At 33.1% G+C, this 71,339-nt stretch overlaps 7 protein-coding genes and 1 pseudogene across 8 annotated transcripts in view; 5 read left to right on the forward strand and 3 right to left on the reverse strand.

Moving 5' to 3' along the window:
* Positions 1 to 6,867: 6,867 nt before the first annotated feature.
* LOC107648368 (sugar transport protein 10-like) lies at positions 6,868 to 9,527 on the reverse strand. The gene is made up of 3 exons (XM_088491217.1): positions 8,365 to 9,527; positions 7,664 to 8,287; positions 6,868 to 7,471 (listed from the first exon to the last, which is right to left on the reverse strand). Exons 1-3 carry the CDS (start codon positions 8,815 to 8,817, stop codon positions 7,001 to 7,003), a joined length of 1,548 nt encoding a protein of 515 aa, XP_088347343.1. The 5' UTR covers positions 8,818 to 9,527; the 3' UTR covers positions 6,868 to 7,000.
* Positions 9,528 to 9,777: 250 nt separating this feature from the next.
* LOC107615935 (pyruvate decarboxylase 1-like) lies at positions 9,778 to 15,567 on the reverse strand. Its single transcript, XM_088491921.1, has 9 exons — positions 14,782 to 15,567; positions 14,518 to 14,616; positions 13,378 to 13,414; positions 12,529 to 12,617; positions 11,799 to 11,962; positions 11,564 to 11,675; positions 11,132 to 11,206; positions 10,621 to 10,730; positions 9,778 to 9,972 (listed from the first exon to the last, which is right to left on the reverse strand). The coding sequence occupies exons 2-6, from the start codon at positions 14,599 to 14,601 to the stop codon at positions 11,603 to 11,605; spliced, it is 447 nt and encodes a 148-aa protein (XP_088348047.1). The 5' UTR covers positions 14,602 to 14,616; positions 14,782 to 15,567; the 3' UTR covers positions 9,778 to 9,972; positions 10,621 to 10,730; positions 11,132 to 11,206; positions 11,564 to 11,602.
* A 6,199-nt stretch (positions 15,568 to 21,766) lies between these two features.
* Positions 21,767 to 23,085, reverse strand: LOC107647304 (uncharacterized). Its single transcript, XM_016351391.1, has 3 exons — positions 23,082 to 23,085; positions 22,863 to 22,879; positions 21,767 to 22,387 (listed from the first exon to the last, which is right to left on the reverse strand). Exons 1-3 carry the CDS (start codon positions 23,083 to 23,085, stop codon positions 21,767 to 21,769), a joined length of 642 nt encoding a protein of 213 aa, XP_016206877.1.
* A 1,859-nt stretch (positions 23,086 to 24,944) lies between these two features.
* On the forward strand, positions 24,945 to 32,926 carry LOC107604863 (RING/U-box superfamily protein). Its single transcript, XM_016306569.3, has 9 exons — positions 24,945 to 25,439; positions 26,169 to 26,215; positions 26,449 to 27,735; positions 30,384 to 30,472; positions 31,150 to 31,252; positions 31,327 to 31,431; positions 31,856 to 31,970; positions 32,140 to 32,313; positions 32,450 to 32,926. The coding sequence occupies exons 1-9, from the start codon at positions 25,226 to 25,228 to the stop codon at positions 32,602 to 32,604; spliced, it is 2,289 nt and encodes a 762-aa protein (XP_016162055.1). The 5' UTR covers positions 24,945 to 25,225; the 3' UTR covers positions 32,605 to 32,926.
* A 1,075-nt stretch (positions 32,927 to 34,001) lies between these two features.
* On the forward strand, positions 34,002 to 39,198 carry MGP2 (MALE GAMETOPHYTE DEFECTIVE 2). The gene is made up of 11 exons (XM_016306568.3): positions 34,002 to 34,475; positions 34,592 to 34,668; positions 35,134 to 35,220; positions 35,311 to 35,388; positions 35,478 to 35,569; positions 35,696 to 35,897; positions 36,762 to 36,852; positions 37,412 to 37,470; positions 37,588 to 37,736; positions 37,966 to 38,047; positions 38,319 to 39,198. Exons 1-11 carry the CDS (start codon positions 34,349 to 34,351, stop codon positions 38,709 to 38,711), a joined length of 1,437 nt encoding a protein of 478 aa, XP_016162054.1. The 5' UTR covers positions 34,002 to 34,348; the 3' UTR covers positions 38,712 to 39,198.
* Positions 39,199 to 47,566: 8,368 nt separating this feature from the next.
* CCL (CCR-like protein) lies at positions 47,567 to 48,727 on the forward strand. The gene is made up of 3 exons (XM_016306567.3): positions 47,567 to 48,015; positions 48,269 to 48,427; positions 48,534 to 48,727. Exons 1-3 carry the CDS (start codon positions 47,831 to 47,833, stop codon positions 48,607 to 48,609), a joined length of 420 nt encoding a protein of 139 aa, XP_016162053.1. The 5' UTR covers positions 47,567 to 47,830; the 3' UTR covers positions 48,610 to 48,727.
* Positions 48,728 to 62,025: 13,298 nt separating this feature from the next.
* On the forward strand, positions 62,026 to 66,980 carry LOC107604859 (Pentatricopeptide repeat (PPR) superfamily protein). Its single transcript, XM_021104859.2, has 3 exons — positions 62,026 to 62,442; positions 64,135 to 66,860; positions 66,941 to 66,980. Exon 2 carries the CDS (start codon positions 64,411 to 64,413, stop codon positions 66,856 to 66,858), a length of 2,448 nt encoding a protein of 815 aa, XP_020960518.1. The 5' UTR covers positions 62,026 to 62,442; positions 64,135 to 64,410; the 3' UTR covers positions 66,859 to 66,860; positions 66,941 to 66,980.
* LOC107647303 (phytyl ester synthase 2, chloroplastic-like) overlaps positions 66,963 to 71,339 on the forward strand; it is an 8,884-nt pseudogene continuing 4,507 nt past the window's right edge. The window contains exons 1-5 of the transcript XR_015885926.1: positions 66,963 to 66,968; positions 67,056 to 67,177; positions 67,478 to 67,586; positions 67,712 to 67,842; positions 68,176 to 68,290. The product of XR_015885926.1 is annotated as a phytyl ester synthase 2, chloroplastic-like (transcript). The remainder of the gene's footprint in view (positions 66,969 to 67,055; positions 67,178 to 67,477; positions 67,587 to 67,711; positions 67,843 to 68,175; positions 68,291 to 71,339) is intronic.

Here is a 71,339-nt window from a genome sequence, read left to right on the forward strand (position 1 = left end):
TATTTATCTTTCATATAATTACAAAATTAACTCTTTATTTTAATATTTCTAGCAAAGAATACTTTTAAGTTTTAACTATGGTTGTTGTTCATACCCTGACCCAATACAATGGTCATGCCTAATTAAACCAACAAGGTCCAATCCAAGATTGGACCTCACTAATCCACCCGACCTCCTGAAGAGGTCGGATTCGACACGTGCTGGCAGATTCAAATAAATAACTGCCTCCACAAATCTCTCACCCACTTCTGGAAGAGATATCTCAACAACCCTAAGATAAATGGACGATTATCCACCATCAGAAGTGGAACTACTTCAACGGTGGTTATTGGTCCATCATCTATAAATACACCGATGCAAAACCTAAGTTCCAATACTTTTAAACCTGATTAATCCCTTGCTAACTTGGGCATCAGAGTGTCATTGCAGGTGCCACCCCCCATTCTCCAACACACATACCAATCAACTCGGACGGCAGCCCCAAGGTAAACCAAGTCGGAGATCGCCTACCATCAGCTTTTGGGCCCTCTAATTTAGCCCAATCCACTGGTTTCAGGTTTTGCTACGGAATAGTTGTCAAAATCAAAGCTAACTCCCAAAAAAAATTAACTTATAAACATATTTTTTTAATCTCAAAAAATTAAAAGATCACAAATTCAATTTAAGTTTGATTATTCTCATTTTGATTGCACATATATTTATCAAGTTGATTATTAGGTGTCAAATATTGAATTAAAAAAATAAAATTAAAATAACCAGATTACCTTTTTATTATCAAAAATTAAAAATAAAATAAATTAAAATAAAATTGACTTTTAATAAATATAAACCACAAATGTATTTGATAAAATAACTTTTAAAATTTAAAGTATTATAATAAACGTTAATATAAGAATTAAATTTAGATATTAATTAATGTATGAAATTATATTAAACTTTTTTAGTTTTGACAATAAAAACAAACCAACTTTAAAAAGTTTTTAATTATGTACCCTTTTAAAAGCACTTATAACTTTAAAAGTTTCAAGCATTAGTACATGAGCTTTTTAATTTGCTAGATGCACAACGAGATACTTGTGCTTTTGAAAAATACAAACATCTTTTTAAAAAATTTTACCACATTAAATCCTAGTTGGAAAATGCTATTTGTGCACTAAATTTAGCCATTAAAATCAGCCACCAATATATTTGTATATAAATATATATGTAATTTAATTTATTTTCAATGAGTATTTGTATTTTAACATGTATTTTATACTGATGACTGATTTTAGTGTACACATAACATAACCCATCTTAGTTATAATCCAATCTTTTATATTGAAGATATATAGTCGAAAGAAAATTTAAAAAGATGAGACATTTTCGGTATATCTTGCAACCCAATTTCATGTTTTGTTACTTCTCTATTTGAAGAAAATTTTTTTATAATAAAATTAATTAATTAATTAATTAATTTATCTTTAGAATAAATTAAATTAAATTTATTTATGAATATATACATATTTGTATGGAACTGTTTTATTTAATTCTTGTTTGATATTCGACTGCAGATGTTGATCATGTTTATATCAAAAAGATCTTAATTTAGAGAGTAGATATAATTTTTCTATAGAAATAAGTTCAAATTGAGACTTATTAATTTTGTTTCTCTCTTTGTATGGATATGTTGACGAATTTAAGATATAAAATGCTATTTTATGTTATCTTGTATATAGTAATTTGAAATAATTATATGTAATATAGTAATTAATAATTATTGTTTTGATATTGTTATTATATTTATCAAGATAATATTCAATGTAAGATGCAAATTAAAAAGATGGAATATATTGTTTCTGAAAAATAATTATTTTTTAAAATTTAATTAAAAAATTCTAATTATTCTAATTTATTATTTGATTGTTACATGATATATCATCTAATTTTTTCTAAATTGATATTTTATCTTTAATAATGTTATGTGATCAAGTCATTTTAACAATTAAGTATTAATTTGTTTGAAGTAAAATTATCAAAAATAATTTGTAATATTATTTGTGTATGCTCATCCCCTAATTAAAATAAAATAAATTCAGTTAATATTAAATTAGCTTTATCTTTGTCTTTTTTTTAAGTTGTAATGTTCGAACAAATTTAAAAAAACGTCTTAACTGTTATTTTAAAATATTATTCTTAATTTATATGTACAATTATTTGGTTCTTAAAAATTCAAAATACTATAAAAGAAATTTTAATAATAAATTTCATCTAATAAAAAGAACATTCTCTATTTTTGAGTATCTCACCTTTATCTAATGTTCTCCTGCCAACCATGCTAGTTGTGCTTTTCTCCCTCACATTCATTTTTTTCCTTTATTATCTATGGGCCATATAATAAAAGATCAAACCATCACATGACCCAACAACCAATCAGGCCCAAATCTCCAAGCTGGCACTGACGAAAAGCAAGACAATGAAAATCTCGTTCGGCTCAGCTGATCCCATAGGCGCTCATATATTGCTGACACTCTCTTCATCCTCCAAAAGGAAAACAACAGGTGTCAAAAGGAAATACATTAAAAAGAATATCTGTATATCTGTATAAATTTAGATCTTTACACTAGAATGACCCATATAAGATTCATATAATGTCAAATAACTTAAACTTTAAAAAAGTTAATGTTTGATCACTACAAATTTAACACCATAATAAAAGTATTATATCATTAAATATAAGAGTTTTCAACCCTTATTCTTGATCACTTTCAACATTTTCATCACTATTAAAAGTTTGGAGGTCAAAATCCAAACCTAAAAATCGAAAAGATAACAATTAATAAATTAATTAGTATTAAATAAAAAATTAACATAAATGAATATTAGTAAACACAAAGTTCATATGAAAATTCAATAATTTATATAACCATAAATTTAGAATTCTCTTAAACCTTGTTCCACCACAAAAATGATAAATAATAGCATAAAACCATATTATCAACAACACAAAATCAACCATCAACAACACAAAATCAGATTATCAACCATAAAAAAGACAACAAAAATCATACATAGAATACGTTAGTAACGTTCATTGCTATGATTCATATGCAACACAAAATAGACACTCACTCTTTGTGACAAGTACAACAAATTAACTCTATCTAAGTGGACCTCATAACTAGAGACAACTACAATTAGTCTAAATTTAACTCAATTAACTAACTCTTCAGTCTATATGTACACAATTAGACAAAAATCTTCACCATATGTTGGTCCTTTTCTAATATATATTTAACACAAAAAACAAGTAATAGATAATTTCAGTTTCCAAACATAATTTGATTTAAAAAAATGAGTAAAGTATTGTTTTTGTTCTCAATATTTGGGATAAGTTTTAAAGTTGTCCCTAACGTTTGAATCGTCTTATTTAAGTCCCTAATGTTTCAAAATTGACTCAATGTTGTCCTGCCGTTAGGAATCTATTAACGGAATTGACGGCGGGACAAAATTTGAAACGATTTTGAAACATTAGGAACTTAAATAGGACGAATACGTTGGGGACAAAAACAATACATAGAAATAAATTTTAATTTTATCCTTCAATAATATCAATTTTTTATGGTACATAGTTATTCAATTATTTTTTTAATCACATCTATGTAAATTACACTTAATCACATTAATTTAATTCTAAAGAAATTTATTTTTTTTATAATTTTACTCTTAAAAATATTTACTCATCATAAAATGTTTGTAGAATGACTATTACATAAACTTGTGGGAAAAAATAATACATATACAATTAAGTAATGTGATTCTAGTCATTTTACAAATATTTCATGATAAGTAAAAATCTTTAAGAGTAAAATTATAAAAAAAATAAATTTATTTAGAATCAAAGTAATCTGATTAAGTGTAATTTACTTAAATGTGATTAAAAAATAATTGAATAGCTATGTACCGTAAAAGATTGATATTGGTGAAGGATAAAATTAAAATTTATTTATAAGTATCGTTTTTATTCCTAACGTTTTTGTCCTATTTAAGTCCCTAACGTTTCAAAATCGTCTCAATTTTGTCCCCCCCCCCCCCCCCCGTCAATTCCCTTAACAGATTTCTAACGGCAGGACAACATTGAGTCAATTTTGAAATGTTAGGGACTTAAATAGGACGATTCAAACGTTAAGGACAACTTTGAGATTTACCCTAAACATTGGGAACAAAAACGATACTTTACTCTAAAACAATAAAGATACATAAATACTCCAACCAAAGTTTATAGGCCTACACATAAATTAGGCCAATTCTTATTAGCCAGTAAGAAAACTTACAATTATTACTCAAACAAATTGCAAAGCTCATACTTTAAAGAAGTACATAAATCCACTCAACTTAGCAAATGTTAATTTCACACATCGGAGAGGCCCTTGGCATGGCAAACAATTTCCTTAGGACATCATTCTTTGTATCGTCGTCAAGGAATTTTTTAAGATCAATAATTATTGTATTCAAAAGAAGTACTCTTTCAACAATTACATAATATTAATGAATCAGAAAGGCAAGAAGTTTACATGTTTTAACATAAAAAATAAATTGTAAAATTAACTCAGAGAAAAAAAATCTGGAGAAGGCAAGAAGCACAGTAGCAAGCTAGTAAGCTGTAAGTAGTGAATGAGAGAGGAGTGCTTGCTGCTTACAAGTGAGACGACAACAGAGGAAGGAGGGACCGAAGACTGCAAATCAGAGAGATGAGCGATGAGGAGAGTGACGACAACGAGAGAAATAGGAGCGACGTGAGTTCGGTGAGGGAGAACGGCGATGGAGGAAGGAGGGACCGAAGATTGCCAATCGGATAGATGAGCGACGAGGAGAGTGACGACAACAAGAGAAGTGGGAGCGACGTGATCAATGAGGGAGAGCGGTGACGTGAGCGACTGAGCGACGGCGGCGACGTGAGCGACTGAGCAACAGCGGTGGTGAGCGAGGTGAACGGAGGCGGCCGGGTTCGTTGGAGACAAGAGGGTTGGCTACGCGGTGAGGATTTTTGGGTAAGTGGGTATGAGGGAGGGGAGTAGGCAACCCTAATTTCTAAAAGAGGTATATATATGCACTTCGGGGCGGGTTCACCCTGAATCCGACCTTCCCCGATCAACACCCCGCTCCGTCTGGAACCCGCCCTCGCTTCGGGTCGGCTTTAAACCCGCCCCTGATCGGATAGGGACGGGTCGGGTACCCGCGGGTTTGGGTACTTCTTCCACCCCTAGCGTTGAGCGCGGTCGGCGGCGGAGGTTCTGACTCGCCGAGAACGGTGGAGCGGCGACAATGGGAGGGGGCAGAGAACGAATGTGGAGGCAGTGATGAGAGAGAGAGAGAGAGGGTGGTGATGAAGAGAGAGAACGGGAATTCGAAATGGGGGAGACGACAGTTTGCGCTTTCATTTAGGGCACGATTACCATCGGATGTACCGTCGAAAAAATCCGATGGTAACGTTTTCCGTATTCCCAAAATTGCAATGTTTTACTAAACAAGGTTACCGCGGATTTACTGGTAGTGGAGCACGCCATAATTTTTTTCCCGTCAAATATTACCGTCGACGTAACCGTGCGAACATCAATTCCGACGATCATATTTTACGGTTACGAATTTATAGCCAAATCCGATGGCAAACTCGTCGCTAACATCCAATACTAAATCCGACGATACTCAACATTTTTTTTTAGTGAAAAATAACTTTTATTTTCCGATAAAATATAAAACAAATATTTGTTTTAAAATACAAAAATCCTTTAATCTAATCACAAAATAGAAGAAATGATTTTTTTAGTTTCGTCATAAATTATATCAATCTTTTATTTGTTAAAACATTTCGAAGGTTAGTTTTCTCTAAAATCTTATACATCTTAACTAACAAAAATTTTCAAATGCAAAATATTTTTGAATTGTTATATTGTTTAAAAGTTGCTAAAATATAGATAAAAATAATATATTTATTATCACGTAGATAAACTTAAATTAAGAGTTGTTATCATATTTAAATTATTATCATGCTTAATTCTTTGTTTTCATGTTGAAATCCTAGCAGCCAATTCTATTTGTTTCTTAGTTTCAGCTATGCTAGCTAGAAGAGCATTCTGCATGAACAATAATGGTTGTCAAATATCAACCATGCAAATTACAAATATGAGCATTCATATTAAAAAAAATACTTGGATCAAGAATATAGACAATACTATTGCAATCTATTATAAACTATATCTATATAGAATATGATTAAAATAGTTCCTGATGATTTTTGTGCACAATATTTTTTTTATCGCCTAGGGTTAAGCTGAAAGTGGCAATTAGGAGGCACTTCGGTTGGATCGGTTTTGAACTTATTAATGGTCGTATGCATTAATTTTATGAATAATTAAAATATTAAACTTTTAATTAGTTAATTTTTTAAATTGTTTGAAGGATTTAAATTTTAAAATTAGTATTTAAAAATTAATATTTAAAAATTAATATTTAAAATTTAAAATTTAAAATTTAAAATAAAAAATTATTTAAAAAATTAACTAATATTAATTAAAAAATTAACCTTTTAATTATACTCATAATTTTAATTAAAATTATTTATAATTTTGTAAGGACAAAAAAATATTAAGAGTTAATTTTTTCAAGTGTAAAAAATAAAATAAATTTATTAGTGTTCATTCAAGAAAAGGAAAGGAAGCCAGCAAAATTTGATAGAAATAAAATTAGGATATACTTTGATTAGCATTCATAAAATTATTTATAGAATGGTTATTTATAAAAGGTTAATTTTTATGGTGCTTATGAGTTGGTGTCTAAACTTAACCCAACTTATTTGTTATAGTACATTTTTAATAAATAGACACCACCTTTTACACACCATAACATTCACCTTTATAAAATATCTTCGGTAACAACTACCAGAGCAAGTTGCTTGAAATCATTGATGGCAGGTTTATACTTGTTTCAATAAATTCTGATAGCCTTTTACTATTCCTTCAAATTAATTTGAAGGAGCAGCTTCGGAATTGTTGTAAGCCCCAGCAACGAGATCTTCACATTCAGGCATATACTTGTTCCAAAACCAGTGGGACTTCCAAACATAGTTCATTTCTTCAACAGGGACGTTCTTAGTCTCAGGTAACAAGAAGGCAATGAAAATGGTCATGACGAGCACCCAAGCAGCAAAGAAGAAAAAGAGACCAAACTTGAAATGGCAAAGCAAGCTAAGAAAGATTTGAGCGATGCCAAAGGTAAAGAACATGTTGACTGCCACATTAATAGCTTGGCCTGCTGGTCGAACTTCAAGAGAACATATTTCGCTTGGTACCAACCAACCTAGTGGCCCCCATGACCATGCAAATGCTGCCACATATAAACAAATAAACACCAATAGGATGTCTGCTTCTCCTTTGTTAAATGATCCTTCACCGTTCAATCCAAACTTCATGCCGATCATGATTCCAACCACAATCTACAATCCATGCATGCAATAATACTCTTGCTTAGTCTCGTCATGCATACAAATTTTTATATAATTTATTTGTATTTGAGTGGAAACTCAGGTACAATTAAGTTTACGTAAAGTTAATAATTGAGAATTATTAATAACTCTCAGTCATCAGTTTCACGTGAAATTAATTACACCTGAGTTTTCATCTTTTACCTGAGAAACAAGCATCTGAGCGCCACCTTCAAGAAATAATAGCCTTCTTCCAAATTTGTCTACACAGAAAACAGAGACAAGTGTAGCAAGAACATTAACACCTCCTGTGATAACTGCAGACATGAGGGAGGCATCATTGCCAAAGCCCAAAATGGTAAAAAGCACTGGAGCATAAAACATAATGACATTAATTCCGGTGAGTTGTTGGAAGACAGGAATGAAAGAGCAGAAAGTGAGTTGTGGCCTATATCTGCGTCGTGTAATGTTCTTCCATGGATTTTCCACCTTACTAGCCGCCTCACTTGCATCAACAAGATCTTGATATTCCTCATCAACATTGTTAGTGCCACGGATTTTTTGCAACATTGTCTTCGCTTTTACATGTTGCCCTCTTTCGATCAAAGAGTTTGGTGTTTCCTCTAAGAAAAGAGACCCTACACACAGCAAAATTGCTGGCACAGCTCCAACTCCCAAAGATACTCTCCACCCATTTTGGCGCTTCGAGGTTGCATAGTTGATAAGGTTTGCACTTAGGATTCCGATTGTGATCATCATTTGAAACCCAATGTTGAGTGCTCCTCTAATTTTAGCCGGAGCCATCTCAGACAAGTAAATCGGCACAGACTATTTTAACCAACAATTATTAGTCTTAAAGAACTAACTATTAATAATGCATGTAGATTAATGATGTCATTTCTCACCTGATTGCAATATCCAACGCCAAAACCTAGAAATATTCGACCGATGATAAGCATTTCAACGTTAATTGCAAAGCCATTCAACAGTGCTCCAAGAAGGAAAAATAAGCCACCCAAAAACATGGATGGCTTGCGTCCGAACAATCTTGAGGTTGTGGCAGCAAAAAAAGAAGCTATTAATGCTGCAAGATACAGAGATGAGGTGAACAATGTCAGTAGCTGGTTGTCAAACTTGCAATATTGATTGGTACTGGAATCATCCAGCATTTGTTGATATACAACCGGAAAGAATTTAACTAAGAATGGTTCCATAGATGTGACTCCTCCCGTGATACCAAGATCATATCCAAAGAGAAGGCCTCCCATAGCAGCAACAAAACATGTAATTAACACGAATGCTGTCACATTTCCCTCATATTGTCGTCCACCACTTTCAATGTAGGCACCTCCTGCCATCTTGATATGATTTTTTTTTTATATTTATATCTAGCATTAACTTGCTACAAGAAAACACCACTAATCTTCTACTAATTAATTATGTTTTAGCTTCTTTTTTTATACTATCTTTTTTCTTCTTCTTATCTATCTCACTGTTGTAGTGATGATAATAATTAATCGATAAACTATTATTTAATTTATAGGGTATTATATTCACTAAAAGATTTCTTTAAATTTCTGTCTCTTTCTTTTTTTGGTCCTCCACTACAACATTTTCAGGTTGAGGCAACATTTAAAAAGTGTTGCCTAAAAGCTGACAAAAGGTTGCTTTTGATCTATGGCAACACTTTTGGACCTAAAGTAACGTTTTTAGGCAGCGTTGCATATGCAGCCGTTGCCTTAGATCAAGGCAACACTTTTTTGTTTCAAAAGCAACGCTTTTGAGAACAACACTTGGTAAGTGTTGCCTTTGGTTAAAAAACAACAACACTTCAAAGGTGTGTTTGAGATAACACTTTTACAGTGTTGTCTCTTCTCTCGTATTTTGGTCACTACTAAAAAGTGTTGCCTATTTGCAATAAAATGCAACTCTTTTACCTGTTGCTTATAAGTTGGAATTTGCAATCCTTTGAAGTGTTGCCTATTAGTTTTGAATATGCAACCCTTTAAAATATTGCCTTTTCTTTTGGATATGCAACCCTTTAAAGTATTGCCTTTTCTTTTGGATATGCAATCTATACAAGTGTTGCTTTTTCTTTTAGATATGCAACTATACAAGTGTTGTCTAATATTCAAAATATGTAATTAATAAAAGGGTTTCCTTTTTGATAAAAAACAAAATTTATTTTGGTAATAAAAATACAAAAAAATAAAATTTACAATAAAATTTTTTGTTCATACATGTGTAATTATTTTAATTAATAAATAAATTTGTGCACAATAAAAAAAATTATAAAAGAGACAAAATAACTAATTATAAAATTCTAATTAAAATATATATTAAAAAGTTCAATTAGTATTTCAATTACATGTTTATCAATAATTCTCAACAAAATAATAAAATTCTTATCTAACAATAATTGTCATAACAAAATAGTAATTAATATTTATCAAAAAGATGTCAATCTACTTGCATATTTTATATCCATGCTTGACTTGTTCTATATGCTAAATCTGCAAATAATACACAACAAAAAATAAGCAACTTATCATTAAAACTAAAAAATTATAATAAAAATTTCTTTATGATATTAAATACTATAGATACAAGAGCAATAAATAAGTCTAAAAAACTCCTTCTAAACAAGAAGAGTGAAGGGTAACAGGACCTCACCTCTGAGAATGTTTCTTATATATATGAATATTAAATTGTGTATTCCTCTTAACAAATATATATATTCATGAGTAGTGCTTTTTGTAGTTTTTCTAATAGAATATTTGTTAAAGCAAAACTAGCAAGTTACCTTATATATATATATATATATTCCTCACCTCTGGGAATGTTTCTTATATATGAATATTAATTTCTTTGAATTTGCAGCCAATACTACTTGATTAACTAACTTCCATATATAAATTACAAGGATGCTATTTATTATTATTAGTTACCTTGAGCTCTTGTAAGGATGAGTGACAAAACCCTCTTTAATTAGGTGGCAGTGGCACTACATTTTTGTTAAATATATTTATGAAAAGAGTTCTTATATAAATTGAGACATGTTCTTCAACCCACTAATTAACTCTAATAATTTAGACCACTTCTAAATATGCATAGGAAAATAAGTGAAAAAATTAGATGAAGAAAAAGCATGAAAGTAAAACCTGCTTTTCATAAAACCCCCAAAAGAAATACTGATCTGAACTCTTGTATAGGAAGGAGAAGAACTAGTAGATATAACCACCATGTAAGAATAATTCTCCTGGCTCTTCAGCTATTCAACAAAGTAATAATTTGAGATGTCAAAACAAATAATTACATAAATAAGCAAGATTTCAGCTATATGCTTATTCATATTTTAAAAGCAGAGTAATCCTACAAATGTGGAGTAATCAAGTCCTAACATTCCATTTCTGGTCTCTTTATATACTTTTAGCAAATCCTACAAATGTGAAATCTCACAATTGAGTTAGATAACCCAATGTAACAAGATAGATTTTCCAAATCGACCATAGTCTCCATTGGCCCCTTGGACCGGTCATGCAGAGTTATTGATAAATTCTCTGTACATGAAATGCATAACTAGAAGAACTATCCTAATGAAATATCAGTTTGGAGTTGGAGCAACAATTTCATAACATAGATTTGCATTAACACTTTGATATAACTTCTTACCTTCTTCCAAAAGTATTCATATACTCTGCTCAACGCTGCAGTTTCACCTCCTACAAATTTCATCCCCTTGCTAACCTATATCAAAAGGAAGAAAAATAAATAAAATAACCAAATTCATTAACCTTTCATAGTTTCATTGTCTATCAGTTAAAAATATAGTTGGGGACTAATTGGAGTGTACTTGAGTACAAAGGACCAGACGAGACCGCGACAGTTTGCTGATTTGCATACAGTCATACAACAATTTCAGGACAATGTGGTTGTTTTGGGAGACTTCACTGCCATCTCAATCTTTTATAATTTTTTGTGATTGTGATTTAATGTGTTCCTTGGCATTGCTATTTTCAGTAATCATTTTATTTTAACCATTTGTGTATATTGCTTCATTTATACAACTTAGTTGTTAGTAACCTTGTGAACAGTTAAACTTACTTGGCAGTAGAAAAATTTGCTCACATAGTACTTGTATTTTTAGACACTCATGTTGCCATGGAAGTCAGCTGCAGCCTCTACTACTGCCTCCAACCCCATTTGATTACTCAATCTGTGAAATTCATCAAAAGAAAATATATTAGTGATCATTACAATCTTCTTAAACATAAAGAAGATGCAATTCAGTGGTAAAGAAAAATAAAATAAAATTAAGTAAAGAAGATGAGAATCATACTTTGGAGACAACGAAAATGGAACTGGCTCCCTACTGAAAGTGGGGTAAGGAATTGCAGCCAGGTTACAGCTGATGCTGATATAAACAGGTTTGCTTTCTTTCAGTGTGGTTGAGATTGCAGTGTCAAGCATCTCATGAGCATCTTCTAGGTTATTAACCACAGCCTATTATCAAAATCAATAAAAAAAGCTAGTTTAATTACACATTAAGCTCACATTTCAGCATCAAAGAATAATAATAATAATAATAATAATAATAATAATAATAATAATAATATATGCAAACCCAAATACCCCTTTAATTTCATATTTGTAACCAAACAAAAATCACAAAATAGTCTACCTATGGGGGAAAGATTATGCTATATATAATCAAGCATTGCCAATAATATAATGTCTTTCAGTAAAATAAAGCACTACTAAACATCCAGAACGTTTGACTTCAAACAAGGACGAGTGATCAACATAGAATAAAGTATCATGACCCAAATTGATGCATGTTTTCATTTTTCTTAAAAAATAATAATAAACAAAGAAGAAAAAATCATAGTGATGCAATCATATAATGTCACACGAATCATAATACGTAAAATTTTACTTTATAACTTTTTTTAAAACAAATGTTTTAATTTCTTTATAATCCATTAAAATAAAATAAAACCTTGAAGTTAATTAAAAAAGATAATCGCAGTACTTACTATTATTTATTAAATTAATTATTAATGATTTACCTGGTAGCAAGTAACAGTTTGGAAGCAGCGAAGCCCCTGGGTGAAATCCGGCAAGCCAATGGTGTGATGCAAGATCCGGTTGGTCACGGCTAAGAATTTGCAGGTTCAACAACAGAAAAGCCACTTAGAAAAACAATTATATTGAAAGAAAAACAAAATAATTGGTGAAAGAAAGGGACATGACACAAATAGAAAGAAAAACAAAATAATGAAAGCAATGTTTTCTTGAGTTGGTAATTGGTGAGACTTATTATTGATGCCAGTTTGAATTCTCTTCTTCTATGAGATGATATTCTCCACAAGGATTTTGGACCATTAATTAACCTACAAACTGACGTCATGTGCCAAGTTTGATTGGTCAAACTTGATACTTAACACTATTTGTCTACACAATGCATGGTTGTGCCTCACTTCATATCAGATAAGGTTTCCTTTCTACTAATTACTCAAGCTATCAACATGCTACTGCTTCTTTCATCTTTCACAAATTAGTATATTTGAGTAATATATATGAATTTGTATATTTTGTATAAATACAAACTACAATTGCTAATAATCTATTGATGAGTGCCAAAATACCTTCTCAACATAGACTAACATCAACTCTATCAACAGTCAAGTTAATTAGAGAATTAATTTATCATCCTTGGCCTAATAGCCTGCCAACTTCATACTTTTGCATCAAAACATTCCCCCTTTTCTCCATTACTCAGACACAATTCCTCAAACACAAAACAAGCACCCCGGTCTTGTGGTGCTTTCAAGCTTTGTAAGCAAGGAACCTTTCTTTATCAAGTATATTTGCCTCAAAATTCACACTATCACCAAATTCCTTGTGTATTTACGTACAGCAATAGACGCATTCATCTGAATCCGCTGTTCTTGCCTACAGATTATGTAGATAAGATACTCTATCAGCAATGTTCAGGAGGTGCATACAACAGCTTCCCAGTCTCAATCATAGTGATAAGAAAAATCACCCAAAAAAAAAAAGGAAAACAATGCCGGTTTTAAAAATTATTAAATTCTTATTTTATTTTTATTTGTTATCTTATTTTTTCTTTTAAAAATAAAATTTGTTATGCTTATCTTTTTTTTAAATTAATTATACTTATTTTTCTCTAACAGAATCACTTCTGTTAGATAACAAATAGAAGATAAGATAATAAATAAAAATAAAATAAAAATTATACAAAATACAATGATAAATATGCTAGCATAAATACATAACACATAGTCATTTATGAAATTGATTCAGAACAGATGCAAATTCCACTAAAATAATCTAGTGAAGAACAAAGGGAATTACAAACTCACATAGCTAAAATCTAATCACATGATCATCTAAAACCAGAAATGAAACACAAAAAAAAAAACAAAAGAAATGCAAATCAACCTGTTCAGTTTCTCTTGATCGATCATCCGAAACACAGAATAATAAGCAACTAAGAAATGTCAAAGGAAAGATCACTTGAATTTCCAAAATTTTAACGAGCATAACAAGGAAGCATATAAAGCTAACGAAGAATAAAAAAACAGAACAAAGAAAAAAAAAGGAAACATTACCGTTTGAAGGGAAGAAGAGAGAGTGTCTGAGAGAGAGAGAGAGGCAAGAAAAAAAAGGATTGCTGCTATGGTCCAACACAAAATTTCAATAACCATAACAACGTGCACAATCTTCCATATTTTGACACAATGTGAAAAAAATACATAAATAAATGAAATAAGAATACATTTTGATTCAACTAACAAAAAAGCTTTTCATCAGCTTAGTAAAATGCCATACATGAATGTGCATTGTGAAGAACAGAGGGAAATCGATTCTCCCATAAAAATTAATTCATGTGAATTAGTTATATATAATTAGTGCACTATCAATATTTCCAAACTTTTTATTGATAAATAAACTGAACATAACTCAAACCACTGATTGTGTAGAGGAGTAAGACAATGTTCTTAAAAATAAACAGAATAGAGCAAGTGCAGCACCTTGTAATCTTTTTTTTCATCATTCATCTTTTTTTGAAGCTCACCATTAGTAACACTTCTTTGATAATCTTCAGAGGAAAACATAGAGCCATAAAATGCCTGTGTTCAAAGATTGGCAACTAAGCACTCCCAAACACAAAATAGAACAACAAAATACAAACCTAAGAATGCAATACTATTTTATAAAAATTATGAAACAATTAAACTATAATCACATTGCTAAATTGTGATTACTCAAAAAAGAAACAAAAATTTAAATCAAACCTAAGAGGTATTTGAAGGTGAGCGACAAATCGGTAAAGTCTTTGTCCTTCGACATGATCGAACTCGAAACTGCAAAAACAATGAAAAGAAGAAAAGGATTATGTGAGCTTCTTCAATCGATTAAACTGAAAGAGATGTGCGTCGAGAGAGAGAGAGAGAGAGAGAGAGAGAGAGAGATGTATACTGGAACTATTGTTATTAATTCAACAATTCAACTAAATTATTCAAGTAGTATGTAAAATCAATCTACAAGCCTTCAACGACGACGATGGAGGAAGAGATGCTGAGGACCGAGGCTGAGGCGAGAGGCTTGAGTGAAAGAGGTGAACGGCGGAGAGTTGTCGATTTGCCTGAGAGGATAGAGCACGGCACCACGGCGGAGCAGAGCAAAGGTTTCAGAACGCGGAGCAGAGCACAGGTTTCAGAACGGCGTGAGCAGAAAAACACGACGGAGCAGAGCAGAACAAGGCGTGAGCTCGAGCAATGAGAAACACGACGACGGTGAGCAGAGAAGAGGGATTACAGTAGTGGCAGATCTGGCAGCGCAAGGTAGAAACAACAACAACAGCGCAAGGCAGAGACGGTGCTGGAGGTGAAGAAAGTGGCGGTGGCAACTTCTCTCTCCGTCGTCTTCTTCTCCTTCTTTCTCTTCTTCCTCCTTTGATGGCAGTTCTCCCTTTCTTTTCTTTTCTTCTCTTCATCACTCTCTGTCTCTCTCCCCTCACCGTGCATTTTTTTTCTTCTGTCTTCTCTTTTTTCCGTGCAACGAAAACCCTAATCCTCTTTTTGTGGCGTTCTTTGATCTTCTAATCCTAATTAACTTTGTATTTTATTATTTTCTTGTTATTAAGTCAGATTTATTTTATTTTAAAATTGATAGAAAATGATAATCAAAGTTAAAATATGTATTAAATATAAAATTTATTTTTTAGAAGAGGCATTAAAAACTTTAGACAACACTTAAAAAATAAAGTTTAAAATAAATTTAAAGACAACTCTTATAAAAAATAAGATATTAACTTTATAATAGTTGCTTTTGTATATTTGATGGGGCAACATTTAATAAGTGTTTTTTAATTTATCAAATACATCACTTATAGTGTGTTGATTTAAAATATGTTATTATAGTTCTATTTTTTTGTCACTAATATAAAGTGTTGTCTATATATATTTTAGATAACATTTTTAAAGTGTTGTTTTGAATATATGTTGCAATAGACAAAAAATGTTGTAGTGCTCCCACCTCAATGACACCAAATATGCTCTCTTCACACTTGGAATACAAAATTTTTGTTATTGTGTATCTGTCAACAACCAAACAAGTTTTATCCCTCTGTATATCTATTTTCAGTATTTTAAGTCACAAACCAAACACACCTATAATAATAATAATAATAATAATAATAATAACAAAGTGAATTATCCTCTACCAACTCCTAAGCAATATTACACACTACCTCCAATAATATGAATTTAGCTTGTGCAAGTAAATCGTTGTTGTATTATGTTTTTTTTTTCACAAAGGATTTTGAATCTCTTACAAAATAAACTAAACTAAACCAACAAAAGAAAAAATGAAGGGAAACTTTTGTTTTAGGGGGGAGCGAGATCCCATATTCAAATTCAATAACATTGTTGGAAGTTGGCCTAAAATTCAAACACGTTTCGATAAATCTCACTACAAAAGTTGACAAGTCGAAATATTTAGTCTCTCCACTCTCCAGTATCGAAATCCATCCTTTTAGCTCTAGTTGTCTCCTGTTTTAGCATATTAAAGCATGTGATTTGTCTAGATTAATATGTTGACCTAAATCAATTGCACTGACAGCAACAGTAGGATACATTAAGAAAATGTGTTGCTTCTCAGTTGTCACGAATAAAGATCCATGCAAACTCATCAAGTTTCGGAACTTCAATGTCAAAAACAAATTAAGGCCACAATATTAGAATATTATCTCAATGCGGTGCCTTTGCAGAAGTCACACTACAACACGCACTGTAGATAGCAATTCATTTTTATTTTAACTCAATAATAATAAAATTAGTCTTTAAGTTTAAAAAATATATTTTAAATAACTAGCTTTGCACCTTCTATTTCCTTTCCTTCAATGAATGATGATGTCTTTTTTTTAATTAACAATGGAGCTAAAGAAGCCCAAACAAAGACAAAACAAAGAAGCAACTATCCTCAAATGGCATGTGCCAATCGCATCAGAATGAAAGCAAATCGAAATACATGAAGGTAAGGTAAAGAAAACATGACAACCAACCATCAAACTATGCCCAAAGTTAGCAAGTCCATCCGCACACGAATTCGCCTCACGGTACTGGTGATTCAAATTCTAATTACATAATTTGCCATACCTATCCTTGATAGCCAAGACAATGGCCTTTAAAGAATGACATTCAATCCCTTCCTGGAAACACAGTTTCGCTGCAGCCAAAGAATCCACCTCAATATGAAGGCTTTCCAATCCAAGACTTAAAGCTAAGTCAACACCCAGGAAGACACCCCAAAGCTCCGCTGCTATAATAGTTCCATAAGCTAAATTGGCACTAAAACGAGCAATAAAATTTCCATTGTTATCCTAATAATGCCTCCACAAGCAACTCTCCCATTCTGCAGGACAGATCCATCAGTGTTTAATTTAAAGAAAGACGGATTAGGTAGCATCCACTTAACCTGCTTATCAATGAAAGTACCCACTTTCTTCTTCATATTGCCAACAGTAGTATACACATGTTGAACATTATTGGCAAGATGAATAGCAAGACTAGCTAACTTTCCTTCTTCAAGAAACTCAGCGGCATAAAAAATAACCTTATTGCGCCGATACCATAGCAAATCCATCGTGGTAGCAAAAAGAAGAGGCCACACACGGCCTTTAGAAGGAGTATTGGGAGATAAATTATCCAACAACTAGATTGAAAGAGGAGTGTTGAAGAAGTTACCGGTCACCAAACTGTTGTCAATGCTCATCCATGTTCTCCTTGCCACTTCACAATCGCGGAGGACATGGAGCAAAGACTCGGGAAAATTATGATAGACACCACATCGATCATCCGATGTCATGTGTCGCTTACAACGCCGCTCATTAGTAAGAAGAGCCTCATTTGCAACAAGCCAGCAGAACGTGCACAACCACTGTGGGGCCTTGAGCTTCCAAATTCGATGGAACAGAGATGATCTATCCTCTTCTGCATTGCTAAAAAATAAGGCACCAGCAGGCTTCATTAAAAACTGGCCATTGGATGTAGGGAGCCAGGCCAAACTATCTTCCCCAAAACTTGGTTCTGGAGGCTTAATGGCAACAATAACCGGGAGCCAATTGTCACCCAAAGTCAAGGAAATCCGTTCATAATCCCATCTACCATCAATAGCATAATCACATATCTGTTCATCAAGCATGTCCTCAGTAACCTCCGAGTGAGCAAAATCTACGAGATTGTGAATACCCGGTATCCAATGATCCGACAAAAATTCACAGTATTCCCTGCACCCACCCTCCAAATCAAATTATTTTGAAATATCTTCCAAACGCTTTGAATTCCTTGCCAAACATTAGAACTTGATTGATGCTTCTTGAAGGAAGGAAGAGGATCCTCCCCATAGCCATATTTGCTTCGGATCACTTTCACCCATAATTCCTCCTTATTTTGGACAAGCTTCCACACCAGTTTCATTAAATTAGCATTGTTTGTCACTTTTGCTGGCCAAAAATCGAGACCCCTTTGGTTCTTTGGGAGGCATAGTTTATCCCAACTAAGCAAATGTAGCTTTCGCTCCAAATCAACACCATCCCACACAAAATTTTTACAAATACTATCAATTTCATCACAAATACTCATAGGAAGCTTCATTATTTGCATAATATAAGAGGGAATAGTCACCAAAGTAGACTGGGCAAGAGTTACTCTACCGGCTAGAGAAAGGCTCCGGGATTTCCAAGAGTTCAGTCGATTCGACATTCTATCAATGATAAATTGAAAATCTTCCTTCCGAGCTCTACCATGAAGAAGAGGAACACCCAGATACTTACCCAAGTTATTCGTAAGCCTCATACCAAGAGCATCACTTAACCTACGTTTTCTTTCGAAACTCGTATTATTTGAAAAGAAAACACAAGACTTAGCAAAATTCACCTTTTGACCTGAACATCCGCATAAAAGATCCAAGATACCGCGCACAACTTCTACTTGATCCATAGTTGCTTTTCCAAAAAGAACAATGTCATCAACAAAACAGAGGTGGGAGAGTTGCAGACCTTCCCTGCTAAGACCTCCCCTGCTAAGCTTAATAGGCTCCCAAATTCTATTATTCACTGCTACCGAGATTATTTGAGACAGGTGTTCTATGCATAAAATGAAAAGATATGGAGAAATTGGATCACCCTGACAGATTCCTCTACTCGGGGTGAAGGAGACTGAAGGTGACCCATTCCAAAGAACCTGCATCTCCGCTGACGAGTAACAGTGAAAGATCAAATCAGCTAAATTGTTGGAAATGTTGGCCTCCAACAGAGTAACTATGATAAATTGCCATTTCAACCAATCGTATACTTTTTCAAGATCGATTTTAATGGCCATGAATCCGCCCTCATCCTTTTTATTTCTCATAGTGTGGAGGACCTCTTGTGCCACCAAAATATTGTCCGCACTCTGTCTGCCTGGAACGAAACTGCATTGAGCAGGGCTAATAAGCTTGGGCATGATTTCCTTTAGTCGTTGAGACACAATCTTGGTAATGAGTTTGTATGATACATTACACAAACAATTGGCCTGAAATGCCCTATGGTCTCAGGATTATCAATCTCTGGGATAAGGAAAATATAAGTATTATTCACTACTTTAATCTGTTGATGATCTTGGAAGACCCTTTTAACCCAACTGATTAGAGAATCTTTAACAGAAGACCAATTACTTTGGTAAAATATCGGAGGCAAACCATCAGAACCTGGAGCTTTCTAGGCCCCCATTGCAAAGAGGGAAGTTCTAATCTCATCAACTGTCACCTCCTTAGTCAACATTGCTATATCCTCCTTAGAAATCATTGGAAACAAACCCGGAGCTTCCAATCTCTCATATTCGGAATCTTTCGTATAAAGGTTCTGAAAAAAATTAAGGCTATGATTTTGCAACTGCTGATCCTGCTCAATCCAGAATTCTGCTTGGTCTTTCAGCATACTTACTCTTTTTCGTCTCTTTCTTGAAGTGGCTACACCATGAAAATAGGAGGTGTTCTTGTTTCCATAATTTAACCACGTACATCTTGAACATTGCTTCCAGTATATTTCTTCTTGAATAAGCAAATCTTCTAATTGAAGATCTTCAAGGAAAGGATTCGGCTCAAAAGAAAGATTTGCAGAAAATACCATTAAGCCTAGCCAAAATGCGAGATTTCCTCTTCGCAATATTACCAAATACTTCATTATTCCAAATTTTTGCAATGGACATGGAAGATGAAATATTATCCTCCAGTAGGTTATCAGTACACCAATTATTAATCAATAGCGAATGAAAATCCTTATGAACAAGCCAAGGAGCTAAGAAATGGAAAGGTCTAACAAAGGAATTACCATGATAATCCAAGTTAAGTAGGATGGGCACATAGTCATATTTCAGCTTCGGCAGGTGCTTCACCAGAGCCTGCGAGAACTGCAGAGACCATGAGTTATTTGCCACATACCTATCTAGTCTCCTCCGGATGGTCTCCCGCTGCCAAGTAAAGGGTTCCCCCTGGAACCCAATATCGTGCAATTCGGAATCAAGAAGACAGACGGCAAAACGATGATGATCTCTGGATAAGTTGGAAACCCCCCCAGTGTCTGCACTCGTAAGCACACAATTAAAGTTGCCACCCACACACCAATCGTCCTGAATGAGATCTGCCAATCTTCGAATATTAAACCAAAGATCAGCTCACGGAGCAATATTGGGAGATCCATAGACAATAGTTAGAAACCAAGGAAGCTCGTTTTGATAAGCTATCCTCAGGTAGACAAATTGCCTATGCGATTCCAGAACCTCAATACACCAAAATGTATCATTCCACAACACCCAAATACCTCCAGAGAAGCCAACACCTTCCACAAGATGCCAAGAAGAGAAACCAAACTTCCGAGCAATGTTTGTTGCCTTTGTTCCAGAGATACGAGTCTCCAGTAAACAGAGTATATTAGAGTGATAAGGACCACATAAATCCTTAACCAACCTGGGAAAACCTTTAGATCCTACACCTCTGCAGTTCCATGTTATTATATTCATAATAAACAACAACAACGGAAGAAGGCAGGAAACACAGTAAGAAAATAGTGAAACCAGCTATTACACAGGAGTGGGATCATCCACCCCCATACCTGTTGAAGCTTAGCTTGCTCCACCATGGGAGAAACCGAGACAGAAACCATAGGAGAGTGTGCATCAACCATTGCTCCGGGGTCGGTGGATTTGACGTTGTACCTACGTCTCCCATATTGCGATTTATTTTATTTGCAGTCCTGATATCCTCTTTCGAAGGAAGATATGTTTGAACATAGGGAAGCCCTTCCAAGCCCAGCTTGTCACCTCCAATCATGAATTGTGCCTGTCTAATCAGATTAATTGAGTGACAGTAATCATCTTCCTTCCAATTTTTTGCTGCAGGACTAGGAGAGGAGTCTACTTCTTTCCCCTTATTCACCACTGCTTCAAAACTTTGACTCCCTGCTTCCTTTCTCTCCATTCGCGTTTTTGACACCCCTTTGCTCTGGATAGCAAATAGATTATACTTGAGAATGGAAGGAGTCTTCCCATTTTGGGTTTTCTTACTTCTTCCCTCCTGAGACGGAAGTTTCAATTTCTCCTCCTTTCCTTCAAAATGTTTGGGCGTGTGAGTTGAGGCTATGTTGCCCAAATAAGGAGTTATTAGGTCTTTGGGTTCCTCATTGCCCAACAAGTTGAAACGTGACCCCAATTGAACTTGCACTTTGGGCCCTGACCCACTTTCTTACTTAGGGCGAACTCCTCTACGTTGGTTCTTGCTCACAAGCATCCAAGGCCCAAAAGAAGTGGTTTGATTTCCAACATTCTCATCAACCCTTTCCATTGACTTCGCTTGCACCTCTGTCACAATCCCCCTTTCTTTGGGAACCACTTTCGAATTATCCAAAGCCAGATTAGGTGCATCCAAACCTTCCCCATTTGCTTTAACCATCGGAATGGTCTCCGTCGTTGCCGCTTGCGAATGCATCTTGGCGTTCGTGACTCCTCCATCAGGACATTCCTTCCTTTTATGACCATACCTTCCACACCCAAAACATATAAAATGCAAGCTCTCATACTCTATCCTGAACTCTCGGCCTAATACTTCAATGGCCGGAACAAGTTTACGCCATAAGTCAATCTCAACGCATAGCCGCGCAAATTTTTCCCTCGAGTGAATTGACGTGGTTTGGTCAATTTTGAGCATAGAACCTATCTTTCCCCTTACTTTCCATAAGAACGGTTGAGTGTACAATTCCACGGGTAAATCTGGAATCCACACCCACACTGCAATTCTTTGAAAATCATTAGCACAAGGGTTAAATAATGGCCTCCATCTTTGTACCAAGAGATAATGGCCAGCAGCCTACCAATGACAAAAAAATAAAAAAATTAATTGATTTTTAATAGAAATTATAATTGTAACTGCACCCACAAATTGAATAGGATAACCCTCTATGAATTTATTTATAAGGTCCACATTATCAGTTATCTTTTTAACTTATAATAAGATAAAAGAAAATGTGGATTATCAGATATTTCATATTTGGACTTCAACAATAAAGAAAAAGGTCTTGTCAATTAGGTTGAGCAAAAGTGTAGGTATATCCAATAAACCTCATTTTTGCAAGGTATCATTTAACATATTAATAATGAAAAAAATATAAAAATTATCATTAAAAATACCTCCAGTCAATGTTTTTAGAAATAATTAAATATATATTGCTTAGAATCTACCAATAAGAGTGGATCAAGTATATCTACACAACTCTTTTTTAATACTTGTTTTGTCTCTTTATCAAAGACTACAAAACATGCATCGTCATAGTCATCAATAATACCAAACTTGATTTAGTACCTGGTTAATAAAAAAAATTAGCATAAAAAAAATAAATATAGACCTATTCAATATATAATCCATTGTTATTACACTTTAATTTTAAAAAAAATAAAAAACCTTGGAAGTATGATGAAAAAAGAAGACAGTCACAACTATAATTTATATTTCTGAAAATAAAAAGTTCAAATTTATAGCTAAAAATCCAAAAAGAATTGATTACCCATCATTGACTTCCAATTTAATAATATTGTACTTGATAGACGTGTGATGCTTTTCAAAAAATTTTTCACTTTCAATTCCAACAAGATATCCAATACTATCTAAAATAGATTAAGATAAAAAGGGTTTGTTGTCAATAACTTTGCTAAAAAAAAATCAATTAAATAAATAAATTTATCAATAAATTTATTTTTTTGTAAAACAATAAATTTATTAACCAAATAGGTGTAATCGAATCCAGAAGTATTGAAAGTGTTAAAACTCACAAAACTAAATTCATATTGTGGGATACTTGACGATTCTGGAAATCTGTACACATCAATACGTTGGTTTAAATTTACCACATACTCATGATGTGTAGTCTTGAAGTTACCTACATTGCGCCACTAAAATATGTGATTTGATACACCATTTTTTCTCTTAGCAAATCCACAAATCCAGATACAAAAGCCTTTTTGACTGAGGTATGTATTTTTTCTATCTAGAATTGATAAACAAAAATCAAAGAACAACTTAAATGAGGTAAATAAACATATTTTAAATATCAATAATATAAATTATTAAATTTAATATTATTTAAAAAAGTGGTAGGAAACTCATGTCTTTATCGAGCCAAACCATCTCAGTCGAGTATGACAATGGAGAATTTCCGTAATTCAGTAGTGTCCATAACCTTATCACTCGTATACATACACACAAATTATCCTAGGATTGATCTCAATAATTTTGTGAACACGAATCGCCATTGAAAAATGATAAAAAAAAATTTAAAAAGAGTAATTAATTGTACTAAGCAAGAAAGATGCGGTGCTATACATCTCTAATTCGTACTTTTATAATTGACTTATAGCTACAATTTTCTGAAACTTAATTAATTTTGATTTAAATTTAAAATATAAATCCTAACAACTAACTAAAAGATGATATTATCTAAACGAAATTATTGTTGTTATACGAAAACTAATTGAATAATTATTAATTATTATTGTTATTACATGAAAATTAATTCGCACTTAGTTATAAATCCCAAGTGATAAAACTAATTCGCACTTAATTCAAAAGATAATAAAAGTATCTTCCTAATTATTATTTAAATAGAATTATTATTGTTATTATGTGAACTTAGTTAATTCATCTGTAAATTTAAATCAAAGAGACTCTCTTATCTTTTTATTTAGTTTGTTTAAATAAAACTTAATTTTTTCAAAAATCACAATAATTATGTGAACTAATTAGTTTAAGAATATGAGAAAACTACAATAATCAATAATTAAAGAGAGTAATATGTAAATAATTTAAAATTTAAAAGATAATAACTTAAGCAAATAATTTAAAATTTAAAAAATGACAATTTAAACAAAACAACCAAAACAAATAATTTAAAATTAAAAAGTAACGATCCAAGTAAATAATAATTTATAATTTATAAATAAAACTTTAAAAAGTTATAATAAACAATCTAAGCAAATAATAATTTATAATTTTTAAAATTTTTTAACGATAACACCTAAATAAATAATTAATTCAGCAATATCAAAAACTAATAAATACCCAACAACGTACGAAAGCGTATTTAAAAATTTAATAAGTAACAACTTAATCAAATAATAAATTATAATTTATAAATAAAATTTAAAAAATTTTTAGTGATAACACTTAAACAAATAATTAATTTAACAATATTAAAAATTAAATATCCAACAACTTAAAAAATTATATTTTAAAATTCAAAAGATAACTACTTAAACAAATAACAAATTATAATTTATAAAAAAAATTTAAAAATTTCTAATAATAATACTTAAACAAATAAATTTTTAAATTGAAGAGCGCTACGGGAGCACTTTATTCAGTTTATTATATTACTATAAAAATAAAGATTTTTATTTTTTTATTTCTTTTTTTTTTTTTTCAAAAAACGGTGGCAAGATGGTAATTGGAGTGTGGCGGTAGAACCAAATATTCGGTGAAGATGCGGCACCCAGCCCCACCCAGGGAAGCGAGAAAGCGCCAACAAATAATAACAAAAAATGCTTTGTTCATTCTGAGCGTTGGTAAAATTAGAATAGAAGCCTTTCCCAACGACGAAAATCACGACCCTTCTCCAAAACAAACCGCCCCTCCCCCTCTCTCCCTTTTTTTTTCATGTCCATCTTGCCCTCACAAGCCCAGCCAGCACCATCGTCTTCTTCATCTCCTTCAACTTCAAACCCTAATTCCCAATATGGATTCCCAAATTCTCTTCCCTCTTCCTCAATTTCCTCTCTCTCTTCGCAATTCAACAACTACGACAGCAACATCGATGCATCTTTCGGATCCCTTCGAATCTCTGATCCCCAATCTCCCTGCCACCATCCAGGTTTGGATTTTTGCATCTTCTTTCCTTTAATTTCTGTGTCTTCGATTTGGACTTCGTCGTGAAATTGTGGCTGTGTTTTGGTCGGTGAGGATTGTTTTCGGTAATTCAGGTTTTACTGTTCAGGTCAAATGAGAATATGAGAGGGAAAAAGATAAGGACTATCAACTTATTAATATATTTTTCGAGGTTAATTTTTTGGGTGGTTTGTGGTTGCGTGGCTTAGGTTTGGTTTGGTAAAGATTTTAGAAGAGGTGCACTGTTTGAGAAGAGGTGCACTGTTTGGTAAATAAAAAAAAGACTATATACTTGTGCTTGCGGCTTTTAAATAGCCTTTTAAATAGTCGGGGTTACTTTTGAGCTTTTTAAGTTGGCTTGTCTATTTTAAAATTTAAAAGTCTAATATCACTTCATATATTAACTAATTTTTAAATTTAACGCTTAAATTAATATCTTTTATAGTATTTTTAAATTTTAAAAGCTATTTTACCAAACACAATTGTTGTTGTTTATGTTTATTAAAAGTCATTTTTAATTTGATTTATCAAATATAAATGCTACACTTTTTTAAAAGCCATCTTTTAAAAGTTAGCTTTTATAAACTACTCTTAAAAAGTAAAAGTTTTACCAAACTAAGTCTTAGTGCGGTCGAATTGAGAATGTTTGATTTTCTCTGTTTGCTTTGGTGCTGCTTGTTCATCAGTTGATTCTCTTTGTCGTTGTATATGGCAGGTTCATCAACTCAAGCTACAGAAGATTATCGTGGACCTTCCGAAAAGGTATTTTGATTTTCCTTTTCGGAGTGCGGTTGCCCGTCCACTGTTTTGACCTCTCATATTTATGACTGCATCTCTGTTTAGTATCTAATATGGACTAGGACTGTGTTTGGAGGTGTATTTTAAAGGACTTATCTGTTCTTGTTGTTTTCTCGTAACTAAAGTGTCAGAAGAAGTGTAGAATTATATAGTGTTTGTGTATATGGTAGGTTACTGTTGATCTTTTTTGCTAGTAGGTGATGGAGTCGGTGTCTGCAAGTGGTATAAGTTCTTCTTCACCTTCACAAAACTCTGGAATACATTCTAGGAGTCACGCTGGAAAACGATCAGGTGGATCATCCCACTCATCAGGGAAGACAGCAGGAATGCTTTCCTCTCATAGACATCAACAGAATCCTGTGTCTGCAAATTATCCTGGAAGTTCCCCTCCACTGGGAAGGAGATCTCAGATGGTGAATGGCAAGTACTTGCTGAATTTTCAGTATGATCCAATATCCCGTTCTCAACCAAGAGGGCCTCCACCTCCTCTTCCAAGAAGGCAACGGAAGAGAAGGCCATACAACAAGGATTTGTTTCTGCAGGCAAATTACAGATTCATGGTCCTAGATACAGGAAATTATTCTCCCCAGTCGATGGATCCAGATAAAATGTTGCAGTGGGAGGATATTATATGTGTGACATATTCAACCCCCTTCCCAGTTCAGTGCCCAATTTGTTTGGAGTATCCTCTGTGTCCCCAGATAACCTCATGCGGGCATATTTTTTGTTTCCCATGTATACTACAGTACTTGATGCTGGGTGAAGAGGATCACAAAGGTGATTGCTGGAAAAGGTGTCCTTTATGCTTTGTGATGATATCTGTCAAGGATTTGTATACTGTCCACATAACAAATGTCAAACAATATCAAGTAGGGGATAATATTGAGTTCACATTTTTAACACGAAAAAAGGATTCATTTACTTTATCTCATAAAAATAAACAAGAGACAGATATTGCATCAAGTAGCGATGGAGATTTATGTGATCCGTTTTCCAAGTTCACACTCACATCAGATGTAGATCTCTCTGTTAGACACGCAATATCAGATCTAGATGGCTGGCTGGCCAGAGCTGATTCAGGGCTTGTCGATGACCTGGAGAAGCTTCCATATGTTTGTGCTGCAATGCAACAACTAAAACAAAGGAAGAAATATTGGAATGAACATAGGGCTTCTGACATTTCTTCAAGGCTTATTGATTCTGAACATCAGATACAATTGACAGCTGCAAATGCTGTGGATGCTGATGGTGAAACCCATTCTAATGGATCAAGGATTTCCACTGTAGATTTCCAGGACCAAAGTAAGGGAATAATATTGGATAAGTCAACTGCTGAAGCCTGTCCACATCAAACTTTGGAAGGAGAGAAATTGATAGAACAAGAAATCAATCCATCCTCATCATATGAGGAGAAGAATGGTGTTCAAAGGCATTCAAATGGAATTGGAGAGACGAAGGAAAGTGATTCTTACAATTTCTTCCAGGTTTGATGACAACTTCATGCTTGTCTCTGTATTACCCCCTATTTAGTTTTCTTCATGTTTTTCTAATTGAAGTAACAAGTGTTTCACCTTAAGAATTCTATACTGATTCTGTTGAGCAATTTGGCATGATCGTATTTGTAAGATATAGGTAAGATATGTTTAGACTACTAGTGTGTTTAGTCTATGCGGGGTTTGGCATAGGATAAGTTTAGGTTTTTAAAGGGTTTGCATAGATGGAAGGAAGCTTTAGTTATATTATAGTTTTCTACATTTTGGATGTATTTTAAAGTTGTAGAGAGGATAGAGTGTAATTGAAGGTGTGAGAGGGAAGACAAAATTGACAAATATGTTGAAAGGATCATGTTGCATGTTGGCAGCAAGAAATGTCAAAATTATAGCTTTATTTTAGATAGAGAGAAAATGTGTGCTTTAGTTCTAAAATCTAATTAATCTAAAACAATTTGGGCTGGGGTTTGGGGTTGTCAGGTTGAGAGTACATTATAATTGTCATGGACCATCTCTCCGCAAAGGTTAGGCTGTTGGTAACTCGTGAATGGTTTTATATTTCTAATACACTCTATATACAAATTCTGAGCTTTAAGTTTGGATAGAGCACGGACCCACCCTACCTTGTGCTAGAATTTATAATTTTGTTTAGAACAATAGGATGTTAAGTACTGGAAGAAAGTGGAAACCATACCTTAAAAGCTAAATATTAAGGGGAAGGATCACTTTCCTTGAATATAACATCAAGTATCCCATACTAGTCGACAAGGGATTTTGGGCACCCCATAATACTCCGAGTCCCTAACAGTACATCGACCTTAGAGAGCTGATGTCCACAACAGCTTCACTCTATCAACGCCAATCTAGTGGTAGCCATTCCACAGTTGTTTATTAGTATCAGGTATTCACCGTATCAGCCTATAGGTGATTAGCCATTCCACAGTCGTTTATTAGTATCAGGTATCCACCTTATCAGCCTATAGGTAGCCCTTTCTGTATCGTTGACAAGGCTCTGACACTATTGTTAAGTACCTAAGGAAAGTGAGAAACATCGCCTTAAAAGCTGGCTATTAAGGGGAATAACCGTTCTCCTTAAATACATCATCAAACCTCCCAAGTCTCTAACATAGGATAAGAAGGATCAAAATCTATATCATTTTTCTATGGAGGCTCTGATATTATGTCATTGACTGATTATTCTTAAAGCACTAATAGAAGAGGTACATAGATCAATGATGTTTCTGTGTAACCCTTTCCTTTGGAGGATGAACACTAAATGTGGGAGATAATCAGTTTATTCTCTTAGATCAGTCTTCTAACCTGAAGCTGTAGTATAAAACTAAGATGCTAAATTATATATGAGAAATTAATTAAATTAGGGTTACTATAATAGCAATGACAATATTATTAGCTTAAATTCTTAACCAGTTCCCTATCTACCTCTGATGTCTTGTGACGTAGTGAGCTGTGCATAGATAGATAAACAATGCAAAGGTTAAATAAATTCTACAAATTTAGTTCGCTGGCCTGGATAGCACATTTTCAAAGGTGGCAAACCTTAACTTATTGGATAAAATTAAAACAAACTGCAAGTAATGCTTTAGTCAATATGAAAAAAGTATAATAACATCACTTGGGTTGCTTTAATAAAATAGCTTTGGTGACAATCTATTGGGCTTTTCTTGGATGCATTAATAATGTAGCAATCTATTGATCGGCATGAGTTTCAACAGCAAGCTTCTGCATAAGACTGTACTCCTTCCATTTCACTTTTCACAAAAAGTACACATAATAAGAAATCACTAACTTCAAAAATATTGGAACTGTTTAGGCTAAATTATTACCTTGAAAATTTTCTTTTCTCTTACCCTCGATTAAATGCTTAGTGCACATATTTGGTGTACTGTAGTTAGGACAAAAAGTATATAAACATTCTGAATCTAATCAAATGCCAAATATTGTTAGACAATGTTTAGTTAAGAAGTGACTTATTTTTGTGGGTTGGCAATAGTTCAAGACATGAAAAAATGTCAAAGGAAAAATGAAGGCAAAGATCATTTATGGCCGGTCAATTAATGTTGTTTGTTGGTACCAAAGCTATATTGATTTTCTTTTCCTTGAATGATTGATCTATTTTCATCATGTCACTGTGGAGAGTACTTGTTTTGTTGAGATCTGTGGACAGAATACTATTATTGCCTGCGAAATTGCTTAGTTGGTTTTTTTTTTTTTGTTTTTTGTTTCTCTTTTTGCTTTGTTTTGTTTTGTTTTTTTTTAAATGACTCTTATACTTTAAAAAGATAAGGCAATGCTTCATGACTCCATTATTACTTTTCGTATGGTATTGTAAGAATGCATAATCTTTTCACATTAAGATCTGAATCGCCGATAGGTTTGGTGCCCTCCCTTGCAACTAATTGAACTTTGGTCAACTGTAGTGCCAAATTGTTTACACTAACTCATTCTAAAACTCTCTCATCATTCCTGACAATTGGACAAATTTAGAAGAATTACATTGAGATGAGGAATTGTTTCTTTTGCTTTTATTGAGCAATTTACAAATGCCTTATGCTTAACAACTTCCTATTTATTACCCATCTAATGATGAAATTTGGTTGTTACCATTTTCATATCTATTTCAGGCTGTGGATGGCCAGCATATAATTCTCCATCCACTGAACACGAAATGTTTACTTCATCATTATGGGAGTTATGACATGCTTCCACACAGGTTTGAACCAAATGAAATTATACTCCTATTAGTTGGTAACAAGAAGTGCTTCTTGGTTTGCGTGATAATTCAAATGCAATTGTCATATTGTGGAACTTTTTAAAGTTTATGGAGATAGAAATTGATTTATTCTAAACTTCAATTTTGGGTTCATAAACATGTATACACCACAAAACAAAGCTTTTAAATCTGTAAATTCAATGCTCATAAAAAATAAGGTTTGGTGCTATAGAAGATGCATCTCACACAAACTAGTAAGGTTTTACCATACTTATTGCTCATGATAATAAATATCTATTAACATCTACAGAATTAATCCTTAATTGTAGGCTAAGATAGTGATACTTAAATCAAAGTATGTTTGGGTTGTAATTTTGGCTCAAAGAAACAAAATCAAGTACATAATTGGCGGAATGCACCTATCATGAGAAGTCAGAAGTTGCAGCAAACACTGCATAGCCTTGTGTTGTTTGCTGGGTTGATTAGGTGGACTAATTAATGCCATTTTCCTTTGTCAAAGATTGAATTTTCAGTAAATGTCATATTAGTATGTTTTAGTTTCAGTTGGAATGTTAATATTTTAAGTAGTACTACTTGACAGTTGATATTAGTACATGTTAATATCTATAGTTTTGGCTGCATCTAATGGCCTTTTGACCAGAGTCTACTGATTGCAGAATAACGGGAAAGATTCTGCAAATGGAAACGGTTACCCAGTCCGAGGCCATGAGGAGGCGATATAAATTCTTAAGTCATTTTCCGTTGACAACAACTTTTCAGGTGCCCTTTAAAAGAAAATTATTTAATTCGAAGATTCTGTTATAATTTATAATAGGTATTTGCTAATTTTTCAGCTTTGTGAAATTGATTTGAGTGAGATGTTGCCTCCTGAAGCACTGGCCCCATTTATGGATGAAATAAAGAAGCGCGCACACCAGAGGAAACAACTCGCAAAGAAGGTATTTAGTTGTATCCTTGAATATTACATTTGTAGATTTCAAAAAGGCAATCAGACTCTTGCTGCTCTGACTTACTTCTTAGTTCTCTCACCCTTAATGCTTGTGTAAAAGAACTTGACGTGGCTCTGTGAAATTGTAGTTATTCTGTGAAATTTCTCCCAAATTTTTATGGATGTCATATTTTCTTGATTTGTCTTGTCTCCCCTTGTTTGTCTGCCATTCTGTTGATCTGTGCCAGTGGGGCAAATTGTTTTAATGAAACCTTGTCAAGCTTGGGTCAGGCTTGGGCTCGTGGGTTGTTGAAATTTGTTGGTGCGAGTGTGAGATAACAATTAAAATTGGCTTCTGTAATTTTTTCTGTGGCTAAAACTTCTGCAATCACCTGCCTTTGAAGAATTGAAGTCATGTTATGTTATTATTCTAGGAGCAAAAGGAAAAATTCAAGGCGGAAGCTGCTGCCGCTTATTCTTTTCCCATTCCAAGTTATAAACTTGCTTCGTATGATGACACTCCAACATTTTCTATGGATGACTTTGAAGGTAACATGCTTTTTGGATGTTAGAAGATCAAATTAGTGGTACATGACTTACATACTTGCACCTGGACTTTATGGCATTTTAAAGTGTTCTGCATTTGATTTGGCTTTTCAATTGCACATTGTCATCTCTTATGGGGTGTATAATTTTAATGTTTTCCTTTTTATTTTAGCCTTGGGAAATTCAGCTATGTCATCAAGTCCTCCAGTTGTTGGGGAAAGAAAAACATTCTCAAATGTTACCCGGCTTGGATTCGCTGCTGCTCATGATTCTCCATCCTTACAAATCCAAGAAACCAGCAGTACCCATAATAATAATACGGTCACTAGTCCTACTGGCACAACAGGTATAGTGAGATTATGTAAATTTGGTATTTTTCTGCTCACCAAAATGTCATGCACTCGTGCAATTGCTGAAGAATGAGCACCCTGCTATGAGGGCCTCAAGCATGTTTTATGTTCTAAAACAATTTGATCCTGTAGGTCCGAGAAATGTGGAGACACCATCATATTCCAATGTTACATCCAGAGCCGAATCAAATGTAAACATGAATGCACCAAACACAAATGACTTTGGGAAGAAGCGGAAAAAGCAAAATCGAGTTCTCCTATCGACATCTGGTGGCAGGCGTTACTGATTACTCTGGATTACTCTATAAGATTGTATGTTAGAAGGCTCCAATTTCATCCCGTGAAGCCCGAAGTGAAATTTGCGACTCCATCTAGACAATTTCAGTGTAGTTATCTACCATCTTATGGATGACATGTATTTTATGCGCTTGATTTCTTGTAGATAGGTATAGACGTGTGGAGAGAGAGAATAAATGATGTCATAAACAACCAAGACACGACGGTTTTAAGTACACTTTGAGATAGTTGATTGTCTTTTTGGTTTATCCAATGTTTATGTAATGGCTTATGGTCGGAACAACACATTGTACAAGGGCCACATTTGCAAAACTTGTTACTTGGTTTGTGTTTGTTGCGAAGGAGTCGTCTCTGGGAGGCCATATGCAGGCTGGGGTCAAAATAATCCCGATAGGGCTTTCAAAGTTTAGATGCTTAAAGGGTTTGGCATGAGAATTTTCTTTCTTGGTTGAAAACCAAAATGAAATGGATTCTTCGCTGCTGAGGAATGTGATGTGGTGGTAAAGCTGTTTGCCTCAAACACAGCCACACCAAGTTCGAATCCTAGTAGTTGCTAGGTTAGGGTGGGTGAGTGTGTTTGACTGTTCGTATGACAAAAAAAATTGGACTCTTCTGAATCACTGCACGCAAGGGGTGTTTTGCGTTGTATCAATGGAATTACTTCGTGAAAAGTGGATACGCCACACACCCCTGAATATTCCATGTTCAGTCATTTTTACATATTCGTATTCTTTCAAGTCATGTATGATGTATCATTTGGGTTGCTTATATATATATATATATATATTTATGTGTGTGTGTGTGTTTGCTATGGTGCTTAAAAGATATTGCCTGATTGTTAAAATAGATTAAATAATTAATTTTAAATTTAGAAGTATAAAAGTTATTATAAAAAGTAATTTAAGCCCCCAAAAGGCACCATAGAATCCTCCGTGCCTGAGTTGGTCTTCATCCTTAGAATAGAAATACATTTTAACATGTACATCTTGCTTGATTATAATGGGAGTAGTTTAAATAATTGCAACTTCGTAAACAGGCAAATTTTAGTTCTAAAGGTACAAGAATGTAAACCAACTTAAGCTAAGAGCTTACAGTTTGCAGTAGGATTATCTGTTAGAAAACATAATTATATGTTAATTCAAAAATGAGATTAATATTGTGTAATGTTAGTGCAAAACAATCTCATATTGATCTTATTAGTGGATCAAATGTTCTCAAATGGCATAGTCTTTCTATAATCAATTAAGAGGTTGCGGATTCGAATTCGAATTTCATATCTTCGGTAAAAAAAAAAAATGTTCTCATTTGCAAGACTTTAAATAGGCAATGCGTTATAATTAAATTCTTTAAAACGAATCATGTTACAAAGCCATCCCAGCTTAAACTTAATTGATTCCTCAAAAAGAAATTATAAGATCACGTTAGCAAAACACAAATAGTAGTGGCAAGCTAGTGTACTGTGTAATATTCTATTCAATATCTGGAAGGCAAGTGTATATACAGCCTGTAACAGCGTAACACTCCGTTCCACATTTCATTTATCTCCTGATCTCCTCAAGCAAGCTTGGTCGTTGTTTCAGTGTTCACGTTTTTCAGAGCCACAAAAACGTCGTCGTTTCTGGGAACACAACTTACACTGCTGCATTCCGCGAACTTCATTAGCCTTGATCTGAATCTAACCCCCATCTCTCTCTCTCTCTCTCTCTCTCTCTCTCTCTCTCTCCGTGTTTGAGTATGAGGCAGCACAAGCTGCTATCATCATCAGCGAGCAATAACAGGAGACCCAGGATTCTGTATCTGGTGTGCGCCGTTGCATTGTTCTCTCTCCTCCTCTTTGCCATTCAATCCTCTTTCTTCTCAGGTAATTAATTAATCACAATCAAACTCCCCTAATCATTGGTTAACAAATTATTCAAAATTGCGCACCCAATCCGTTGCGTGTGATTCTCAGCTTCCTCCAAATTGCACTTTTTCCAGGTTCCCTCATTTCAGATCGCAACAGGGAGCAAATTAGTGTCTTGTCAAACTTCCAGTCCAGTGTTCAGCAGTGTGTGGTAGCTACCCATTCCTTTTCTTTTATTTTCTGTCTTTTTATTCATTTTGGATTTCTTCCCCCGGTGGTCCTATGGGTTTGTTTATACTAGATTTGAAATTCAGTTGGTGTCTGTGCTGTGTTTTCTATAGCTAATTGTGGAAATGATACATTGTAGGTAATTTTTTTTTCTCCATTGAACTTTGAAAGGACTTGACAGAATAACGAGCAATTTGATAATTTTGTTACTATAGAATATCAACTTAACTGAAGACAGGCCAAACACACTTATGTGTTTCTTTTGAATAACATGATTATGATTTGTTCGTGTATAACGATTTTTGGTATTCATGGTTATGAATTGTGTCAATTTTTGAGAAACTAAAGTTCTGGGATTTACTTTTTTGTGCGGCCCGGTATATTTGTTTAGAAATTTGACTTGTTAAGTAGTATGGAAACCAATGTTGAGCTATGGAATTGAAAACAGGCTAAAAAGGGGCTTGGACTCACTGCACAAATTATTGACCACTGTAAATTGATCCTTAAATATCCTGAAGGCACCAACAGCACCTGGGTATGTCTTTTATGCTCTAATACTTCTTCTTTGATTCAATTTCCACCAATAGCAAAGTACTAACTTTTGAATCTGTTTTGATTCTTGCAGTACAATGCACAGTTTAAACACTTTGAACCTTTGGAGTACAAATTTGATGTGTGCGAGTCAATCTTGTTGTGGGAACAGGTGAACCACCATTCTTTTATCACTGTGTTTTAAGTTGCTTCTTTTCAGTGTGATTCTGTACTTAGTACTGATATGTTGAGGTATGGCAGTACCGTAACATGACCACAATTCTAACCCGAGAATATCTAGATGTTCGTCCTGATGGCTGGGTAGATTATGCTCCACAAAGAATTGCTCAATTGTATGAACCTTAATCTTCTTCTCCTTCTTGTTTGTGACTACTATAAATGTCTATTTCATTATTTATGCTTATTCACTGCAAGCATCTTGCTATGAAGCAAGTCTAATTTCAGTTTTCTTCTTATAGGGGGGCCAAAAAGTGCTACAATAAGACTCTCTGCGAAGAGAACCTCAATATACTATTACCAGCAAAACCACCTTTTCATCCACGACAGTTTCGTACTTGTGCTGTTGTTGGAAATTCTGGAGATCTTCTGAAGACAGAGTTTGGTGAAGAAATTGACAGCCATGATGCTGTTTTCCGTGATAATGAGGCCCCTGTTAATGAGGTATACTTCTATCAACTCATCAATTACAATTCTGACGTTATGTGATAGGATAGATGATAAGAAAAAAAAGAAGGATAAACAAGACATGAATTGAAATTGAATAAGAAAGATACATTAAAATTGAAATACAAATAAAATGGATAGATTGAAATTGAATACAAAGAGAATCACTCTACTTTCTAGCCAATTTCTTGATGCAACAAGAAAGAGACTCCTTAACCTAACTTGTCCACGCCATAGTTTGGGGATTGAATCGAAGGGACTCCTCAACCTTCTATCCAATTCTCCGATGCAATGAGGGACTCACTCAACCTCACTTGTTCACATCATGGTTTTATCACTAAACCAAAAGGGGGTTTTCAAACCTCTAATTACTGAATACTACGATTACAATAGTTTATGAGATATTTATAACCTCTTATTAGGTTAAAACAAGGAAAACCTTAAGCTCACGAACACAAAGCCCAATCTAGTAACTAAATAAACAAAATTAAAATACATCAAATTAAATTGAACATTCTAAAAATATAAACTATTAACTTCTAAATAATATTTGAACTCTTCATATTACGAACATTTGAAGCACGTATCAATAGAGCTTCTAGTGGTTTTTTTATTTAGTATTGTCTCTTACCAAAAGTTTAGCTTTTGCATGTCTTGATATCCAGATCCTTTATCTTTGGATAAATGAGACTGATCACCAGCTAATGCAAGCTCAATAATTATTCTTCTATTACAGTACAAGATGCAATAGTGATTAAGAGCATCAAATTCATTGGTTTACTGTTTTAATTAAGGCTCTGAACTACATAGGGGGAAAATGATTTTTCAAACACTTATTTTGTCTGTCTTTGAATTGTGCAGAAATATGCCAAGTATGTTGGTCTTAAGAGGGATTTCCGTCTAGTTGTAAGGGGTGCTGCTCGTAACATGGTCCCTATTCTAAATGGATCTGGTGAGTTATTATTTATGAGTTATTTTAACAAAAATATCAAACGTTTATTGAAATTAGTATTTTAAATGTCAGGTGATATTAGTTAAATGGGTATATGTTCACAATCCTAGATTTACAAATGGCTACTTTGTCATTTCTGTGTGCTATGTTGCTTATCCTCATCTTTTGTTGCCTAATCCTTTAATACAAACTATACTTTCCATTATTATTTAAATTATTCTACACACAGATTAATCTATTAGAAAGCAAAAGGTAGTTAGTGAATAAGTTAAAAAATAACAAAAATTATATTGTGATAAGCCTGTTATATTAGATTCTTTTAATTGTGTTGAAGAATTAATTTATTAATATAATACGCCATTACACCTAAGCAGTTGGTCTAACTGTCTAACTTAGACGTTTTTGTGGATCAACTGGGAGACAGTTTCTCAATAACTAGGAGCCAGAAATCTGGAACTTACAGTGCACTCATTGATATTTTAATCCCCTTTTTCTCCTTGCATGTGTGAGTTCTTGAGTTGTATAAGATCAGAGGATTAAAGTTGTTGCTCTTCTGCAGATGACGAGATATTGATAATAAAAAGTCTAACGCACAGAGAAATCAATGCCATTATAAAGGTGAAAATCTGTTCTTCACTTAATGCTTTTGGTCTATAAGCCTGCTACAGACAGCAGAAGCTCAATTATCGGAACAAGTTTATCAACATTCTTTTGACCCCCTTTTTTTTATGGCAGACTATTCCAAATCCAGTCTATCTATTCCAAGGGATTGTACTACGTCGAGGTGCCAAAGGAACTGGGATGAAATCCATTGAGTTAGCACTCTCAATGTGTGATATTGTTGATATATATGGTTTCACTGTTGATCCAGGATACACTGAATGGTGGGTTTCTCTATCTGGATTTTGGTTTGGTTTAGACAATATGGATTTTATGTTTTTTAGTCTTTGTGATAGTTTCTAGAGTATTCATACACATGCTGCTCTTGAATAGATTTCCCCATTGATACCCCAAAACTTTGCTTATTATTATTTTTTTCCCCTTATTTAATGTAAGTCTGCAATGCCAATGGGTCTTTTTTCTTTTCTTTTTTGTGATTTTCTTTATCTACAGGACAAGATACTTTTCTGCTCCAAGGAAAGGACACAATCCACTTCAGGGTAGAGCATACTACCAACTTCTTGAATGCCTTGGGGTATGTCTTTTCTTTAGATAAAATCTACTTAGTATATTTTTATGGGTGTTGCTAATATGTGTCTTATGGACACATTTAAGAGTACCACAAAAGGAAACATTTGACTAAAAAATTTTGAAAAATAAAATTTTTTACATTTGCAATGCATTGAATACATCAAAAACCTAATGTTTCTATTTATACTCTTAACATATGCCTTAGCGCTCATTTTGGCTACATCCTATTATTAACTTTTCCTTTTTCAAGTTTTGACACATGGTTTAATTTTCAGTTAATAAGGATTCATTCCCCCATGAGATCAATGCGGAAGCAAGACTGGTCAGATGTGCCAAGTAGAGAAATGATTAGCCAAGCACATGCAGCAGCAAAACAATTGAAGCTGAGTCAATCCAATCAAGCTGGCGACTTAGGGCAGTTTGGCAGTTGCAAGGTGTGGGGTGATGTGGACCCCAAAAAAATGGGACCCGTATCAGGATCTCCGGACATGAGTGATGTAAGGAAGAAATCAAATTATAATAAATGGGAAGTCATGCCTTTTAAGAGTTTGAGGAATGAAGCACAGGATCACTATATCCAGATGCAAGGGGTGTCTCTGTATAAAATGGATGGCAATAGATTGGATGATCTTGTGTGTGTGAGACATCCCTTAAAATCTGATGTGTAGATGGTGTCTCCCTACTAAGGTTCTTTCTGATCATTGGCCCAACTATTTTCTAAATGGAATATGGGATGAAGTTACCTTCTATGGCCTGCTTTGTATATTTCCACAGTAGTTCATTTTTTTTCTGCACAAATTCTGCAGCTATCAGAGAGAAGCTAGAATACCAAATCCATGAAGGGAATCCGTATGTATGATTTCATTGACTTTAATATTTTATACTAGAAAGTGATTTATTGTAGGGGATAGGGATTAGAGATCACAACATAGGAATTTTGACTACAGAAGTTTGTTGTGCTTCCTTTTGTGATTCTGGTGAGTTCGAAATGGAATGCTCTTAATAGTGCAATAGATGTCTCATCTATTAATATTTGGTTGGTCTTAGAGGTATCTGTAAACATATCACTGTAATGATCAACAATCCTAGAAAAATGTTGGTCTGATGTTTTGAACTAGTTTTACACGACATTAAAATTACATTTTGGAGTTAAAATTCTTTGGTTATTTTTATTTTTACTTTCTTCTCTTTTGGAAAAGCTCTCATGCTACTGCCAACTTAATGGATTTTGTTCCCGTGAGGCTTGATCTTTGCTGAATGTACTTGTTCATCTTGTTCTGAAGTGGTATTCTTATTCTATTATTAAGCCTTCATTTTTGTGTGAGGTCCAAATTAGTTGGATCTTATACTTAATACAATAGTAGAAGGGAGTGGATCTGACTTAGTATAGGAGGAAGAGTAAGTACAAAATTATTTCATGGTTTCTTGGATTACGACTAAAGTTAATATGGTTCTCTGTCCCAAAAAAAAAGTTAATATGGTTATGCACGAAATTCGAAACGAGAACATAATCTTTGAAGAGAGTATAGAGTATAGTTGATAACTTGGATATCATGATTTTTATTCGTTGAAGAATGTCATTGTGCTGCTGTATTTATTGTTTCTATCTGAATGTAACATATGGTAACATAACATTTCTGAATATAAGAGGTTAGTACGAAAAAACACAGGATAAGAGATTCTTTTTTAATGCTTATAAACATGGGAATCCAATTTCTCGTAAGAAAAAAAAATCTGAATATATGGTAACATAATATTTTTTACCTATGAATAATAATCTACTTAATATACTAAAACTGGGTTTTTCCCCAACTAATGAAGGTGAGATGTCGATCCCTCGTGATTCCGTTTTTCCTCCAAAATAAATGCACTTTTCTCTATTCTAAATTATTTTATAAAAAAAAAAAATCTTTATTATAATTATATTATAATTAATATTTAGTGAATAATACATAATTATACTAATTTAGAAACATATCTTCATTATAATTATATCAAATCAATATTTAATGCATTATTAAACTACTTATCAATTATATATCAATTGAAAATACTTTTAATTATTTTAATAATAATAATAATAATAATAATAATAATAATAATAATAATAATAATAATAATAATAATAATAATAATATGATAATGGCACCGATCGTGGTAATCATGATAAGAATATTTGATTCTAATAATAAAATGATCAAATCTTACGATACTAATAACGCACATTGATTTTAAATATTTTTAGTCATTTTAATTATATTAATTTTAAAAATATTTATATAATTCTAATTCTTATTCATTATCCAATAATAATAATAATAATAATAATAATAATAATAATAACTTGAAAAAATTCGTATATAAACTATTTTAATTACCCGTGTATTATTATTAATTCAATCAATTATTTCAACTAATTAATTCAATCAATTATTTTTTAATTTATTTTTTTGAATTCAATAAATCAAATGAAATCAATTATACTAATTGTTTTTATCAACTAATTGATTTGATTAATTCTTAAAAATATTTTTATTTTATTTATTTAAATACATGAATTATAACTAATTAGTTATTTAATTTTATTAGGATAAATATCAAATTCTATTCCTAATATAAAAATACAAAATTTTATTCCTTTCATTTTTATTTTACCACTATAAAAGACCATATATGCTAGAAGAAAATATCATCTGTTTACCAATTACCATTTCATTCGGTAGCTTTTACAACAATTCTTTTTCTTCTTATGAGGCGTCGTCGCAAGAAGGCAACTATCGTAGACACAAACCACCACACACTCTCCAACACCCGTGCTCATCATTCAAAGCAATATATGATACGTTATCCATGAGGCATTTATAAACCATGGTGTTATCATGTATGCATAAAAAAAATTCGTATTTAAACTTAAGTCATTTACCTGTTTGTGTGATATATCGTAGTGTAAAATTATTTTCAATTTGTGTTGTGTAATAATATTATGGTCTAATTTAAGTTTTTACTTTAGAACTATGTTATGATTTTATTTCATCATTTTCTCTTAGATATCAAATTGACGTATTTTTATTTATTATTATTGAAACGGATGTGATATGAAATTTATAAAAAAAAACTCTCACGCTGAATTTATTTTATTGTAGTCTTCTATCTCTTCTATTTCATTTTATTTTCTTCTTATTCATTTTATTTTTTTAAATATCATATAATTTATTATAATTTATACTAATTAATTAATTATAATTCATTATATCAGTTAGTTTGATTCATTAATTTATAATATGCATGATAAAATAGATCATTTGTTACTTATAACGTTAATTCTTCTAAAATCTAAATCTAAATAATTATATTTTTACTTTTTGTTATGAACAAAATATTATTAATAATTAACCACTCATACTTTTAATCAAAGTGTTTGGATGATTTTTATATTTATTAATATTAATTGTTGATTATTTTTTTGTAAATAAATTGTATTATAATTTTATGTTAGTTCATAATTGATTAACGATTGATGTTCATGAACCTATGTTACTCTAAATTTTATATTTTACAAATATTTTATTTAAATGTAATTTTTTAAACATAAAAATATATTATTTTTAATAATATCATATTTTTACTTTTTTTTTTATTTTTCTAAATGAATATTTTATCGAATACTAATTAAAGTCATCCTTCCATATGCTTTTACTAATCTATTATCTAACTATTATATAAAATCAAAATCGTATTAATAAATTTAATATTAAAGTTAACTTGACTTTTTATTTAGAGCATTTTTTGATTTTTTTAGTCTAATCAGCCAAAATTATTCAATTATAAATAGTCACTTTTATCTTATTTTAAATTATTGACTAATTAAAGTTATTAAAATTTAATAATACAATTCTGTTTTATATTTTTATATTTAGTCCAATCCATCTAAGCTAGATAATAAGCACTTCAATTTTTATATTTTATAATGTAATACTACATAAGTAATAGTAAAATAACATAGTAAATTGTCATATTTTAATATTAAATATAAAATTAATACATAAAAAATCTACTTAATATACTAAAATTAAATTTTTTTTCAACTAATAAAAGTGAGATGTCAATTCCTCATGAATTTATTTTTCCTCCAAAATGAAAGTATTATTCTCTCTTCTAAATTTATTTTATAAAAATATCTTTATTATAATTATATTACAATTAACATTTAATGAATAATGTATGATTATACTAATTTAGGAAAATATTTTTATTATAGTTATATAAAATTAATATTTAATACATTATCAACTAATAAAAGTGAGGTATCAATGCATTATTAAACTAATTATCAATCATCAATATTTTTAATCATTCTAATTGTATTAATTGATATAGTTCTAATTCTCATTCATGTGCAATAATTTTATTAGTAAATAGTTGATGCACACATTAATGATGACTCATTTAATTTGATATCAATTAGATAATAATAATAATAATAATAATAATAATAATAATAATAATAATAATAATAATAATAATAATAATAATAATAATAATAATAGAAAAGGTTAAAGGTATAGACGGTACATGCATTGTATTTTAAAAAGTAAAACATATTTTAAAAAGGATTAAAGTATCAATAATAAATTATGATTGATATCAATGTTAATAATTAATTTTTATAATTACTTTTATCTACTAAAAACTACATATAATATTTCTTTTGTGGTATAAAAAGATTTTGATTTATAACATTTTTGTGAAATTATATTGCATGGACACAAAATCAATTATTTAACAAATTGAATTTTAATTAATATGTTTTATTTTTTACTCCTATTTTTATTCATTAATTATTTTATTTTTTATATTTACAGTAAATATTAAATGTAAAAAAAAATAATATTGATTGTTATATATTTTATTTATTTAGAGTCATAATTAAATTTGATATAATTGTAGCAAGTATCTACAATTAATAATAACATGATACTATAATTTTAAGTTGTATAATATAATAAAAAAGAACGTAGCAATTTATATCTACTTCCTATATAGTAATAATATTATATATTTATATATCTCATCTTTTAGCTCTTTCCTAAAAATATTGGCATATAATTAATGTAGAAAATTTTTACAATTATTTATTATTTAGAGAATTCATAATTCAGACATTGTTCTTTTTCTATTTTTTATTTTTCATACCTAATGGCTGCTAGCTACGATTCTATCAATAGTATTACTTATGGTAGATTATGTGATGAAAAAATTTGGAAAATAAAGGCAAGAATTATAAGGTTATGAAAAGTCTCATCCAAATTTTGACAAGAGAAAGACGGCTTACATATAGAAATGGTTCTAATGGATGTTAAAGTTAGTTGATTATTTTTCATGATTCTTTCTAGTGATGTTAGGTCCAATTTATAGATATTTTTTGTTTGTATTTTAAATTTATTTGATAAGTAAATCATTGTAGTCAAAGACAGTGCCATTTAATAGCTTTATAAGTGCTAATAGTTTTTATATTTAATTTGTTTTACAGTGTGATAAAATTCATTCTTCAATCAAGAATTATTTGGCAAAGATGTTTGAGAATGAACTGATTGAGGAATCAAGCGAAATTTATATTCCGACTGCACACGTATGTATAATAACTTTTAAGAAGGAGTCACATATAATAAATACGGTCGATGATCGTAAAATTTTTGACAATCATTTCAATTTTCTTGCTCCTGATATATTGAAAAAAACAAATGAACAATCCAACTTATTTGGTACGTAGTTAATTTGTATTAATCTACACAAAAGTGTTTTCTTTTTAATTTTAATTTTTGTAAAGAAATCATATAATAGCATCATTTTATTGATAACATAAATTTTAATCGTTTATTTATACAAATGTTTAAAATTGTATTGCGACTTTTTTAAAGGTATGTCTTTTTTATTAATATATTGTTAGTTTTATCGTTTAATATAAAATAAATTGGTAAAATTTCTTTAATTTATAAGTAATTTATTATGTTATTCATTTATTTGCCCTTAATTTAATATTTTTAATTCATTTTTTTTCAATTAAATGTTATTGGATTTTTGACCGAAAAAGAAGAGCTTATATCATGATAAAAAATACGAAGAAGTGACCATTACATTGTGGTTGATCTTCATGATTTGGAGTATGTGAAATTTTAATATTTTACAATAAGATTTTATTTTGTAACAATTATCTATACATATGCAAAATATTTTATCTTTTTTATTATATATTACTACTTATTTTACTTAATTCTTGCTTTTATTTAGAAATAAAAAAAATAAAGTGCACACTGTGAGATCAATTTACAACTCAATTATTCAATTATCTATGTGATCACCAAACAACCGACTACATACTTATTCTCCAATTTGCAAAATTTAATAAAGGTATTGGTAAGCATATTGGTTTAATTTTTTATTTAACATATTTATTTATGTTATATTTGTAATCATATTATATCTATTGTTACGAATATATCTTTTTAAAAAATACTCTTAGTATTAGCATATGATGTATTAAATAAATATTAGTAGTTTTAAATTATTTATTATTTATTAGAGAATTTTGTGCATTAGAATTCTCTAATAATTTGTTGTTTATTTTAAGATGATTTTGATATGTTCTTACTTCACGGTAAAATACCATATAAAAATTTATTGGTGGAAACTATTACTAGATTATTTATGGTCACATTAAGTATATATGTCTGATTTATTAAAAAAAATAAATTACTAAAACGGATTAATAATTATTTTAGAGTTGATATACTTAACACTAGATTAAGAAAAAACGAACAATGCATAACATGTTACTTTTGTATTAGTCAAATTATTATAATTCAAATTAATTTTAATAAAATAACTTAAAATTATAATTTCAATCTTATTACGTGCATGGTACGGGTTATTACACTTGTAATAATAATAATAAACAACAACAAAGTCTTGTCCCACTAGGTGGGGTCGGCTACATGAATCAAACGACACCATTGTGCTCTGTCATGTATCATGTCTACAGAGAGACTGTTTACATGTAGATCTCGTTTGACCACCTCATGGATGGTCTTCTTAGGTCTTCCTCTACCTTTTGCCCCTTGTCCATCTTCCATCTCATTCACCCCTTCTGACTGGGTGTTCTATCGGTATTCTTCTCACATGTCCAAATCACCTGAGACGCGATTCAACCATCTTTTCCACAATGGGTGCTACTCCAACTCTCTCCCTTATATTTTCGTTCCTTATTTTATCCAATCGCGTATGATTATTCATTCATCTTAATATCTTCATCTCTGCCACACTTAGCTTATGTTCGTGCTCCCCTTTGGCCGCCCAACACTCCGTACCATAAAGTATAGCCGGTCTTATAGCGGTGTGATAGAATTTACCTTTAAGTTTTAAAGGCACTTTTTTGTCGCATATAAAACTAGATGTACTCCGCCATTTTGACCAACCTGCTTGGATCCTATGATTTACATCCTGTTCAATCTCTCCATTATCCTGTATGATGCACCCAAGATATTTAAAACTTTTAACTTTTTGTAAGATGTTTTCTCCAATATTCACCTCTATATTAGGATTTTCCCTTCTCAAACCGAACTTACATTCCCTATATTCCATCTTGCTACGGCTTATGCACAGACCATACACTTCTAGAGCTTCTCTCCATAAGTCCAACTTCTTATTTAGGTCTTCCCTTGACTCTCCCATAAGGATGATATCATCGGCAAAAAGCATGCACCATGGCATAGGCTCTTGGATGTGCTCTGTGAGTACTTCCAAGACTAATGTGAAAAGGTATGGACTTAAGGATGATTCCTGGTGTAATCCTATACCAATAGAAAATTCCTCTGTCACACCACCTTGAGTCTTCACACTAGTTGTGACCCCATCATACATGTCTTTAATTGCACGAATATATGCGATCCTTACTCTCTTTTTTCTAAAACCTTCCATAAGACCTCCCTTGGCACCCTATCATACGATTTTTCCAAATCAATAAACACCATATGTAGATCCTTTTTATTACTACGATACCTCTCAATCATCCTTCTTAATAGGCATATCGCTTTAATGGTAGATCTGTCTGGTATAAATCCAAATTGGATCTCTATTACTTGTGTCTCTTTTCTTAACCTCCGTTCTATCACCCTTTCCCATAACTTCATGGTATGACTTATGAGTTTGATCCCTCTATAGTTTTCGCAACTTTGTATATCCCCCTTATTCTTGTAGATAGGTACTAAGGTGCTCTTTCTCTACTCATCAGGCATCTTCTTTAACCCTAAAATCTCATTAAAAAGCTTGGTCAACCAGTTGATGCCTTTTCCTTCAAGACCCTTCCAAACCTCAATCGGGATATTATCAGGTCCTACTGTCCTACCATTTTTCATCTGCTTTAGAGCCTCGTTTACCTCGAAGTCTCGAATCCTTCGATAATAGTCAAAGTTTTGATCTTCTTTCTTTATGCATAACCGACCAAGGCTCGGAAGAGTCTTCTGTCCCTCATTAAATAACTCGTAGAAGTAGCTTTTCCACCTTTCATTAATCTTCTCCTCTTGAGCCAGCACCTCTCCATCCTTATCCTTTATGCACTTAACCTGATCCAAACCTCGCGTTCTTCTTTCACGGCTCTTTGCGATTCTATATATACCTTTTTCTCCTTCTTTCGTGCCCAAAGATTGGTAGAGACCCTCATATGCTCTTGTTCTTACTTCACTTACAGCCTCCATGAATACTCCCATACCCAGTCACTTCTCTCCCAACATGGCCATTTAAATCTCCTCCTAAGAAAATCTTATCTCCCGAAGATATGTCTTGAACCAAACTATCTTGATCCTCCCAAAACCATATCTTGTGTTGTTCGTCCGAACCTACTTGCGGTGCATAGGCGCTAATCACATGGAAAACACCTCCCTCCGCCACAAGTTTGATAGAGATGATCCGATCTCCCACTCTCTTGACATCCACTACGTCCTTCTTCCACTGCTTATCCACAATAATTCCAACCCCATTCTTATTCTTCAGCTTTCCTGTATACCAAAGTTTGAAACCAGAAGTATCCAACTCCCTAGCCTTCGCACCAACCCATTTTGTTTCTTGTAGGCACATAATGTTAATTAAATAAATTTTAACTATTTATTTGTTATATTTTATATTAATAATTTAGATTTAAAAAAGTAACATACAAATTAGTTTATTATTTTTTTAGTAAGATTATAAAAAAAAAATAAAAGTTTAAAACCTGTTAGTTTATTTGTTATCTCTATATAGTAGGTTAGTTTCCAAATAATATATTCTTTATTTTTTTCCAAATAGGTTAATTTGTTTGTTAATCTCTTGCTAATTTTTTTAACTAAATTAATTAATAAAGAGAATGCTAATTAATTAATAGTGGAAAGATAAAAAGCTAAAAGTATAATAAATATGTATAGCAAAGAAAAAGAAAACTTGATAAAGAGAAGGACAGCTCTAGGTAACAATCTTGTTTTGCTTCCAGTTGGCTGAACATAGTTCTTCCCCTCCAATAATGGAAGAAAAAAAAAAAAAAAACACTTGATATTATCCATAAAACTCCAAAGAGTTCACATAAATATCTTGGTGGTGATGGAACCTACTGAATCAGAAGAGTCCCCAAAGATTAAAAACAAAACCTTATCCTGATCCACAAATATCTCACCCTATCCATCATACCCACTTTTAATCTATAAATTTGAACCACACTTGCTCTGATCACAAGTCACAATACTAAAACAAAAGCAAATTCAAAATGCAGAGTGCTTTAACCTTTGCTTCCCCTGTTGTTATGCCATTGGCACCTTCAAAGAGTGTCTCCCAAGTAACCACCTTCCCTACCAAATTAGCTTCCTCATTTTCTTCACCTCATAAAGTTGCAGCCAAAGTTGCAACCGTTAACTATGACACTTCAACAGTAGATTACAGCTCTATGTTCTCGTAAGCCTTGTGTTTCAACTCTCGTTTCTACTCTCCGGGTTTATATAGAAATTGTAGAATTTAGTTATGCTTTAGATCTTAGATCATTCATAACACATGATTTGCGCAATAGGAAAAGATTTTAGTTTTATAGATACTATCAAAATAACTGTGGCTTTCACCAAAATTTCTTGGTTGTTTATTTGTTGGAACACTTGAGTTGAAAGTGTTAGATGAGAGTGATAATTGTAACCTTTGTTTCTGTGTGGTTTAGTGTGTTTCCGGCGGAAGCTTGCGAAACGGTGGGAGGGGACGCATGTTTGGCAGAGATGTATCCTGAAGCGAGGGTTCAGCCGGAGGCTCGGAACGACAAACCTCAAGTTGCTTCAGAAAGTGTTGATAGAGAGTATCTTGAATACAATGATCCCAAGACGTAAGAAACATCTCAAAACTCAATTCACCGTTATTAGATCATTGTTTCTAGATGAACTCGGAATTCTTGGTGGACTATGATCTTACATGTATGTGTTTTGACTCAGGGTCTTTCTTGGAGAAGCTTGTGATGAACTCGGAGGAATGTTCTGTGAGCACGAGTATCAGAAGGGTGTCTACTAGGACATAGAAAACCTCCTCTTTTTGCAATGACTACTACAAATCTACAATGTGTTGTATATATATGATATGATATGATATGTAGCATATAATAATATAGATCTCAAGTTTGCAATTTTCATTTTCGATCTAAATGATAGAAGCTTAGAATAGTAATCACCATAGGAGAAGAGTACTGTTATTTAAATATGAATATCTGTTTGAAGGTAGCGAATGCTAAATTCCAGCAGCAGAAATTACAGAAATTATAGAACTTGACAAGTAGAGAACCAAGTTCCAGTGTTCATTTGGAGAAACAAAAAGCGAAATAAACAAAGGTAATAGCCACAGAGTATATAATATTTATGGATTTTGTATGTATGCATAATGCATGTGAATGGCTATATGTAAAGTTGGAGTTAATGGAGTGTGAGTATGATGAAAGTTATGGAGCAAAATTGAGGGATTCTAATTTCTACATAAAAAAAGACCGGGGATTAGAATTAGAGGGCCGGGCTACCAATGGGGGTTCATGGCTGCTGATTAGGGATGACAATAGGTATTCAAGGGGCAGGTATTGCTCGCTCATCCTGCTCAGAGTTTAGGAAAATACCCTCCATTTTTACTACGGATATCCGTTTCATTCACTCCGCATAAAAGATGGACATTCGCCGCGAATGAAAAAGTATAAGAAAACCATGTAAATGTTCAACAACATGAACAATAGTTTAAGAAAAGAAGGTTAAATTAATTATTAAAATTAGATTTCAAATTTATTAGAATAATCAATTTTTGAATTTAAATTATTAGGATTAGGCAACGTAATCTCCTCCGTTTTCATTTCGTCTCAATCTTCTTCTTTTCCAACTCACGTTTTCTCCTTTCACCACGCTACGATGAAAACGGCGCCGTAGCTTTAACTACGGCAAAGTGCAGTGCCAAACGCCGTCTACCATCGCGACTTCCTTCTCACGCATTGCAGCCATCGCCAAACGCCGTCCACCATCGTGGTGCCCTCTTCGCGTGCCGCAACCACCCCCGAATGCTGTCCCCCATCGCATCGCGGCTTTCTCCTCGCACGCCGCAGCCACCACCGCCGCAGCTCCACTCCACTATCATGATTGCAAGCATTATTATGGGGGCTGCCTTCAAGACCACACAAAAGATAAGTCAAGTATACGAGATTGCAATTATTGGGGATATGCTAATCACAACGTGACTGGTTTCATTGATAATAGTAGTTATATGGAAGAAGAACATATGGTAAGCTATTATCTTCTTATTGGTATCCGGCTGCATAGGGACTATTTATTTCTCATCTCGGATAACAAAGTTCATCGAGGGAGGCTATATTTCAATTATGTCTTCTTTATTCTTGACGATGATCATGGGAATTTGGCATTACGTGCACAAAGAGAGGTACATGTTCGAGTTTAGAAATAAAGTTTTCAATGAGTACATGTTCATGATTGCAAGCATTATTATTTGTGCTGCCGATCACTGCAGCACCATCCCTCTCTCTTGTTTCTACCTTGTTGTGGTCAACCCATAATATGTCGGAAGTCGGATGGTCATTTTAATATATATGCGGATGATTATTTTAATTTTTAGGTGGATGATTATTTGATTGGAATGAGTTTAGTTAGACATAATTAAAATATGCTGGATGTTCAATTCACTAAGTATGCGGATGGTTATTTTTATTTTAAGTAGAAGGTTATTCTTAAGCGTCGATAAAGGTCCTTGTTGACAGACCAACGGCGGTGAAGAGGATTCTGATGGCGACAATGGAGGTTGATTGGTGACCAAGTGACGGCAGAGGGTTTGGGAAAAAAGCTGGTGCTTTGATAAATTAGAGTATAATAGATGGTTAAAATTTTTGAATTATTGAATGAGGTTTTTTGGTTAGGTAATTTAGTAGAGTGTTGTTTTTTTTTTTTTACTTCATTGGACCAAATTTTCAACCCGTTCGATATTCACGTTATTCAAATTCCCCGTTATTTACCTAGAGAAACCATTTGTGGATATGCATGAATATTAACTTTTAAAAACATTAAATAATATAATTCAATACCATTCAACTAAATTAATTATATTAAAACATAATTCAAATACAAATTTAATATAATTCACATACACATAAAATCTTCAATATACATAATAAAAAAATAAGATAAAAATTATTTTTAACAAAATAATATAAAAAAACTTTTATATATAAGTGAAAATATTTTAGTAATTTTTTACCTTTTGTGAAAATTTGACGGATCTTTATAAGGTAGGTACTTCTATTCCATCTCCATTTCTATTTATTCGCATGACGGTCCTCCATCTCTGTTGGAATTTTGCAGATACCCATTTAATATCCCGTTGTAGATACCTACCTTTACGGATATTTTTACCATCTCAGATTATATTATTTGTGTAATTAAATAAGCCAAATTTAAATTTTCTTTTCAAAATTTATTAAACAAATAAGCTATAACCTAGACTTTAAAAAATACTCATAAAATTCATTAAGTCAACCTATTTTAATATAATGTTTTGAAGGTATATAAATAAGAGAACATATATTTAATGAGATAACTACTGAATTGGTATCCAAAAGATCCAAAAGTTGATAAAAATAATACCTAAAAATATTATTGATAAAAAGATCCCTAAATAATTTTAAAATCTGACAAAAATGACTAAATTTTAACCATCTCTATTTTTGTTAATAGAAAATGCTAAAATAACTAACAGAGTTGATTATAAAGCAAACTCTCTCCAACAATCTATTTTCCTAGCTTTTTTTAATTAATTTAAGCAATAACAAAGTGAAAAAACAATAAATTTCTAATTTAATTTGGTAAAAAAAAATCACAATTCAATTGAGAGAAACCCTAAATTTTTATATCCTTAAGAAAGTTGAGGGTGTGGCGGCGATGGAAGCTCCTAATGGCATCATTGTGTTCACTAGGAAAAACAGCGATGAAAGAGAGAAGGCCAAAACAAAGGAGGGAGAAAGGGAACGAGAGTGTTGAAAGGTGATGGAGATGGTGGTGATGCAGATGAAGGAGAAGAGGTGACGCTGCTGCAACCGTTGCTATTAGAAGAAGTCGTCACCGAGATGCTCCTCTCCTTGCGCGTTGCTACTGCAACTATCTTCTCCTTGCTTTGTCGTGATTTTGCTACTGTTCTCTGTTTTTCCGCTAATTCTATCATTTTTTTCGCAGATTTATGAGCGATGGTTCCTATGAAATTTGGACATTCTCCACAAATTTTATGTGAGTTTTGTAGTTGTTAATTTTCATTGATGCCACCATTATCTTTTTCTTTTTGTCTTAGTTTGTTTGAGTTGTAGAGAATAAAAGAGTAAACTACTATTTCTACTCACAAAAATTGAAAACACTGACACATCTACCCATAAAAGAAGGAAATTATCATTTTACCCTAAAATATGGGCTCTGTATAACAAAATTATCCAAACACTAAAAACCACCTAAAACTCCAAATTACCCTTTTCTTCACCACTAATACTATCATCCCAGCTCTCCCTCTTTGCATTCCCTTTTTTTATTTTTTCATTCCCCATTTATCTCGTTCTCACCCCTCTTCACAATGGACTTCCGTCACCGGCCTCCTTCAATGCTACTACAGCGGCCAAGAGACCCACAATCACCACTACCACATTTTCCCCTCCATCTCCCAAGGCCTTTGACGCCCTCCCACTCTCAATATGCTTCACCGAGAAGCAAACCCTATCTCTGCCTCCAAAAAACCTTGAACTTGTTGGACTCCCTAAAGCATTGTCACGCGACCTCCATCAGCCACAGCGACTTCAATTCACCAACTATCAGCACCGTTGTGCGACCTCCATCAGCCACGACGAGCCGACGTTGCAGAGCGCGAGGATGCAGTCTCTGATGAGGACTGGACTCTGTGGCTTCGCAAGAAGATTGGAGGAGAATTTCATCCACTACTGGATGTTGTCGCTAGAGAACCAGAGGGCGGAGAGTTTGCTGAGGACCATTACTGATGACTTCAACACCTAGTTCTGCAATGGTACCCTTCAGACCCTTCATCTCTTCTCTCATTTTCCGTTACCCCTTCATCATTGTTGCTGGTGCTGCTGTTGTTGTTGTTGGAGAATGTGAAAAGGAGCAGAGACGAAATGGTGAACTTGCACCTTGCAGATTGAATTTGTGGCCTTGGATCTGTTTCTTCTGCGATGATGTAGTTGCACCGGCTCAATTGATTTATGGTTCTTCTCCATTTGATGTGTTCTGCTACTGTTGTTGGTGCCTCTGTTAACACGCATGTTTCAGAGAGAGAGAGAGAGAGAGAGAGAGAGAGAGAGAGAGAGAGAGAGAGAGAGAGAGAGAGAGAGAGAGAGAGAGAGAGAGAGAGAGAGAGAGTAATGTGATGTTGATGCGGATGACGATAAGGGTAATTTGGGATTTTTAGGCGATTTTTTAGTGTTTGGATAATTTTGTTGTGCGAAACTTATATTTCATGGATACAAATGGTAATTTTCTTCTTCTATAGATAGATGTGTCAGCGTATTCAACTTTAGTGGGTAAAAATGATAGTTTACTCATAATAAAAAATAACTTCTTCTTCTATTTATTATTTTTTTTTTACTTTTTTTAAATATGATTTCTCTAAAGTTTTAAACTGAAATTTAAAATTTTTTCTAAGCATGTTGTCCAAATCGAACAGAAATGCTTAAACAATACAAGGAGCTAAGCATGTTTGTGCATCGTATTAATGAGAAAGCCGGAATTAGACCGAGTAAAACATATCAATCATTTGTAGCAGCAGTGGGTGGTCATCGTAAACTAAGTTTTATTAAAAAAGACATGAAGAATTACATTACAAGGGAATTTGGAATGTTTCTGAACGAGATGATGCCAAAGAATTTGGGAAGTACTTATTAAGAATGAAATAGAAGAATCAAAATTTCTTTTATGAGCTTAATCTTGAAGTTGATCACTCTATCAAAAATGCATTTTGGGCTGATGAAAGAAGCAGGGCCGTGTATGAGTATTTTGGAAATATTATTTCATTTGATACAACTTACAACACAAACAGGTAATTTTTGCCGTTCTGGTTTCGGTTCTTTGTAATATAGTATTAGGTTCATACACACAACTAGTTTCAATTCATAACGGATTTTTCTTTTGGTGTCCACTGCAGGTACAATTTGGTTTTTGGTTCTTTTGTTGGTGTGAATCACCAAGGTCAATCGACACTTTTTGGATGTGCTTTGATGAAAAATGAAGATATTCAGTCATTCAAATATTTATTTGAATGTGGGCTTTGTAGCATAGGAGGAAAGGCACCAAAAGAAATTCTTACTGATTAATGTGTATCGATGCAATGGGCTACTGAGATTTGTATGCCAACAACAATTCACAGGTACTATATTTGGCATATTATGAAGAAGATTTCACATAAATTAAATGGCTACAAGAGACATGAAGAAATTGAACCAGAGATGAGTCATGTTGTTTGGAACTCATTTACAAAGATGCATTTGACAGAAATTGAAATACTTTTTTTTATGAAGTATGGTGTTGGAGGCAATAAATGGCTAACCGCGGTTTTATTCGAATTGATTGATGTTATTTTTTCAGTGAAAACGGGTATAACTTTTGGTTAATTTTGTGTCTGCTTTTTGAATTCTGTCCCATTTTACAGAGCTCTTTGAAGATCGTCATTTATAGATTTCAGTTTATCTGGATCACTACTTTGGGCTGGGATGAGAGGCACATAAAGGAGTGAGAATATGCATGATTTTTTTAATAAGTTTATTACACGCAATAGCTCCTTGATTCAATTTGTGAAACAATATGATAGTTGCCTATGAAGCAGAGAGCAAAGAGAGAGAGAATTTGATGCTGCAGATTTTTATACTGTCATACAGTGTACAATAAAATCATCAATAGAAGCTCAATTTTAGCATGTGTATACTCATGAGAAGTTCATAGAAGTTCAAGCACAATTTAGAGAAAAGGTGAATTGCATCACAAGATTAACATAGTCTGCTCTAGGTTTTACGACATATGAAGTTGTAGAATAGGTTTCTAACTCAACATTCAACAAGTTTGTTGTTATATACGATGCGATATTATGCGAAGTAAAATGTCAGTGCTTATTGTTTGAGTCAAGGGTATATTGTGCCGTCATTCTTTGAATGACTTAAGCTTTGAGTGAGTAGATAAAGTGACACCGAAATATATATTACAACACTGGAGTAAGAACGTAAAAAGGAGATGCACACATATCAATAGCATCCAAGATGAGCCTTTATTGGAGTCAAGAAGCAAGAGATTTGATGATTTGGTATTTCGCTAGCACAATATTTGTGAATTTGTGTCAGAATCTGAGGAGTTGACTGGAACTCTACACCGTGCTTTTGATAATGTCATGGCTGAGATGCAAGAATATCAAGCGAAAAATAAAGGTAAATGTTCGAGTTGACTGGAATTCGGCACCGCGCTTTTGATAATGTCATGGTTGAGATGCAAGAATATCAAGCGAAAAATAAAGGTAAATGTTCGTTATCTCATGAAGATGCTACGTTGAATGATGTTAATGACTTTCAAAGTCCCCCGTGTGTTAGAACAAGAGGACGTCCCAAGAATAGATTGGGATCGAATATGGAAAAAAAAAAAGATCGCAAATGCATTAAAGAAAAAGAAAAAGACAGCTTTAAGTGATGTAACATTGATTTGCTTTTGATTAGGTAGATATGTGTTTGTGCATGTTAATACATTTGCTAATATATGATTTACTTCTTTTGGAGTTGAACTTTTTAGATGATGGATCAATGATTCAGTCAAGCTCCAGCCTTTATCATGCACATGATATAAATTATCCTAGAGAGAATATGGTGCACTATGATAGAAGTTTCAGTATTTAGTAAAATAAATTTCGGTTCATTTATATTTTACTCATATAATATTTTTTCCTTTGATGAAAATGAGGGTTAATTTCTGATTTGTGTTATGTTTTATTGAATAGTCACATTTTGATTTTTCAAATTAGTTTTTGCAATTGTGTTGTGGTAAAAAATTTAGGTATTTATTAGAATAATTTTGGTTCATTTGTGTCTAAATTTCGGTTCATTTGTGTTTTTGTCGCTGTTGAGGTTTGATAAATACATTCAATCTATTTAGTGTGAACATAGATTCATTCAAATTAATGTGATCTCAATACAGCCCAGACATTTCTAACAAATAAATCAAAAGAAATTTAAGAAAAGATTTTCAAATATATATATATATATATATATATATATATATATATATATATATATATATATATATAAACATTTACAAAGAGTCAAAGAAGTGTTTGCCTCTTTACAATTCCTTACAAAATAGTATTCAAGAATGTCAATAGAAATTTATTACAATAGAAGATTAAACCTATTTACTTTCTATATCTCCAGATGATAATCTACAAAAGGAACTTGAGAGGGTAGCAGATGGCTTTGAGATTCTTATGACTTAAGATCTCTCAATGACTTTGTCTCTCAATTTATTTATCTTGTCCAAGAGAATGGTTGGACCATATTCATGCCTGAAAGTATTAACTTGTTGCTACAATTGAAAGAAATTTATTAATATGTATTAATTTAGAAGTAGAGGATCAACTATGTTTAATGATACTTAACCGTTTTCAATTTTTACATGTGTATTTTTTCTTTTTGATCTTTTTGGGATCGAATCATGACGTATATTTTGCAATTCCAACTAATAAAGAAAGAAGCAAGTAAAATATGATTAATAAGACAGACACAGAAAAGCACAGTAAAACCTATTAAATAACACTACTATAGCAAAGAATAATAAGAAGATTGATACAGTGTTTGTTGACCGCTGATCGAAATATATGGTGCTTTAATGCCTTCTTCGTTGTCTTCCAAAGGTTTTATCCCAGCACAGACCCTCATTTGGGATACTATAGAACTTTGAAAAGGATCGAAATCCAAATATAAGAAGCACAACAAAACCAGCAAAACAAAAAAAACAAAAAACAAAAAATACACTTCAATTCAGTAATAATTGTACTAAAACAAGCACACAAACAATGCTCAATCAGGCACAAAAAGTAATTGATATGATTTAATTAGAGCAGAAGCACTAGAAACAAGAGATTTCATAAGAAAAACAAAAATATGTATTATATAAATAACTTACAACAAATTTATTCAAAGCTCTTCTTTCAACAAACACGTCTTCTTTTTTGAGATACATGAAAGACCTTCTTCTGAACATCAACAATCTATAACCACCAATGGCCTCCATGGCAAATTGGTGCAAACAGCTGAAGTTTGGGCAATGATAGAATATTTCAGTCTAAATGATACAAAATGATAGAATTATTTAGAAATTTTAAAAATTACAACTTACAAATAAATGGAATGCTAATTTTTTTTATCCAGAAAAGGTAGGTAGTTCTTAAATTCATTGATCTGGAAGGCCTTCTTAGTGTTTAAATCAATGTACTCGTACTTATGTTTCGACAACATAGAATTCTGTAAAATGAACCGAAATAAGTTTCTTGTATCATACTATACATAATCAAAATGAACCAAAATTAATGATAAACTTTAATGATAGCTTACCACACTATCTGTTGGGATGCAATATATTTATTAATCAAATCTTTGACATTTTTTGTTGTTGAGAAGCATACACACGGTGGAGACCACCTATAGAACCAAAATTTATTAGATATATGGGAATATAACTTTTTAGGAAAATCATTAATGTTAATGTAATAGCAGAAGAATTTACCATATATTTTATGTGTTCTGCGGGTTTTAGAGACAAGAAGTGGCATCTACTCCCCTCTAAATGAGTTTTATGGTCCAAGAGGAATATGGTATCGAACTCATTGCTTGACCCATCTTTGTTAGTCTTGATATGCGTCACCACTGATAACATTTTTCCTAAGCTCTTCTGTTATTTTCTTTTCTTTTATTGAAGTCTTGTACTTTTCAAAGGTGCTCAAACTCGGCTCCAAACTTATTTCTTTCGCATATTGCAATGTTGCTGCCACCCCAACATCCATCACCACCTCTATCAAACTTTTAATTTGTGTTATTGTTAGTGCAGAGCTTGGTGAACTTATGCCAAAGTCGAATGAAGGTACATCAAAGTCATCTTCCAAATGCTAAGGAGGGGAAGACTGCAAGGTGACAGAGGAAAATTTTCAAAAATAATAAAAAAAAGTATTATGATATAATATCAAAATTAATAAAAAAAAAATTTCAATAGAATTTACTCATTATCAGGAGCTTCTTGCTCTGATTTTCTTGCCGAAGTTTTTGTGGGGACTTGCCGTTCAGGTTGTGGAGGACAGTTGAATTACATAGTAAAGTATTTCAAAATGAACCAAAATTATTATGATATGGCAACGAAATAATAAAAAGGATTTTAAGTAGAACTTACTTATTAACATAAGCTTCTTGCTCTAATTCCCTTGCCAAAGTTTCTGCGGGGCTTGCTATTAAGGGGGCAGCTGGATTACACAATAAAGTGTTTCAAAATGAACCGAAATTATTATGATATAGCATTCCTCATTAATAGAAGCTTTTTCTGTTTGAGTTATAAAGGGATAGAGGTAAAAGTTTTTTCTTGTTTTAGCTCTTCCTCAAGAGAACTTGAAAACGCAATTGCAATAGGAACTCTAATGAAGGTAAACAAGAAAGGAGTTAACATGCAGTAAAGTAAATTAAAAATTTGCACTAAATGAAATCTGCACATTAATTAGAATAGGAAAGTAAATTGAAAAACTCACATATCCAGAAGTTGAGATTGACTTTGTTTTCAAACTACAAGGATTTGTTCTTCGCGATCAGGCATTAGCTGTTGGGCTACTCATAGTAAATAAAATTCCGTGTCAATAATTAAAAAAAATATTATTACCTAAATTTAATAGAACAATGTAAGTATATAAACTTACAAAGTTGGAGGTTGTAAACTATGTTTTTTTCTTTTTTTCATGCCATTTTTTTCTTGTAAAAAATCTAACAGAAAATTAAGGGGTATTTTTTCTAAAAAAAAAGATACAAAATTAAAATCATCAACCAAGATATTCTAATTAAAAGCAAAAGAAGTGAATAAATGTTAAGAGAAATTAAATGGTATTGCTCGGTGCGTTTACAAACCCTTCCAAGCTTGTTTGTTTTTGAAATACAAGTTCATTTTCACTGCCCAAATTTACAGCTGGCAGTCTAAGATGAATCCGGTTGAACAACTTTTCTTTTTTTTTTTTTTGCTTATTTTTTGCTATTCTTTGTGGTTGTTTTCGTTTTTTTTGGTGGTGTTTTTTGTATTTCTTCTTCTTCTCTGCAATACATACAAAATATTTTTGTTAAAATAACAATATATAATTTTAAATAAATAGATAGTTTCTAATAAGTCATAGTGAGAAGCATACTTATATTCAAAATCAATTTCTTCTTCCGAAGACAAATGCAAGATGGCAAGTTTTTTTTTCTTTCTTCTTTTTTTTTCCTTCGTTTTTCCTTTCTTTCCTTCTTTCTCTTCCCCCTCAGCTCTGCTCTTTTTACGATGTCCTAAAACAAAAACTTATTTAATTAGCACAATAATCTAGAAACAACTGAACCAAAATTTTAAGGGGAATATTTTCTTTTAGTTAATTACCATTTCATTCTTTGCCTCAAAGGCAATCCTATCAACCAGCCTCTTCCATGCCCAGTACGCCACCCATTGTGGTCTAGGAGTATCATCTTCTGCTGCGTCAGCGAACATTGATTCATGGAAATAGATAATCATCAACACAAAGACGCAACCTTCAACTGAAAATTTCTCTCTTGCTTTCTGGGCTTTGATCCCCTTTATCAGGAAGCTGAGCACATGAGATGCTCAATTCCATTCTTGGACTATGTCTACATGAAGGACAGATGACATATGGACTGGGGGAGATTTTGCTTTGTTGTCGGCAACAAAAAGTAATTCTAGATAAAGAGGATGAATATCCTATTGAATTTCAACAGGTTTTCCTCCCCCTTTAAAAGTCATCTCCAGCACAAATTTTGTCAAAGACACAAAAGTAAAACCCTTGAAGCTGTCAACAATTTTCTTTTGCTCCTTATTCAGTTTGTTATACACTTTTTCAAAAAAATTAGCCCCTACAATAGCACCAGCACCGAAATAGTTTAATATAAACAAATTAATATAAAAATAACAGCAAAACTTTATTGATAGAATATAGTAGAAAAGCTTTTTTTTTACTGCTTGAATTTAGGCCCAGTGCATCTCTTATCTTGGCAGGGGTTATGTAGCTTTTCTCATAGCGTGTCTCCAAGAATCCTTTATAGAGTTCGAAGGAAAGTATCAATTCCGTGTGAGACATTCAATAATGGAATATGTCTCAGTACACCAAATCCCATTTCTTCGACGATAGCTTTCTGTCGATCACTCATGTTGGCGAATACGTCGGCTATCGTTCTCGTTGAGCATCTTAAATCGTGAGGTTTTTATAAGGATTTGAAAAATTATGTCATATGATATATTTATAATACAAAAATAGAGTTGATCTAATGTGTATATGTTTACATCGTAAAGTGTCTTCTCCTTTTTTTGAGATGGTCTTTTTTGTCATTTTGGTTGTAAGGAATAAAAAATTTAGTCAATACTTAGCAGCAGTATCAAGTGAACCTCAATTAATTCACAAATAAATCGAAATTAGGTCAGATTTGAACAAACAGTCAAAAAAACTCGATCACCAATAAAAACACATCGAATTCATTTCTGGATCCAAATAACCTCAAATAAACTAAGAAACGAACTGAAATTATTTAATGGTAGCACCAGAAAAAAATCAAAACTAATAAAAATGTTAGCAAAATATTACAGTAAAAAAAATTATATCCTAACATTCACTAAAAAAGGAGAACAAAAGTAATTACCAAGTACTAAACATATCACTTGACAAGAATTGTGCATTGTACACAAATCATGCTTCTCTACCATTATGTGAAACATAACAAGGCTATAGTGAAAGATAAAGTTCACTATGCCATCACAAAAAGTATAGTACTTAATTGACCATGAACATTAAAATGATCCCAAAGTTTTCACTAAAATATACATACACATAATTAGCAACTATTAGTAAATCCGATTGAAGATATCCAAGCAGCACTTTTTGATATGAAAATGCTCAAACTATTAGAGTAAAGAACTACTTCATGTAGCTAACAATATAATTTTCATGAATGCAGAAGAACCTTACAAAAAAAATGGAAACCCTAGCAAAAAACATGACATATGACATCATTTTCCTTGAAATGAACCGAAATTATTTATCAGAACCAATATAAATATTAGCAAAATGTTATAGCGAAAAAAAACTTTATATTCTAACATTCATTAAAAAAGAGAACAAAAATAGTTATCAAATACTAAACATATCCCTTGACAAAATACGATTAGAGTAATGACTAATGAGTGATAAGAAAATTACAACCAACATATATATCGTAAGAAAAATTGCATCTTATTATAAATTATTCAAGTGTATACAACTGACAAATATCAGAGTTATAACTAACTAAACAAGTACACATGAACAAATTCAGCAAATTCAAGCGAAATGAAACCAAATAAACCTCAATTAAACAAAGAAATGAACTAAAATTACTTAATAAACCAAAATTACTTGATGAAACAAAACCAAATCAACATCAATTAAAATGCAGCAAAACTACTACAGTTTCATTCGATGCCATAATTACAGAAAAAAAAAACAAGAAAAATTGAATCAGAGAAACTTGATCTACTAAATGAAGATCCACTAAACCCTAAACCAAACTAATAGAAATGCGAAAAATGCGAAGGAGAAAACTAAACATAATAAACGCAGCACCGGATTTTTCTGTAGTTTTCGAATTCAAAATTCAAAAGATTTTTTAGAGATTTTGGGAGAGATTTCAAATTCCTTTGTTGCAGTTTTGAGTAGGAGATATGAATGGTTTTTCATATTAGAGCGAGAGGTAACGTTTGTTTGGGGTTTTGGGCATGTGTTACACACTTTTTTAATAAAAGTGATTTTTTGTTGGTGTTGGGCTTACTTGGTTGGATTTAGATGGTAATAAGGCTTGAATATGTAGCAAATCTAAATGATTTTTCAAACACTTATTTTGTCTCTCTTTAAATTGTGTAGAAATATGTGTCTTTAAGAGGAATTTCTGTCTAGTTGTAAGTATAGTTCTAAAGATTGAATTGGATAGATTGGTTTAATCGATTAACCAAAAATTAATTTTTTATTGGTTCGGTTGAAATAAAAAAAACTATTTGATAAAAAATCGTGAAAGAATCAGTCAAAACGACAATTAACCGGTAAATCGATTGAACCGGACGAATTTTTTTAAAGATTTTCGGTTTTAATTTAAAAAAAAAAACCCAGAAAACCCCGCCCTCCTTTTTCTCTCTCACAAACGATGATACAAACCCTACCACCAAACCCTATCACAGGCTCAGAGTTGCAGCCACCTTCAAACCTCAGAACGCCACCACTATCGCCGCTGGCGGTGACAGCCAGAAGTTTCCGTCGTCACCTCTCGAATGTCTGCTCGGCTCTCTTCTCTTGGATACGCTTCTCCTCGACGTTGCTAAAAGGTCGATTCGGAGCTGTTGGCGTCGCCGTCTCTGTCCTCATCGTCAAGCCAGTCTCCGTCGTCGTCGTCGTCGTCGTCGTCGGCGCTGAACTCGTCTTCTCTGTCCTCTTCGTGAAGCCTCTGTCTTCGAGCCCTCTCTCTTTTCCTCTCTCTGTGTCCGAGCTCACTTCCCTTCCTTCCTCGCCGTCACTTCCCTTCCTCTCTCGCCGCTGGTATTTATGTTTGCTTATTTTGTTAATTTTGCTGATTCTGAGTTGCTGAAATCTGATTCTGAGTTTTTTTTTTTTAAATTTTTGTTAATTTTTGCTTATTTTGTTAAATTTTGATGGATGATGGCTGGTGGTGTTTTGTTAAATTTCCTGCAATAATTTTGTTATTCTGAGTTGCTGATTTTCTGAAATAATTTTGTGTTCTGAGTTGGGATTGTTGCTGATGTGATTCTGAATTTAGTTTGGATTCTTTGCTTAGTTTTTTTTTTTGGATTCTCTGGCTTTGGATGCTGACAAGATTTTGGATTCTGAGTTTTTGTTGAATACTTGATTAGTATTGAGGATACAAATGTAATCGAACAAGATTCGGTTCAAGAAAGAATGATAGAAGAGTGTTAGACTCTTGGTTAGTTAGTTATTCGGTTTTTAGTTCAAAATAATATGATCCGTGTGTATTGATCCTCAATAATTCTGTTCTCAATTCTAATTTCAATTGCAAAATCTCTAGTTGTTTTTTTTGGTGACAAAATCTCTAGTTGTTTTATTTTAATAAATAAACACTTTCTAAAAAGATTTCCTAATAAAAAGGGTGGCATTGTACTAAAAAGGAAAGGAATAAGGCAAGCAGTATGTTAATTTTTCAACCTTACCTTAAAAGAGTCCTTCCCCTGCGCTGCATTCTTGGACAAAAAAAAATGGAGGTGAAATCAAAATAATATAATTCTAAAAAGTAAGAGCAGCAAATCAAGTACACGTAAAAAGAGATATGTCTTTGAAATCATTTCTTTGTTTCTTATATCACAAGAATTCCTCTCTTCTTTCTTGTGCTCATCACCATTCTCTTCTGATTCTCTTGGAGTGCTTATCTTGATTGTCAAGCAATTGAGCTTGATTACAGTTTAGAAGTTAATTAAAAAAAATTTATTGTGAATTTTTAATGATAAAATATGAACAAGTTACCATGTGAAATGGTAAAATTTTGAATTTTATTAGTTTAGAAAACATTGAATTTGAATATTTGAAATTGTATATTGAATTTTTAATAATTTTATTGTATATTTAATTAAACCGGCTCAACCATAGTTTGACACCGGTTGGACCATTGATCCTCTCACTTGATCGGTTCAATGCTGGGTCGGTTCTCGCAACCTTGTTCTAAATGGATCTGGTGAGTTATTATTTATGAGTTACTTAACAAAAACATCAAACGTTTTTTGAAATTAGTATTTGAAATGTCAGGTGATATTAGTTAAATGGGGATCTGTTCGCAATCCTAGATTTACAAATGGCTACTTTGTCATTTCTGTGTGCAATGTTGCTTATCCTCATCTTTTGTTGTCTAATCCTTTATTATTCTACACAGAGATTAATTTATTAGCAAGCAAAAGGTAGTTAGTAAATAAGTTAAAAAATAACAAAAATTATATTGTGATAAACCTGTTATATTAGATTCTTTTAATTGTGTTCAAGAATTAATTTATTAATATAATACACCATTATACCTAAGCAGTTGGTCTAACTGTCTGACTTAGACGTTTTTGTGGATCAACTGGGAGACAGTTTCTCAATAACTAGGAGCCAGAAATCTGGAACTTACAGTGCACTTATTGATATTTTAATCCCCTTTTTCTCCTTGCATGTGTGAGTTCTTGAGTTGTATAAGATCAGAGGATTAAAGTTGTTGCTCTTCTGCAGATGGCGAGATATTGATAATACAAAGTAACGCACAGAGGAATCAATGCAGTTATAAAGGTGAAAATCTGTTCTTCACTTAATGCTTTTGGTCTATAAGCTTGCTACAGACAGTAGAAATTCAATTATTGGAACAATTTTATCAACAATAGGGGTATGTTGAGGAATTTGCTAAAAGGGAATGTTTGGGGGGGTACATTTGAAATTATTTATGGGTGGGTCATTGAATGAATCCTGACCCTTAGTAGTTTGAGTTGTTTCTTTTCTTCCCCTAATGACATGAAAGCATGTACCAAGAAAATCTCATGCCGAAGCTTTGCCAAATTGACACATCCAAAACCGCACCTTCATGTCCGAACCCCCATAGACGCTTCCATCATCAAGACAGGCTTCATGCCCCAAACATGCCGTTTCAATTTCCTGATCAGGGCCTGTGTTCAACGTGGCGAATTGCGCCGTGCTCGGAAACTGTTCGACGGAATGCCTCACAGAAACACTTTCTCTGCTAACATGATGATCATGGGTTACATACAATCTGGCGATCTTGCCACTGCAACTAACTTGTTTGATGGCATGGATGATCGCAATGCTGTTTCCTGGACAATGCTGATTGGCGGCTATGCTCAGAACAATAGGTTTCGTGAAGCCTTTGGTCTTTTTGTTGAGATGTGTAGGCATGGAGTTGAACCAGATTATGTTACATTTTCCACTCTCTTATCTGGGTTCACTGAGTTCGATTCTGTCAATGAAGTAACCCAGGTTCATGCCTATGTCGTTAAGTTGGGGCATAATTCGGCCATGGTAGTTTCCAACTCATTGCTTGATTCTTACTGTAAAACCCGCAGCCTCGGGTTAGCTTGTCAGCTGTTTGAGCACATGCCTATGAAGGATTCTGTCACTTACAATGCATTAATGGCAGGGTATTCAAAAGAGGGGTTGAATCATGAGGCCTTAAACCTGTTCTTCAGGATGCAGGATTTGGAGTTTAAGCCTACAGAATTTACTTTTGCTACAGTTTTGTGTTGTGGGATACAGTTGGATGATATAGAATTTGGGCAACAAGTTCACAGTCTTCTGCTGAAGACTAATTTTGTGTGGAATGTGTTCGTGGCAAATGCTTTGCTTGATTTCTACTCGAAGCATGACCGGGTTGCTGAAGCACAGAAACTTTTTAATGAGATGCCAGAGTTGGATGGCATCTCTTACAATGTACTTATCACATGTTATGTGTGGAACGGAAGATTCAAAGAATCTATTGAACTATTCAGGGAGTTACACCTCACTAGATTTAACAGAAGGCAATTCCCATATGCTACGTTGCTGAGCATGGCTGCAAATGCATTGAACCTGGAAATGGGTAGGCAAATTCATTCCCAGGCTATTGTAACAGCTGCCATTTCAGACAATATGATTGGGAATTCTTTGGTTGACATGTATGCTAAATGTGACAGATTTGGGGAAGCAAATAGGATTTTTGCAAATTTGGCTCTTCAAAGTTCAGTTCCATGGACAGCCCTGATCTCGGGTAATGTTCAGAAGGGACACCCTGAAGAAGGTATAAAGCTATTCATTGAGATGCAAAGAGCTGAAAAGACTGCAGATGCAGCTACCTATGCCAGCATCCTAAAAGCCTGTGCAAATTTAGCCTCACAGGCTCTGGGAAAGCAGTTACACTCACACATAATTAGATCAGGATGCCTTTCAAATGTATTTTCTGGGAGTGCACTGCTTGACATGTATGCGAAATGTGGATCCATCGAAAATGCACTTCAAATGTTTCAAGAGATGCCAGTTAGGAATTCAGTCTCCTGGAATGCACTGATTTCAGCTTATGCACAAAATGGAGATGGTGAAAATACTCTTAGGTCATTTGAACAAATGGTTCATTCAGGTCTGAAACCAAATGCTGTTAGTTTCCTTAGTGTGCTGTGTGCATGCAGCCATTGTGGTCTAGTTGAAGAAGGATTGCAATACTTCAACTCCATGACTCAAATATATGAAGTTACTCCTAAACGAGAGCATTATACTTCAATGGTCGATATGCTGTGTCGGAGTGGGAGATTCGAGGAGGCAGTGAAAATGATGGCTCAGATGCCTTTTGAACCTGATGAAATAATGTGGTCATCAGTTCTAAACTCCTGCAGAATCCATAAAAATCAAGAGTTGGCAAAGAAAGCAGCAGACCAATTATTTAGCATGAAGGAGCTCAGAGATGCTGCTCCATATGTTAGCATGGCCAATATATATGCAGAAATTGGTGAATGGGAAAATGTAGGGAAGGTGAAGACGGCCATGAGAAGCCGAGGAATTAGAAAAGTGCCGGCTTACAGTTGGGTCGAAATCAAACACAAAACTCATGTTTTTTCAGCAAATAACAAGTCTCACCCACAGATGAAAGAGATCACAAGGAAGCTTGATGATCTGGAGAAGCAAATGGAGAAAGAAGGGTACAAGCCTGACTTAAGCTGTGCCCTTCACAATGAGGATAACGAACTGAAGGCAGAATCCCTTAAATATCACAGTGAACGCATTGCCATTGCATATGCACTGATCAGCACCTCAGAAGGGTCACCGATTGTAGTAATGAAGAATATAAGAGCTTGTACAAATTGCCATGCTGCAATCAAGGCAATATCCAAGATAGTTGGTAGGGAAATCACAGTGAGAGATTCAAGTAGGTTCCATCATTTCAGAGATGGAATCTGCTCCTGTAGGGACTACTGGTAGTGGTAGGTTGCAATTCAAAATCATGTTGCTTGTTTACTTCTTATTCTTAAATAAAACTTTGTAAAAGTTGGTCATCCTGAAGTTTTCAGGAACACATGATGAACATGCCTGTATTTTCTTTATCCGGGCTTCTGAGTTCTCAGATTGAGCTTTCTTTTCACTTAAGAGTATTGAAAGTCTATTGTTGAGAGATTTAGGCTCTTGCTGATATATTACCAAAAGAAACACTTCTGTGGAAGCTGAAGCTGCTTAGATCAGCTTCTGCATATGCCAACTCACGCCTTCATGCTGTAAAAGCTCAGGCTTTGATACTATCCAGGTTCATACTCTTTGACACTGTCAATCTCATATCAGTTGTAATTTAGGATCATACGTACTTTGTTAACTTATAACTTCGTGTTTACTTAGCAGAAATGCTTTTCTTTTTCAATAAAAATATAAAAAAGTAAAAACTTTGTTGACGGATTTTTACTTTGAAAACATTATCTTGATGAAAACACTTAAGATTAACTAAGTTTACTGAAATGCTTGACTTCTGTTCATTCTTCAAATATTGGTGCACCTTTATTTTTTCTGGAATGTGGAAACTGAAACTGAGGTTCATCATTTGTCCTCTTAGTGAAAAAGACGAATTACTACCTAGCAAAGAGGAAGGCGAAAGGCTACGTAAGTTATTAGCTAACTCTGAGCTATGTAAATTTGCAGACAGTGGATATTTCCTATTCCTGGTATGATTCCCTCCATTGCTGTTTTTCTTCATCTAACATTCTTGTACTTGTGGAGTAAAGATATCTAATATGTTATGGAAAGTCTTAATGGATCCTAATATGGTGCCTCTGTTTTCCGCTAGCAGGAAGGCAATATTGACCTGGTAACAGTCATCAAGGGAACTTCTTTCTACTGCTGTGTAAAGAAGCATGATTATGTATCAGATTATATACCGCCAACACCTACGGAATTCAAAGAAGTACTGAACTCTTACAGGTAAATATTATGATAAAGTTGATCATATAAGGCATCAACACAGTTAACAAGTCTGCAGTGTTTAAACAAGCTTATCATGTCAAGTTGATGTCTTGGTGAGTATATATTCATGCTATATGAGATAAAGTTTAAAATCTATCAGAAATATATATGGTACTCCAAAGTGGGAAACTTGATTGAACTTGCTAATATCTTAGTTGGTCAAATCATGTATCTATGCTATATCTTCAGATGTGCAACCATGCTTTCTTGATTCATCTTCTTTCTTTTCTTTTTATTTTATTAATTAATAGAAGTTGCAATCATGTCCCCTTTCACTTATAATGCTTGCAGGCTATTGAACACTCTGACAAGTCCTGTAATGTTGTCAACTTTGGAGGATGGAACAATTGTAAAGGTCCTTGCTGGACTTCCTTCAGAGGGACCTGTTATATATGTTGGGTATCACATGCTGCTCGGAATTGAACTCGAGCCATTAGTTTCTCGAAGTTTGACCGAAAGAGATATCCTTGTTGAGGGATAGGACATCCATTGATGTTTAGGAGAAATGATGCTGGACTACTGCCAGATTTAGCTTCTTTTGATTCTCTGAGAGTTATGGGTGCTGTTCCTGTTGCTGCAACTAACCTATTCAAGCTTTTGTCTTCCAAGTCTCTTATCTTATTATATCCTGGAGGGATGCGCGAGGCTCTTCACAGGAAGGTAAATTCCAATATGTAGTTTTCTTTTTTTGGCAACAAGTTATTGCCATCTTTCATATTGAAACAATTGCTCGTTTTACTCCCTCTGTTCTGGCTTCTATACCATCTTGGACATGAAAGAGCATATGAAAATGTGAATTGAATGAGTTGTCACTAACTCAGTATACTGAGAAACATTTATTTGAGTTTATTTAATAGTGTAAGAATTGAAGTGTTTGAATGTATTGTATTATAAAATGTACAGGGAATCAGCCTCTTTATAGAGAAATTACAGAAATAGAAATAACTAGAAAATAGGAAAGAAGGAAAAAATACTAGCCTAAAATAAAGGAAAGATTTCTAATCATAAAATCCCTAAAATTAAGCTAAACCCAAAAAGGAAAAGATTTATAATTAATTCTATTTACATAAGATTCATAAAAGGAATTAGGAATCTGATTTTGATTTGATTTAGTCAACACTCCCCCTCAAGCTGGCTTGAAGATATCATTCATTGACAGCTTGCTTATTATGCTATCAAAAGTCTTCTTGGGTAATCCTTTAGTTAGAATATCTGCTAATTGTTCCGTGGTTGGAACATATGAGATGCAAATCTGTCCTCTCTCAATCTTTTCCCTGATAAAATGCTTGTCAACTTCAACATGTTTAGTTCTATCATGCAACACTGGATTATGAGAAATGGAAATTGCAGATTTGTTGTCACAATACAACCGCATTGGTGGAGAAATGGAAACTTTTAGTTCTCGTAGGATTTTCTCTACCCATATTGCTTCACATATTCCATGAGCCACTGCTCTAAACTCAGCTTCTGCACTACTTCGTGCCACAACACTCTGTTTTTTACTCCTCCAACTAACCAAGTTTCCGCCAACAAAAGTACAATACTCAGATGTTGACCTTCTATCCATGATATTCCCAGCCCAATCTGCATCTGTATAAGCTTCTACTTGAAGATGTTCATGCTTTTTATAGAGTAATCCTTTCCCAGGCGACCCTTTCAAGTACCTTAGGATTCTAAAGACAACATCCATGTGTTCTTGACCAGGTGAATGCATAAACTGGCTTACCATGCTCACAGCAAAGGCTATATCCGGACGTGTATGGGATAAATAGATTAGCCTCCCTACCAACCGCTGATATCTCCCTTTGTCCATTACATTTTCTGGTTCAGCTGGCTTCAATTTTAAGTTAGGCTCTATAGGTGTTTCAGCAGCTTTACAACCAAGTAATCCCGTCTCTTTTAAAAGATCTAGGATGTACTTTCGTTGGTTCATAAAAATGCCTTCCTTAGACCTTGCAAATTCAATTCCAAGGAAGTATTTTAATGAGCCAAGTTCTTTGATTTCAAATGCTTTGGCAAGCTTCTCCTTCAAGTCTTTTAGCTCCAAAAAGTCATCACCTGTCAGAATAATGTCATCCACATATACAATTAAGATGGCAGTTTTATTAGCTGCTGAATGCTTATAGAAAAGTGTATGGTCAGCTTGGCTTTGAGTATAACCAAGTCCCTTCACCACCATTCCAAGTCGTTCAAACCAAGCTCTTGGGGATTGTTTCAATCCATAGAGAGATTTCTTTAGTTTGCACACTTTATTCCTCCCTAGTTCAGCTTCAAATCCAGGTGGAAGTTTCATGAACACCTCTTCCTCTAGTTCCCCATTCAGGAAAGCATTCTTTATATCCAATTGGTGTAAAGGCCAATTGTAATTCGCAGCAAGAGATAAGAGAATCCGCACAGAACTGAGTTTGGCAATTGGAGCAAAAGTCTCTCGATAGTCTACTCCATAGGTTTGTGTATATCCCCTAGCTACTAACCTAGCCTTATACCTCTCTATGCTTCCATCAGCATTGCATTTGATGGTAAAAACCCACCTGCAGCCAACCAATTTTGTATTCTGTGGCAGATCTACAATCTCCCAAATTTCATTTTTCTTGAGTGCATGCCACTCTTCCATCACTGCTAATTTCCAGTTGGGATCATCTAGTGCTTCCTCTATGTTCCTAGGCTCAAATAGATTTGTAATTTTAGAAGTAAAAGCTCGATGTTTTTGAGAGAGATTTTGGTAAGAGACATAATTGGAAATAGGATGGTTGGTGCTGGTTTTAAGTACCTTTTTGGTGCAGGTTCTGGTTTCTTTCTTAAGGGCTATTGGCAAATTATTATTAGAAGTGACAATTTCAGATTTACCTGGAAGTTCCTGAAGTACTACAGTTGAGCCGTCTTCCGGGTTTTCAGATTGGGTTGGTACAGAGATGATGGGCTGGTCTCTAGTCTTCTTGGGATATTTCCGAACATAACACCGAAGCTCCTTTTCTTGTGGTATTTCTTTTCCTGTTTGGATTCCAACTAATTCTGGCACAATTTCAGAATTGGTTTTCACATCTTGTTTTGCAATTGTTTCAGAATTTACTTGATTAGTGAAAGTTGTATCCTCAATATGTAAGATAGGAGTAGGTAAAGGTTCATGCAAAAAATTTTCTTCCCTTAGACTCTCCCCTTGAAGAGAATTTTTTTGAAAAAAGGTTTCATGTTCCAAAAAAGTAACATCCATACTTACATGAAATTTCTTGGTGTGTGGATTGAAACATTTATAACCCTTTTGACTTGGGGAATAGCCAATAAAAATGCATTTTTCTGCCCTTGGATCAAGTTTACTTCGATATGAAGGTGTATGTAAAAACACAGTGCAAGCAAATACTTTTAAAGGTAAGTCAGAATGCAATCTACATGCTAGAAAATTCTTTTTGAAAGTATCCAACGGTGTGCAGTAATTTAACACACGTGTGGGCATTCGA

This window comes from Arachis ipaensis, chromosome B6 (assembly GCF_059453495.1).
Source record: "Arachis ipaensis isolate K30076 ecotype BB chromosome B6, ASM5945349v1, whole genome shotgun sequence".
In the NCBI taxonomy this organism is placed as follows: domain Eukaryota; kingdom Viridiplantae; phylum Streptophyta; class Magnoliopsida; order Fabales; family Fabaceae; genus Arachis; species Arachis ipaensis.

Bases quoted from the DNA above. Each gene is read 5' to 3' on its own strand.
- CCL (XM_016306567.3), top strand. From the start codon at position 47,831: ATGCAGAGTGCTTTAACCTTTGCTTCCCCTGTTGTTATGCCATTGGCA. The intron at 48,016-48,268 runs GTAAGCCTTGTG...TGTGTGGTTTAG, and splicing joins GATTACAGCTCTATGTTCTC to TGTGTTTCCGGCGGAAGCTT. The intron at 48,428-48,533 runs GTAAGAAACATC...GTTTTGACTCAG, and splicing joins GAATACAATGATCCCAAGAC to GGTCTTTCTTGGAGAAGCTT.
- LOC107615935 (XM_088491921.1), bottom strand. From the start codon at position 14,601: ATGTTTTCCTCTGAAGATTATCAAAGAAGTGTTACTAATGGTGAGCTT. The intron at 13,415-14,517 runs GTGCTGCACTTG...CATAATCTGTAG, and splicing joins ATGAAAAAAAAGATTACAAG to GCAAGAACAGCGGATTCAGA. The intron at 11,963-12,528 runs GTAAATCATTAA...TTTTGATAATAG, and splicing joins AAACTGTTACTTGCTACCAG to GCTGTGGTTAATAACCTAGA.
- LOC107648368 (XM_088491217.1), bottom strand. From the start codon at position 8,817: ATGGCAGGAGGTGCCTACATTGAAAGTGGTGGACGACAATATGAGGGA. The intron at 8,288-8,364 runs GTGAGAAATGAC...TGGTTAAAATAG, and splicing joins GCGTTGGATATTGCAATCAG to TCTGTGCCGATTTACTTGTC. The intron at 7,472-7,663 runs GTAAAAGATGAA...CATGGATTGTAG, and splicing joins CTCAGATGCTTGTTTCTCAG to ATTGTGGTTGGAATCATGAT.
- LOC107604863 (XM_016306569.3), top strand. From the start codon at position 25,226: ATGTCCATCTTGCCCTCACAAGCCCAGCCAGCACCATCGTCTTCTTCA. The intron at 25,440-26,168 runs GTTTGGATTTTT...TGTATATGGCAG, and splicing joins ATCTCCCTGCCACCATCCAG to GTTCATCAACTCAAGCTACA. The intron at 31,432-31,855 runs GTATTTAGTTGT...TTATTATTCTAG, and splicing joins GGAAACAACTCGCAAAGAAG to GAGCAAAAGGAAAAATTCAA.
- MGP2 (XM_016306568.3), top strand. From the start codon at position 34,349: ATGAGGCAGCACAAGCTGCTATCATCATCAGCGAGCAATAACAGGAGA. The intron at 34,476-34,591 runs GTAATTAATTAA...CACTTTTTCCAG, and splicing joins TCAATCCTCTTTCTTCTCAG to GTTCCCTCATTTCAGATCGC. The intron at 37,471-37,587 runs GTGAAAATCTGT...TTTTTATGGCAG, and splicing joins AAATCAATGCCATTATAAAG to ACTATTCCAAATCCAGTCTA.
- LOC107604859 (XM_021104859.2), top strand. From the start codon at position 64,411: ATGAAAGCATGTACCAAGAAAATCTCATGCCGAAGCTTTGCCAAATTG.